The sequence below is a fragment of the Oncorhynchus keta genome, chromosome 35, assembly GCF_023373465.1.
Source record: "Oncorhynchus keta strain PuntledgeMale-10-30-2019 chromosome 35, Oket_V2, whole genome shotgun sequence".
Lineage (NCBI taxonomy): Eukaryota > Metazoa > Chordata > Actinopteri > Salmoniformes > Salmonidae > Oncorhynchus > Oncorhynchus keta.
The window spans coordinates 50,928,642-51,000,730 of NC_068455.1; the positions used below are offsets into that span (position 1 = coordinate 50,928,642).

Genomic DNA, 72,089 nt, shown 5'->3' on the forward strand with positions numbered 1-72,089 from the left:
ATGTCTTTTGCCTTTTGGTAAATAATAATTTGTTCTTAAGAGAGAATAGAGATTGATCAGATATCAGAGCGCCCTATGGAAAAATGAGGTGCCTTTTACACCACCTGGACATAGACCATTACTTCTGCTACTGTTGTGAACTAAAACTTATCAACATCTAAGTTGATTTCCTTTTGAATAACGGGGGACTCTGTCCTATCAATGTAGTTTAGTGTCTACAATTTGTTGTACCATAGACACTACCAGTCTACACACTGGCTTGATAACCCTCCCAAACCCAGAAGTGGGGTGATTGCCTGCATTGGGGCCCTTTTTAAGTTTTTCAGGGGCGGGGGCATTTAGTGGCAGGGATAAAGGAGGGGGATTTAGGGGCACCAGCCACTGGAAGCTCATCTGAATGAATGTTCATTTGTGGGTCACTTGGGTTGAGGCTGCCAGTGTCTTCATCAGTGTCATCAGCCCAAGACTGTTCTTGGACCCAGGAAGTAGTGCGATCCTCAGCACATCCATCTAGCATCCTCCATGGAAGGTTCAGCTGCTGCACTGTTGAACTCCAATCCAGAAGCTTCAGTCTCAGGCACATCTCTCACATTGGTCTCACTCATCATACTGTTGTTGCTCTGGGAGCTGGGGTCAGACACATCCTGTGTGTCATCCAAGGTGAGGAAGTTTTCTGGGAGCAGAAGGTTTCTGTGCACCACCCTCTCATTTCCAGCATGTCCCCGGATCTTGTAGATGTTGAGTGCAGGCTTTGAAGCCATGACAGTGTACACATCTGATTCCCACTTGTCAGGAAGCTTGTGTTTTACTCTGCATTCCTTGTTAGCCATGAGAACATGGTCACCAATGGAAGGAGACTGGCCCCTAACGTACTTGTTGTACAGGTCAGACTGATGTCTCTGTTCCACTGCAGAGTTATTCTGAGCTTGGAGCATGGCAGACTGGAGGTCACTCAACAGGGACTTCAGATAGACTTCGTAGCCATAGACAGTCTGGTCATGGAAGACATTCTTGAACATCAGGTCAACAGGCAGCCTGAGTACTCTACCAAACATCAAGTAGAAGGGTTTGAAGCCAGTGAGCAGTACAGCTGTACACAAAGGTCATGTTCTGGATCATCTGGGGCCACTTCTGTTTTGACTTTGGGGTCAAGGATCTCAGCATGTTACCTAGTGTCCTGTTGAACCTCTCCGTGTCACCGTTCCCCATAGGGGGAGGTTCAACACTTCTCGACACCGGCCAACTCCAGGAGTTCGGTGATGAGTTCAGTTTGAAAATGTTCTCCCTGATGCGAGTGGACACAGAAGAAGTTGTACCAAAACTTATTTGGTGCCAACTTGGTTAAGTAATCATTAATCACTAGGAAATTCAAAGAATTGTTCCTGTTGTCTTCAGCAGACCAGAAGTCGATGCATACAAGTTCCAGTGGGGCAGTGGTCTTGATGCTCTCCAGTGGGGCTCTTGCTGCGACATCTGGGGTCTTGCTTAGGACACACCTTTGACAGGTTTTGACCTACACTACCGTTCAAAAGTTTGGGGTTACTTAGAAATGTCCTTTTTTTTTAAAGAAAAGCATTTTTTTTGTCCATTAAAATAACATGAAGTTGATCAGAAATAAAACATTTTTTATATCTACTTAGGCATACAGAGCCCTATTATCAGCAACTGTCACTCCTGTGTTCCGATGGCACATTGTTAGCCAATTCAAGTTTATCGTATTAAAAGGCTAATTAATCATTAGAAAACCCTTTTGCGATTATGTAAGCACAGCTGTCCTAAGACTCAGTTTTCAGCCTCACATTTCAAAGTGACCCCAAACTTTTGAACGGTAGTGTATACTGAACCAAAATATAAACGCAACATGCAAAAATGTCTACGATTTTACTGAGTTACAGTTCATATAAGGAAATCAGTCATTTGAAATAAATGAATTAGTCCGTAATCTATGGATTTCAAATGATAGCGATGGGTGGAGTCACTTGGGAACCAGCTCCACCCACTGGGAAGCCAGGCCCAGCCAATCAGAATGATTTTTTACCCACAAAAGTGCTTTATTACAGACAGAAATACTACTCAGTTTTATCAGCTGTCCGAGTGGCTGGTCTCAGACTATCCTGCAGGTGAATAAGACGAATAAGGGGGTTCTGTACTGGCGTGGTTACACCTGGTCTGCAGTTGTGAGGCCGGTTGGACATACTGCCAAGTTCTCTAAAATGACGTTGGAGGCGGCTTATGGTAGCTAAATGAACATTCCATTCTCTGGCAACAGCTCTGGTGGACATTCCTGCAGTCAGCATGCCAATTGCACGCTCCCTCAAAACTTGAGACATCTGTGGTATTATGTTGTGTGACAAAACTGCACATTTTAGATTCGTTGTGGATGTCTTTCTAGATGTCGTGCCAGAAGAACTTCTGACGGGAGAGGGAGAGGGTGCGTGGCTGACCCTGGTGACCAAACAGGTCATCAATACCATTCAAAGCCTCCTTCCTCTGAGTTTCAGGCAGGATGTTGCTCCTTGTCAGCAGATCTTTGGAAACTCTGTACAGGATATCATTCAGCAGTGTGAGTTTCTCCCATTGCTTCAGAATCTTTAGAGCAAGCTGGTTCTCATTGTGACGCTCACGTTTGGATGATCTGCACTTCCTCTCAACATAGTGGATCACTCTGGAGATGGCGGTATCATGTTGTTGGTGGGACTTGAGCTCTTCTATGGTAAGGCGGGGAGTGTTTCTTGGCCATCTGGAGCTAACGTGCTCATGTGATCCACCAACAAAGCAGCGTTCTGACGAGAAGCAGACTCCCAATCTTTATGAGAGGAGAGTAAAGCTGACACATCATCCTCAGACAAGGACACATCCGCTGACACACGCAGGGAGGAGTTATCTAGGATTGCGGCTGACACATTAAGCGGAATGCATCCTACACGCATCCATCTTTCACAACACACACTTTCCTAAGCAGCTCCAAATATGTATCAGACGAGTCAATGACTCAGTAGCTTCATGAACGGCCCCTTGCTCAGAGCTTCGGCCACAACCAGTACATTCAAAGGGAACCTGAATGATCTCGAAGCAGTAAGGTGCAAGCTTGGAGATCTAGCGCTGCTCACATGCATCAAGCATCAGTCCACACTGAACTTGTGACCTTTAGCCAACGGAAAGGTGGATGCGTCGGAAAGGTGGATGCGGTGCACAAAGTCCCTCACCTCTCAACATTCCAGCATGTCCTTCAAGAAGACATCTTGGTACTTCACTAAGATCTCGGTCAGCTTAGCTTTGCAATCAGCAGATACTTCACTTCTCGATATCCACGTCGCTCTAACCATAGTCCGTCAACAGCTGTGTGGGGTCAGCCATCCTTTGTGAGGAAATGGCAGGACTTGGGGTGTCACACTGACATTGCAGCCCCTGAGTGACGGGCAGGTTCTCCACTGCCAAGGCAAGGAGAGACATCCACTAGCTTGGCGTTGCGGCGCAGTGTGACCGGGATTAGTGATGCGTTCAGGACTTTCTTTGGGACCCAGCGATCTCCCCACATGGGTGTTAGAACTTTCTCTAACAGAATGTCCTTAAGGGCTGAGCAGGCGGAGGTGGGCTCAACAATGACAGTGCTCCCAGGTGAAACACAAGCGTCGTTTGGCAACTTCCCCCATAGAGGTACTCCTTCTGTGAAAGGAGAGTAACAGCTGGCCTAAGCTTTACCGTGCCAACTGCTCAGGAGCTCGAGGAACTGCTCACACTCTGAGTCAATGTATTTATGCACCAGTACTAGTTAGTGCCCCAGTAATAGTTAGTGGCCAGTTAACGTTGAATGGAATGTGGCTCTATGTCATGAACAAATCAGTGAAGAGGAAGGGTTGAGACTTAAAGCTGTTGGCGTTCTTCCTTGTTCTCAGCTAGCCCCCAGCAATGTGGAACTCGTCGGTTGTGGTGGTCTGACTACAAAGCCCAAATGTCAATATGACTTGGAAATCTAAGTTTATGAATCAAAGTGAAAGATCAATCAATTGATAGTGACAGAATTAGATTACTTCCCAAGCAAAGCCTATGTTTTGTCGCCTCCGCTATAGAAAGTTGTAGCTTAACCAAAGAAATTAAGCATATCCCCATATGTATCAGATTCACGTCTTTTCTGGGTATTTTACAGCTTTTTCTCTAGCATTATCGAATCCATTTGATTTTCTTAAATATTAACCTAACAAAAAGAAGGGATGGGATTACGAATTGACAAGGCTTTACATCAGTATAACACATCAATAATTTAATTATTGGGAATTTATTAACGTCCCATAGTAACCAGCTCAAGGTGCTGAAAGTAGGCATAATTAATTTAAACAGTCTTCATTTTCATTAGACTTTACGAACAACAAGAGGGCTTGTGTTGGAGCCTATTTCTTCCTATTTAAGAAATGAAGTAGGTCTACCTGTTTGACAGACGAAATTAGGCTATGGGCTGCTAAATCCATAGATTTCTCTGTCAATTCAAGACAGTATGCCATAGGCATACCTTTTATTAAAGAAATTGGCCAAAAAAATTACAGGCCTACCCATTGTAATTGTGCTATTCTACCCCCATTTTGCCATAAACCTCTGCATCCTCGCACATGCGCTTTGGGCAATCTACCGGAGCGCGAGGACGGGTAGGAGAGCAGTCCTAATGGCGGAGAACGTACGGTCGCCTTTTGACTACCGGGAGCCACCGACCCTCGACAGTGACGGGGATGGGAGCAAACCGCCACCGCCGCAGCCCCGGGGGTGAGATAAATAGCTTGCTGGGAAATACATTTTTGTTGTGTATCTGATCACTTGTTAACGTTACTTTGTTTAAAGTGAAGTAGAACGCAAAGCCCTGCCTAAGCGTGTGTTTGTTTAGTTCCAGGCTTTCATCCGCGTGATGATTCTGCCTACAAAAATGAAACACAAGAAAAGTGCTTTTTCGCTTCGGGATCACTAACTAGTTTAGTATGTGCAAGCATCCACAATTACGGTCACCCACTTCTCTTAACACCGATTAAGCCGTATGATGTTGCTCTTTCGTTTGGAAGCTGGCCAGCTGTAATGGGCTGTCTGTTATTTCAATAGCCAGCTAGCCATTTTAGCTTGTCCGGCCAGCTAACGCGTTAGGTTAGTTATATCCGCAGAGCAGAAATCTTCGCTAACTGACTAGTTATCTAGATTTAATTGCATTTAGGACATGCCTTACTTGATTCTGATAACTAACGTTTGCTAACTAGCGAGATACATTATTCATAGATGATTCATTATTTGTAAATATTTCATAAAAATCTGCATACCAGGTGTTTTGGTAGCTAGCTAGATCATCTTTATTCAAACTGATGTTGTTGGGGGGGAGCCCCAGAGCCCCAGTTAAATTCAGGCATCATTTTCACTGTGTTGATGATCTGACCGATTTGTGGTCTACTGTATCAGAGAGAGCGAATGAGGGATGCAAAGGTATCTCAGGTGTGTGGAGTTGGGCGCATTTTATATAGGTCTGCTATTAGAGTTTGTCCAGTGTTTATTTTATAAAGCTATTATTTTGTGTCTTTATCAGATTATTTAGATTATTTATGGATTTGATTCCATTTGTTGATAGACAGATGTTAAAATTATATTGATACTATGTCATCCCAATTGTTAATGCCATATCTATTTCGTTGCTGTTTTGAATTTAACTTTAGAAACAATATTAGAATAACATTGTTGTGATTAAGTTATTCAATATGGTAGTAGAAAATGCCTTACTACGATTGGCGGTAGACTTTTCTTGGGGTTATTTGATTGCAAGAAATTGCCTATTCATAATGTGGCAGATGTAAATGCAAGTCACTTTATACAAGTATGTGAACACCCCTTCAAATCAGTGGATTCGGCTATTTCAGCCACACCTGTTGCTGACGGGTGTATTCCATCGAGCACACAGCCATGCAATCTCCAAAGACAAACATGGCAGTAGAATGGCCGGTACTGAGGAGCTCAGTGACTTTCAATGTGACATCGTCATAGGATTATCATAGATTTATCGGTGGTTACCATGTTACCTAGCATCAGTGCAGTGGGCAGCTGGGAGGAGGCACTCTTGTTCTCCATGGACTTTAGTGTCCCAAAACTTTTTGGAGTTCGAGCTACAGGATGTGAATTTCTGCTTGAAAAAGCTAGCCTTTGCTTTCCCGACTGACTGCGTGTACTTCGCTGAACAGTTGCATATCGCGGGGACTATTCGATGCTATTGCAGTCCGCCACAGGGTGTCAAGGGCAGTCAGGTCTGGAGTGAACCAAGGGCTATATCTGTTCTTAGTTCTGCATTTTTTTGAACGGGGCATACTTATCTAAGATGGTGAGGAAATTACTTTTAAAGAATGACCAGGCTTAGACCTGGAAAGTATGACAACTTTGCAGGCTATCTCTGCAGTAGATTGCAACTCCTCCCCCTTTGGCAGTTCTATCTTGACGGAAGATGTTATAGTTGGGTATGGAAATCTCAGAATTGTTGGTGGCCTTCCTAAGCCAGGATTCAGACACGGCAAGGACATCAGGGTTGGCACAGTGAGTAAAATACACTTAGGGCTTCTGATGTTGACATGCATGAAACCAATACTTTTTTGATCACAGAAGTCAACAAATATGGGTGCCTGGGGACACACAGGTCCTGGGTTTATCTCCACATCACCCGAGGAGCTGAGGAGGAGTAGGATGAGGGTACGGCTAAAGGCTATCAAAACTGGTCGCCTAGAGCGTTGGGGACAAAGAATAAAAGGAGCAGATTTCTGGGCGTGGTAGAATAGATTCAGGGCATAATGTGCAGACAGGGGTATGGTGGGGTGCGGGTACAGCCGAGGTAAGCCCGGGCACTGAGTGATGATAAGAGAGGTTGTATCTCTGGATAAGCTGGTTATAATGGGTGAGGTCACCGCATGTGTGGGAGGTGGGACAAAGGAGGTATCAGAGGTATAATGAGTGGAACTAGGGGCTCCATTGTAAACTAAAACAATGATAACTAACCTCAACAACAGTATACAAGGCATATTGACATATGAGAGAGACATACAACGAGGCATAAAGTAATCACAGGTGTTGATTTGGAGAGCTAGCTAAGACAACAACGGGTGAGACAACTACTAATCAGCTAAAACAACAACAGGTAAAAGGGTGATGAATGGGCAGAGAGGGTCGGTTAACTACAGACAGGGCCTCAGTTCGCGGCTGGGGCCGACAGATAAACAAAACAAAATAAACCGAATGGAGTACCGTGATTAATGGACAGTCCAGCAGGCGTCTGCTATGTAGCCAAGTGATCATAGGGTCCAGGGGGCAGCAATAGATGGAACAGGGAAGCCGCGGAGTAGTCGCTACTACGCTAGCATTCGGGCGACATGGTGTTTAAAGTTAGTAGCCCGGGGCTAGTAGAAGCGTGTGCTCCGACGGAGGCCGGTTGAAGGCACAGCAGATGGAGTATTCGCGGCAGACCAGTCGTAGTGGTGAGGCGGGGCGCCGTGTCGCTTAAGGATCCAAGCCAGATGGCGAAAGAGGTCATTTAGTTTTCTAGCCGGGAGATGCGCCTGGGTCACTGCAAACTGGTGCTTGCTTCGGGGCAGGGGCATTAGCCACTACAGCCACTCGGTAGCAGCGGTGATCTGGTGCCAATGTCCAGAGCTTATGGCAAGGATCCGGTGGAGTAGTGTGTTCTAGCTGTGTTTGGGTGGAGTCCGGGTGAACAACTGAGTAGACCTGGAGGTGGGCCTCAGGGATAGCTTCGGTACTGGGTAACTCGGTGGGTGCTAGCTAGCTGTGAAGATCAGGATTAATGGTCGAGGGATTTTGGCAGGAATCCGGCGTTGTAGTGGAGAGACAGTCCGTTACTGGCGAGTATTGTCCAGGCAAAAGAAAAAAAAAAAAAAAAAAAAAAAAAAATGTCTGGTATCTGTGCAGAAGGTAAAGGCCGCTAGCAGTGGCTAACAATGACTAAATAGCTTGTAGCTAATTAGCTGGTTAGCTTCTGATGGCTAGGTGGTTCTTGCTATAAGGTCTAAAAATAATAGCGGTTCCATATCACAATGGGTTAGGCAGGTTACTGGAAGGTATAATTTAACTAAAATGGAGAAGAGATTGAAAATAAAATTGAAATATATACGAAAAATACAGAAGTACACGAGAGGACGAACAAAACACGTCTGCACTGCTCAATCTTGGAAATCAACTTTTTGTTTGGAGTTTTATTAAATGGTTTTCCATGGCCGAGAAGCCGCACACAAGCCTAAGATCACCGTGCGCAATGCCATGTGTCGGCTGGAGTGGTGTAAAGCTCGCAGCCATTGGACGCTGGAGCAGTGGAAATGCGTTCTCTGGAGTGATGAATCCTGCTTCACCATCTGGCAGTCCGACGGATGAATCTGGGTTTGGCGGATGCCAGGAGAATGCTACCTCTATATAGAAATGCAATTATTGTCATCGACAACATAAATCTGTCTGCTCTATGCAGTACATTTTTAAGCTGAAATGTTCTTAATCTGAAGGGAACCCTAGCCCAAGATGTACCCTACTCTTAAATTACTCCTTAAGGTTCAAGGACCTTATACGATATCTTCAGAGGTAGATTTTCTCTGGCAGCCAAATACTCAAGCTAAACGTGAATGGATTCTAAATTGCCATACAGTTCTAGAAACATAAAGCCCCTTTTATATCACATTAAAAGTTATTTCACAAATGCAAAATATACACTTACTGTACACTGTTTTAAAAGGCTTTATTACTGTTGCATCCGACAATATTTTTCAGTGATGACATGTTTCTGAAGACCTTCTTCAGTTACACCCAGGTGTACGGTGCATGCTACATAGAGGGACCACTTGTGCTAATTAGCTGTCTTCCATCTGTCTGCCGTAAACACTCTCTGTAATGGCGATAATGGCCACGTGGGAACGGTAACCCTATAGAGATGTGTAATCAATGCAACCTTTTTTATTTATTTATTATTTCTCACTCGTACGAAAGATAAGGTCCTTATGCTCCCAAAACCTGTACCGCAAGCGATGCATGTTAATTTTCATTCTGAGCGTTTGGGCACTTAACAAAACTCCCACGTACCGAAGACTCCTTTGTCCTATGACTCTTATGTGTAATGGAACTGAGAGTCATGGACAAGGGCTAAAGGAACCCCGCGTGTGTTTTGTAGGCGGGTGTGTGGGAGAAAAAGGAAGGGTACACCTGTGAAGGTGTGTGACCAGGCCTACGTGACCGAGGATGAAGAGGAGGAAAGTCTGTCTGAACACAGCTACAGTCCGGGTAAACACACGCACAGACAGACATCCTATCATGTGCCGTCAGAAAGTATTCACACCCCTGGACTTTTTCTAAATGTTGTATTACAGTATGACTTTGTTACTGGCCTACACAAAGTACCCCGTAATGTCAAACTGGAATGATGTTTTTGAAGTTTTAACAAACTCATTAAAAAAAATGTGAAACTGGAATACCTTGAGTCAGTAAGTATTCAACCCCTATGTTATGACAAGCCTAAATAAGTTCAGGAGTAGAAATTTGCTTAACAAGTCACAAGTTGCAACAATCGTTTTTAACATGATTTTTGAATGACTACCTCATCTCTCTACCCCACAAATAATTATCTGTAAGGTCCCTTAGTGTTGCAGTGCATTTCAAACACAGATTAAAAGACCTGGAAGGTTTTCCAATGCTTTGCAAACAAGGGATACATGGTTAAAAGAAAGCAGACATTGAATATCCCTTTGTGCATAAAGATACATGCGTCCTTCCTAACTCAGTTTCCGGAGAGGAAGTAAACCACTCGGGGATTTCACCATCAGGCCATTGGTGGCTTTAAAACAGTTAGTGTTTAATGGCTGTGATGGGAGAAAAACTGAGGATGCATCAACTTTGTAGTTACTCCACAATACTAACCTAATTGACAGAGTGAATAGAAGGAAGCCTGTACAGAGTAAAACATTCCTAAACATGCATCCTGTTTACAACAAGGCTCTACTGTAATACTGCAAAAAATGTGTCAAAGCAATTTCACTCTTTGTCCTGAATACAAAGTGTTTTGATTGGGGCAAATCCAATACAACACATTCCTGAGTACCACTCCCCATATTTTCAAGCGTAGTGGTGGATGCCTCACGTTATGGGTATGCTGGAATCATTAAGGACTGGGGAGTATTTCAGGATAAAAACAAACAGAATGGAGCCCAGCACAGACAAAATCCTGGAGGAAAACCTGGTTCCTTTCAGCAAGACAATAACCTTAAATATAAGGCCAAATCTACACTGGAGTTGCTTAACAAAAGACGGTGAATGTTCCTGAGTGGCCAAGTTACAGTTTTGACTTAAATCTACTTGGAATTCTATGGCAAGACCTGAACAATGGTTGTCAAGCAATTATCAACAACCAATTTGACGGAGCTTATTAAACAATTTTGAAAAGATCAATCGCCAAATGTTGTAAAATCATGGTGTGGAACGCTCTTAGAGGGGTCTCCCGAGTGGCACAGTGGTGTAAAGCAGTGCATCTCAGTGCAAGAGACGTCACTACAGTCCCTAAGTTCAAATCCAGACTGTTTCACATCCGGCTGTGATTGGGAGTCCCGTAGGGCGGTGCACAATTGGCCCAGCGTCGTCCGGGTTTGGCCAGGGTAGGCAGTCATTGTAAAGATCAAATTCTTATTAGCTGACATGCCTAGTTAAATAAAGGTTACATTTAAATAAATCCAAAATAATAATTGAGACTTACTCAGAAAGACTCACGGCTGTAATCACTGCCAAAGGTACTTTTACAAAGTACTGACTCTGCGTGTGAATGCTTAGGTAAATTACATATTTGTTTATTTAATTTTCAATGAATGTGCAAAAATGTCTAAACATGTTTTCACTTTGTCATTATGGGGTGTTGTGTGTAGATGTATGTGAAAATGTATAAGTACAGTGCCTTGCAAAAGTATTCATCCCCCTTGGTGTTTTTCCTATTTTGTTGCATTACAACCTGTAATTTAAATAGATTTTTATTTGGATTTCATGCAATGGACATATTATAATATTACATTATTTTCATGTAATGGACATATTATATTATAATATTACATTCTGGACATATTGGTGAAGTGAAATGAAAAAAATAACTTCTCTAAAATAAAAAATGGAAAAGTCACCCCCTTAGCTATGAAGCCCCTAAATACGATCTGGTGCATCCAATTACCTTCAGAAGTCACATAATTAGTTAGATTGCACACAGGTGGACTTTATTTAAGTGTCACATAATCTGTCACATGATACACGTGTTCTGAAAGGCCCCAGAGTCTGTAACACCACCAAGCAAGTGGCACCATGAAGACCAAGGAGCTCTCCAATCAGGTCAGGGACAAAGTTGTGGAGAAGTACAAATCATCCTAAATGTTGAACATCCCACGGAGCACCATTAAATCCATTATTAAAAAATGTAAAGAATATGGCACCACAACCTGCCAAGAGAGGGCCACCCACCAAAACACACGTGCCAGTCAAGGAGGGCATTAATCAGAGGGGCAATAAAGAGACGAAAGATAACCCTGAAGGAGCTGCAAAGCTCCATAGCGGAGATTGGTGTATCTGACCATAGGACCACTTTAAGCCGTACTGTCCACAGAGCTGGGTTTTACGGAAGAGTGGCCCAAAAAAAGCCATTGCTTAAAGAAAAAAATAAGCAAACGCGTTTGGTGTTTGCCAAAAGGTGTGTGGGAGACTCCCCAAACATATGGAAGAAGGTACTCCGGACAGATGAGACAAATATGTAGCTTTTTGGGCATCAAGGAAAATGCTATGTCTGGCGCAAACTCAACACCTCTCAACACCATGAGAACACCATCCCCACAGTGAAGCATGGTGGTGGAAGCAACATGCTGTGGGGATGTTTTTCCATCGGCAAGGACTGGGAAACATGTTCAGAATTGAAGGAATGATGGATGGTGCAGGGAAAGTCTTGAGGGAAACCTGTTTGTCTTCCAGAGATTTGAGACTGGGACCGAGGTTCACCTACCAGCAGGACAATGACTCTAAGCATACTGCTAAAGCAACACTTGAGTGGTTTAAGGGAAAACATTTAAATGTCTTGGAATGGCTTAGGCAAAGCCCAAACCTCAATCCAATTGAGAGTCTGTGGTATGATTTAAAGATTGCTGTACACCAGTGGAACCCATCCAGCTTGAAGGAGCTTGAACAGTTTTGCCTTGAAGAATGGGCAACAATTACAGTGGCTAGATGTGACAAACCTATGGAGACATTCCCCAGAGACTTGCAGCTGTAATTTCTGCAAAAGGTACCTCTGCAAAGTATTGATTTTGGAGGGATGAATAGTTATGCAAACATAAGTTTTCTGTTTTTTGTCTTATGTCTTATTTGTTTCACAATAAAAAAATATTAAGTGGTAGGCATGTTGTGTAAATGAAATTATACAACCCCCCCCAAAAAAATCAATTTTAATTCCAGGTTGTAAGGAAGCAAAATAGGAGAAATACCAAGGGGGTGAATACTTTCGCAAGGCACTGTATACATTGGGTTAAATGTGTGCTGCTGTTCTTACCTGTGTGTAACTCTCCTAGGTGGTGGGCAGTACCCAGAGGGAGCGGAGGACAGACTGCCTCCACCCGGAAGCCCTTACTACCTTGCTGACCCCTCCCAGCTCTGGTGAGAGAGACAATAGGATTACTCAATTACACTTTTAAAAAATGTGTTCTTCTGAAACCGACAGCCAATATGTGATAATGAAAGGTAAGAGGATATCAAGCTTGATGAGAAATACATTAAATGTTTCTGATCTTATCTAGAAATTGCTCAATGAAATGTTGACGCAATTACATTTTTTTTCTAGTTGCATTTTTTGTTTTGATTTATTTGACAATTAAAAAAACTCCAGAAACAACCACACGTGGATAATGCATTTAAATCATGACTATGACACAGTTTGTGCATAGTTGCTGAATATTGGCGTGAACTACAACACACTGTTTTACATGTCAATCCAGAGCATACCATACATGCTCAATGGGAGACATGTCTGGTGAGTATGCATGCCGTGGAAGAACTGGGACATTTTCAGCTTCCAGGAATTGTGTACAGATCCTTTCGACACGAGCCGTGCATTATCATGCTGAAACATCAGGTGATGGCGGTGGATGAATGGCGTGACAATGGGCCTCAGGATCTTGTCACTATCTCTGTGCATTCAATTGCCATCAATAAAATGCAATTGTATTCATTGCCCGTAGCTTATTCCTGCACATACTATAACCTCACCGCCACAATGGGGCACTGTGTTCACAACATTGACATCAGCAAATTGCTCGCCCACACGATACAATTTACCCAGTACAGTTGAAACCGGGATTTATCTGTGAAGAGCACACTTCTTCGGTGTGCCAGTGGCCATCGAAGGTGAGCATTTGCCCACTGAAGTCGGTTACGACGCTGTACTGCAGTCAGATCAAGGTCCTGGTGAGGACGACGAGCACGCAGAAGAGCTTCCCTGAGACTGTTTCTGACAGTTTATGTAGAAATCCTTCGGTTGTGCAAACCCACAGTTTCATTAGCTGTCCAGGTGGCTGGCCTCAGACGATCCCGCTGGTGAAGAAGCCGGAATTGGAGGTCCTGGGCTGGTGTGTTTGGAGGTACTGCCAAAGTTCTCTACTTCGGCTAATCGTAGAGAAATTAACATTAAATTCTCTGGTAATAGCGTTGGTTGACATTCCTGGAGTCAGCATGCCAATTGCACGCTCTCAACTTGAGACATCTCTAGCATTGTGTTGTGACACAACTGCATATTTGGCCTTTTATTGTCCCCAGCAGAAGGTGCACCTTTGTAATGGTCCTGCTATTTAATCAGCTTCTTCATATGCTAAACCTGTCAGATGGATAGTTTATGTTGGCAAAGGAGACATTTTCACTAACAGGGATGTAAACAGAATTTAAGCACAACATTTGAGAGAAGCTTTTTGTGTGTATGGAATGTTTCGGGGACTTTTTTTCCCAGTTTCATGAAACATGGGAACAACACTACATGTTGCATCTTATCATTTTGTTCAGTATAAATGAATGGTAAAAATATTAACAAACATATACACATACGTAAGTAGGCCTAGGCTACAGAGTACACCTAACCTAGTAGGCATACTTGGGTTACACATAACCAGGGGTTGGTTTTTAGGAACAGAACTGGGAACGAAAGTGAACTGTTATTTTAAAAGCATGGGAACTGGTTAATAACGTTATTTTATGTTCCGGGACTCTTTTTTTTTTTCAGTCCCACAAAAAAACATTACAAGGCACCTATGCAAAGCCCTCAATCTGTCACTCAAACGTATTCCAGTGTCTGCCTGCCAGCTGAAAATCTTTCTGTCCGTGTAGGCTACCTGCTCCTCCCACCGCCGAAGCATAGCCTACTGACAGTACAAGCGTGATTCAGTGTGATTCAGAAATTAGGGAGAGGTTTTTAGATAGAATAATGGATTATATTTTTCAGTACTTTTTCTGAATTTTGTGTTAGTCTGAAATAAAAAGGGATTAACGCTGCAAAATGTATTTTTTTGGCAACCCAACCAAATTCACATAGAAATGTGAGTTATAGATCTCTTGTTCTCATTGAAAGCAGGTTTTAAGATGCTGTAGATATGTTCTATGTGCGTTATTTCTAGGCATTGCGTTAAGTTACATTTTTGCATCTTTTACTTTCGGTTTTGTACACCAGCTTCAATAAAATATCCAATATTTTTGCTTATTGAAAGATTATAAAAAAGAGCAGACAGCCATGCAATCTCCAAAGCCACACATTTGCAGTAGAATGGCCCGTCAAAGGCCCGTCAAAGGATGCCACCTTTCCAACAAGTCAGTTTGTAAAATGTCTGCCCTGCTAGAGCTGCCCCAGTCAACTGTAAGTGCTGTTATTCTGAAGTGGAAATGGCTGAGCAACAACGTCCTCAGCCGCAAAGTGGTAGGCCACACAATCACAGAACGAGACCGGCGAGTGCTGAAGCGCCCGGCGCATACATTCTTTTAGTTCTCGGTTGCAAAACTCATTACTGAGTTCCACACTGCCTCTGGAAGCAATGTCACCACAAAAACTGTTTGTCGGGAGCTTCATTAAATATTTTTTTCCATGGCCGAGATCATGCGCAATGCCAAGTGTCGGCTGGAGTAGTGTAAAGCTCGCCGCCATTGGACTCTGGAAAGGGTGGAAATGCATTCTCTGGAGTGATGAATCATGCTTCACCATCCAGCAGTCCGACAAACGACTCTGGGTTTGGCTGATGCCAGGAGAACGCTACTTGTCCGAATGTATAGTGCCATATGTCAAGGTTGGTGGAGGAGGAATAATGGTCTGGGGCTGTTTGTCTATTGTTCGGGCTAGGCCCCTTCCTTCCAGTGAATGAAAATCTTACATACAATGACATTCTACATGATTCTGTGCTTCCAACTTCGTGGCAACAGTTTGGGAAAGGCCCTATCCTGTTTCAGCATGACACTGCCCTCGTGCACATAGCAAGGTCAGTACAGAAATGGTTTGTCGTGATCGGTGTGAAAGATCTTGACTGGCCTGCACAGAGCCCTGACTTCAACCCCTTCAAACACCTTTCGATGAATTTGAACGCCGACTGTGAGCCAGGCCTATTTGCCCAACATCCGTGCCTGACCTCACTAATGCTCTTGTGGTTGAATGGAAGCATGTCCCCGCAGAAATGTTCCAACTTCTAGTGGCAAGCCTTCCCAGAAGAGTGGAGGCTGGTATAGAATCAAAGGGGGGACCGACTCCATATGAATGCCCATGTTTTTGGAATGAGATGTTCGAATCAGTACAATACAGTGCTGAGTACAGCACAGGATACACACACGCTAGCCCACACACACACTGTACGTTTTAATATTGTTGTATGGTGGTACTGTATATTTTGTGCTGTGGGTATATATTGGTGTGCTGCCTTGGCAGCAGCTAATGGGGATTTAAAAAAAATAGCTTACATGTTTGAATTTTAATTCGGAACAGATATTTAGAAGTTTTTGGAAATGTGGTCGCATAAACCTGAGGAAGATTTTACATTAATTCCATTATCAAAGTTTGCATCTGCACAATTCTTCCACTTAATTTGTTTTTGAAAAATGTTCAGTGGAAATTGTCACAATTAGTCCTTTTGCATGTCATTGTATGGTTTGTTCAAAATATTCATATTTTTTGTTTGGCATACATTTGTTAAGTAAAAAAACTGAGTCAAAGCGCAAATCCTTTACCGTAGAATGGCCCACACTTCACCAAGAACTTGATCAGGGAAATCCGGTGTGTCAGTGCTGGAGTAGAACAAAAGGCGGCACAGTGTATCTCTCCAGGACCAGGCTTGGTGACGACCAATCCAATGGTGAGTGGATGGTATGTAACGTTACTGTGTTTCTCTGTACAGCGTGTCGGAGCTGGGTGAGGAGGGGGCGAGTGGTGTCCGGGGGCCAGTGCTCTTCCACCCCCCTCCCAACTGCAGAATCCGAGAGGTGCACTGTGGAAGCCAGGTGCGACTGGTTGTTATAGCGATCCATGACATCGCCAAAGGGGAGGAGATCACGGTGGACTACAGCCTGACGGACTGGGGAGAGAACGCCATGGTGATTGACTTGCTGATAACATCACCAGCTTAACTCATCGCAAACCCATTTCAGCCATTCTTAAATATACTTGGGGAATTATTGTTGTTAGAGGTCATGACTTCTGACTAACAGCAACAGTATACACATCAGAATTGACGTTGTTCATCTGTAGGCATTAGTTGCATTCATGTTGTCTCCTTGTTCTAAGAAAAAACATTGCAATGCCCAGTGTAATTGTTGTGGCACTCAGATAATAATACTCTGAATCCATATTGAAGCCTTTTGGTTGTGTTATGAATATTCTAGGGATTCCATAGCTCTGTGTCTTCGCGAGGGTTTGACTGCAGCTTTAACCCAGACAATAACATTAAGAAGGTAATCAAAACGGTTGTGACCCTACCTCAAGCTCATCTATTGGTTACAGAGGGTATTTACAAAGTTTCTTTTGTCTTGTTTTGGGGTTTGTCTCCGAACAGGAGGAAGAGCCCGGCCCCCACCCTCTGTCTCTCTCTGACTACCTCACCCCCTCCTGGTCCCTCTCCCCTTCCTCCTCCCCGCTCACCCACTCTGAGCCCAGCGACTCAGACCGAGAAGAAGATGACGATGATGATGAAGAAGAAGAGATGGAGGAGCTGAGGGGCCGTATGCTCAGTCGCCGAAAGAAGCGCAAGATAGCTGTCACGGTCACCACCAAGAAGAACAGCGCCGCTAATCCTAGGGTGGGACCCGGCCACCCCTGCTCGTTGTTATCCTCCCGATTGGCTGCCTCCCAGACCCAGTCTCAGGCCGCCACTACCCTGGCGCCCCCCACCACCAATATCAACAACAACATCAACATAAACATTGGCAGCTCCAGCGGGGCTACTGTCAGCCGACGGCAGGACTGTTCCTACTGCGGCCGCCACTACCGTTCGCTGGCGCGCCACCTGGAGAAACACCATGCCAACCAGCCAAAGGTCAGGGCGGCCATGGATCTAGCCACACGCCACACACACGCCTCCTCTACCTCCTCCCATCCTCACTCCTCCACCACCACCTCTCATGGCCATACCTTCGCCTCCCCCCAGCCCTCCTCATCCTCTGCTCCTACCCCTCCCCCTCCTTTCTCCAGGGAGAGAGAGAGGGATGCGCCGGCCACTCGAAGTTCCTCGGGGGCGGTCTCCTTTTCGCTCTCACTGTCTTCTCAGTCGGCTGTGGCCAAGAAAGGCTCCAACTTATCGGTGCAGACACCAAAGCAATGCTTCGCCCCTGCAGTGGCACCGGTTAAAAGTCTGCCCACACCAGCCAGGAGGGGCCGTAGGCCGAAGAGAGCAAAGGAGGAGCAGCAGAAAACAGAGGAGTGCTTCAGGAGCAAGGAGGAAGAGATACCTCCACGTTCTACCCCCAAGCCGGAGGAAGAAGAGCCGGGTGAGGAGCTGGAGCTGTGTGGAGCTGGGGAAGGGGATAGTCCTGAGAATAAGAGTGTCGAGATGGCTAGGTATGTGATGGATAATATGGTTCTGCTGCATTGGAAAGAAAGTCGGGCCTAACTGAAATGTGAAATATGATGTTCTCTATCAAAACTGCTTGAGAAATGACAGCATATTCTGCAATTCTATCATTATTTTTGTGATAAAGATAAAGTAAAAATATAACTTTTTGACATGTTATTGTTTTTACTTTCTCACGCTCCCTCTCTCTGCCTCTCTCCTTTTTCTAGCTCTCACAGACATCACATGCCCCCTCTCCTATCCTCCCTCTCCTGCCTGGTACTCTTCCTCCGCCGGCAGCAACACTCTTCCTTCTTGTCCCTATCTCGCTCCCCCAGTTCGGCCGAGGCCTGGCGCCTACTTTGCCACTCCAGCCTGGCGCTACTTATCCTCTACAACCGGCACCGTGAGTGCGAAGTGGCCAAGCTCACCACCCAGGACTACCACAACCGCACCACCACACCGAGCCCAACCCAGGCGAACTTGGCCAACGACCCCCCCACTGGCCTAGAGGCCATCCTCTCCCCCTTCGAGCACCAGGTGCTTTGCCACCTCCCCCGGGCAGGTGTGCTGGGTAAGCGGGGGCGTATCCAACCCCTCATCCTGCCCCCGCACTGCGAGCCCTGCATGGAGCTGCTCCTTCAGACCTCTGCCAATGTAGGCGTGGACCCCCACAGCCCCTACGTCTTCTCCCGGCCCTTCCACTCGCCCGCCACCCCGCTCCGGGGCACCGACCTGCTGCGCAACCTGGCACGTGCCAGTGGCGCCAAGAATCCCGGAGTGCTGACCCAAACGCGAGTGCGCCGGCAGGTGGCCATCCTTACCCAGTTACTGTTCTTGGAGGAAGGTGAGGGGCAGGGCCTGCCGAGCGGGGCGGCTGGCAAGCGCCTCGAAGACTTCCTGCAGCGGGAGTACCACGTAACCCAGAGCTGCACCACGATAGGCCGAGACCCTGCGTTGATGGGACATGTGGGCAGGGTGGTGCTTTATGGGGAGCGGCAGGGCGTGCTGTTCAAGGGGATGAGCCTGCAGCACATTTGTATGGAGCTGGATGGTAAGGAGACACTTCCGGGAACTCGGCCCTGGTATGACGAAACTAGCACTTACTGCTAATTCATGACAGAACGCCATCCCTAAAAAAAATAAAGTTTCTGTTCATGAAGGGTTTGCACCAGTGACCTTCAGAAGGGAATACAAGAGAAAAGTTGAATTGCATTTAGGTGTGAACTATTAATCTCCCCAATTTTCTCTTATTGTGACGATGGAGGAGAGGAGGAAACAAGGAGGTTCTGAGGTGGATCAGCAGTAGAGTAATTGATAGCTTTGTTTAATATGAGTATGCTTGTCATGCTCACTAGGGGTATGTTTACTTGTAAGTTGTTAATAAAGCAGTAATAACAGAGGCTTTACACTGAGGGAGGTGACATTAGGGCGATTCTTCTCTCGCTATGGCGCAGCTGTGAGCAAACTAATAACATTTTAAATAGATGGGAGCTCTGAATACTGCACCTTGCGATTCCATTGCCTGCAGTACAACAATCTGTCCTTATCAGACATTGTTCCAGACTATGTGTTGTGTTACTGTTTGCTCATTACAAGTGTTTAAATTAGAGGTCGACCGATTGTGATTTTTCAACACAGATACCGATTATTGGAGGACCCCAAAAAAAAGCCGATACCGATTATTTTTTTATTTTTTTGTAATAATGACAATTGCAACAATACTGAATGAACACTTATTTTAACTTAATACATCGATAAAAAATCAATTTAGCCTCAAATAAATAATGAAACATGTTCAATTTGGTTTAAATAATGCAAAAACAAAGTGTTGGAGAAGAAAGTAAAAGTGCAATATGTGCCATGTAAAAAAGCTAATGTTTAAGTTCCTTGCTCAGAACATGAGAACATATGAAAGCTGGTGGTTCCTTTTAAAATGAGTCTTCAATATTCCCAGGTAAGAAGTTTTAGGTTGTAGTTATTATAGAAATTATAGGACTATTTCTCTCTATACCATTTGTATTTCATATACTTTAGACTATTGGATGTTCTTATAGGCACTTTAGTATTGCCAGTGTAACAGTATAGCTTCCGTCCCTCTCCTCGCCCCTACCTGGGCTCGAACCAGGAACACATCGACAACAGCCACACACGAAGCATCGTTACCCATCGCTCCACAAAAGCCACAGCCCTTGCAGAGCAAGGGGAACAACTACTCCAAGTCTCAGAGCGAGTGATGTTTGAAACTCTTACTGCGCACCCCACTAACTAGCTAGCCATTTCACATCGGTTACACCAACCTAATCTCGGGAGATGATAGGCTCGAAGTCATAAACAGCTCAATGCTTGAAACACAGCGAAGAGCTGCTGGCAAAACGCACAAAAGTGCTGTTTGAATGAATGCATACGAGCCTGCTGCTGCCTACCATCGCTCAGACTGGAAACAATCATTTTGAAAACAAAACGTTTATTATTTCAGTGAAATTCGGAACCGTTCCGTATTTTATCTAACGGGTGGCATCCCCAGGTCTAAATATTGCTGTTACATTGCACAACCTTCAATGTTATATCACATTTACGTAAAACTCTTGCAAATTAGTTCGCAACAAGCCAGGCGGCCCAAACTGCTGCATATACCCTGACTGTTGCAAGAGAAGTGACACAATTTACCTAGTTAAAATAAATTCATGTTAGCAGGCAATATTAACTAAATATGCAGGTTTAAAAATATATGCTTGTGTATTGATTTTAAGAAAGGCATTGATGTTAATGGTTAGGTACATGTTGGAGCAGCGACATCGATTATATGCAACGCAGGACACGCTAGATAAACTAGTAATATCATCAACCATGTGTAGTTAATTAGTGATTATGATTCATTGATTGTTTTTATAAGATAAGTTTAATACTAGCTAGCAACTTACCTTGGCTTCTTACTGCATTCGCGTAACAGGCAGACTCCTTGTGGAGTGCAATGAGAGGCATGTGGTTAGAACATTGGACTAGTTAACTGTAAGGTTACAAGATTGAATCCCCGAGCTGACAAGGTAAAAATCTGTCGTTCTGCCCCTGAACAAGGAAGTTAACCACCGTTCCTAGGCCGTCATTGAAAATAAGAATGTTTTCTTAACTAACTTACCTAGTTAAATAAAGGTGTAAAAAAACATTTTTTTAATCGGCCAAATCGGTGTCCAAAAATACAGATTTCCGATCGTTATGAAAACTTAAACAGCCATTCAGATTAGTCGGTCGAGCTCAAGTGTAAATTGCAGAGGAAATCGTTGCCCCAAGTCTCCAAGTCCTTAACATTGTAAACTCTGCAAAAAAAACGGACCCTGTCTTTCAAAGATAATTCGTAAAAATACAAATAACCTCTCAGATCTTCATTGTGTTTCCCATGCTTGTTCAATGACCCATAAACAATTAATGAACATTCACCTGTGGAACGGTCGTTAAGATACTAACAGCTTACAGACCGTAGGCAATTAAGGTCACAGTTATGAAAACTTAGGACACTAAAGAGGCCATTCTACTGACTCTGAAAAACACCAAAAGAAAGATGCTCAGGGTCCCTGTTCATCTGCATGAATGTGCCTTATGCATGCTGCAAGGAGGCATGAGGACTGTATATGTGGCCAGGGCAATAAATTGCAATGTCCGTACTGTGAGACGCCTAAGATGGCGCTACAGGGAGTCAGGACGGACAGCTGATCGTCCTCACATTGACAAACCAATGCGTAACAACACCTGCACAGGATCGGTACATCCGAACATCACACCTGCGGGACAGGCACAGGATGGCAACGACAACTGCCCGAGTCACACCAGGAAAGCACAATCCCTCCATCAGTGCTCAGACTGTCCGCAATAGGCTGAGAGAGACTGGACTGAGGGCTTGTGGGCCTGTTGTAAGGCAGGTCCTCACCAGACATCACCGGCGACAATGTGGCTTATGGGCACAAACCCACTGTCCTTGGACCAGACAGGACTGGCAAAAAGTGCTCTTCACTGACGAGTCAAGCTTTTGTCTCACCAGGGGTGATGGTCGGATTCGCGTTTATCGTCGAAGCAATGAGGGTTACACTGAGGGCTGTACTCTGGAGCAGGATCGATTTGGAGGTGGAGGCTCCGTCATAGTCTGGGGCGGTGTGTCACAGCATCATCGGACTGAGCTTGTTGTCATTGCAGGCAATCTCAACACTGTGTGTTGCAGGGAAGACATCTTCCTCCCTGATGTGTACCCTTCCTGCAGGCTCATCCTGATATGATCCTCTAGCATGACAATACCACCAGCCACACTACTTGTTCAATGCGTGATTTCCTGCAAGACAGGAATGTCAGTGTTCTGCCATGGCCAGCGAAGAGCCCGGATCTCAATCCCATTGAGCACGTCTGGGACCTGTTGGATCGGAGGGTGAGGGCTATAGGGCCATTCCCCCCAGAAATGTCCGGGAACTTGCAGGTGTCTTGGTGGAAGAGTAGGGGTGACATCTCACAGCAAGAACTGGCAAATCTGGTGCAGTCCATGAGGAAGAGATGCACTGCAGTACTTAATGCATCTGGTGGCCACACCAGATACTGATTGTTACTTTTGATTTTGACCCCCCTTTTTTCAGGGACACATTACACAATTTCTGTTAGTCACATGTCTGTGGAACCTGTTCAGTTTGTCTTAGTTGTTCACTCTTGTTATGTTTATACAAATATTTACACGTTAATTTTGCTGAAAATGAACGTAGTTGACAGTGAGAGGACGTTTCTTTTTTTGCTGAGTTTGTAAGAAAGGGGTTGGTGAATGAACAAAGCATGTTGTATGTTATTTTCCTGTTGACATATGTGCCCTCTCCCTCTTCTATCCCTATCCAACAGTGATGTCGGGTAACTCTGCAGACTCCTTCTCAGGTGACTCGGATGGGGAGGCAGAGAAGGTGGAGGTGGTGAAGAAGCGACCAGGTCGACCCCCCCGCAAGAAAAAAGGACCCCCTCCCTCTGTCAACCCTCCGCTCCCTGGTGCCCACAAAAGGAGAAGCATCCAGCCCAAGTCCGGTATGTACCATTGTATTTTTGGCCTACCCAATGCTTTGTGTATTAATGCATATTTTGGTGAACTGTTTTGAACAATAGCTTGTTTTTGTGAGAAAGTGGGTGCTAGCGTCAGACAAGTTTGATCAACAAGGGACTCGACAAGCGACTCGTTTACTTCCTAACACCTATCGATCTTTTCAAATCTAGAAATCTTAGTCACATTTTAGTAATTTCATCCTTCGTTAGTTTTTGTTTTCAGTCGATTAAAACTCTGGAAATTTTTTGTCTTGTTTTAGTCACAGACATTTTAGTCACATACTAGTGTATTAAATAATTAATGTTTAGGCAACCTAACCTAACTTTCATCATGTGCCTTGTCCAACTAGGCCTACTATTCCCTCTTATACGTTAGCTGGCAACATTGATATTGTGGGAGTGTGTGTCATGAGACCAAGGCTCTCTGCCAGACCACTGACTCAGAGGTTGTATGAGCCCCTCCTTTATAGTAGAATCCTCAAACCAGTTTCTAAAGAAGGTTGACATCTAGTGGAAGCCCTAGGAAGTGCATCTTCATCCATATCTCAATGTGTATTCGGTCGGCCAAGCTTTGAAAAACTACAAACCTCAATGTCCCACTTCCTGGTTGGATTTTTCTCAGGTTTTCCCCTGTCATATGAGTTCTGTTATACTCACAGACATCATTCAAACAGTTTTAGAAACTTCAGACTGTTTTCTATCCAATAATAATATGCATATATTATGCATATATTAGCTTCAGAGTAGGAGGCAGTTCACTCTGGGCACACTATTCATCCAAAAGTGAAAATGCTGCCCCCTATCCCAAAAAGGTTAGCAAAACATTTTTGCATTGTCATTATGGTGTATTGTGTGTAGATTGAGGGGACAAAAACAAACAAATACATTTTAGAATAAGTCTAACGTACAAATTGAAGGGGTCAGAATACTTTCCCAAAGATAGAATGTGTGTGTATATATTTCAGCCAAAAAAGTAACCTCATTGTCAACTGTTTATTTTCATAAAACTTAACATGTGTATATATTTGTATGAAGATACGATTTAACAACTGAGACATAAACTGAACAAGATCCATAGACATGTGACTAACAGAAATAGAATAATGTGGTCCCTGAGCAAAGGGGTGTCAAAATCAAAAATAAGTCAGTATCTGGTGTGGCCACCAGCTGCATTAAATACTGCAGTGCATCTCCTCCTCATGGACTGCATCAGATTTGCCAGTTTTTGTTGTGAGATGTTGCCCCACTCTTCCACCAAAACACCTGCAAGCTCCCTGACATTTCTGGGGGTGAATGGCCCTAGCCCTCATCCTCCGATCCAACAGGTCAGAACACTAACATTCCTGTCTTGCAGGAAATCACGCACAGAACGAGCAGTAAGGCTGGTGGCATTGTCACGCTGGAGGGTCATGTCAGGATGAGCCTGCAGGAAGGGTACCACATGAGGGAGGAGGATGTCTTTCCTTCAACACACAGCATTGAGATTGCCAGCAATGACAACAAGCTCAGTCTGATGATGCTGTGACACACCGCCCCAGACCATGACGGACCCTCCACTTCCAAATCGATCCTACTCCAGAGTACAGGCCTTGTAACACTTAATCCTTTGACGATAAACGCAAATCCGACCATCACCCCTGGTGAGACAACCTTGACTCGTCAGTGAAGAGCACTTTTTGCCAGTCCTATCTGGTCCAGCGTTTGGTGGGTTTGTGCCCATAGGCAACGTTGTTTCCAGTGATGTTTGGTGAGGACCTGCATTTACAACAGGCCCACAAGCCCTCAGTCCAGCCTCTCTCAGCCTATTGCGGGCAGTTGTTGTCGCCTTCCTGTACCGCAGGTGTGATGTTCGGATATACCAATCCTGTGCAGGTGTTGTTACACGTGGTCTGCCACTGCGAGGACGATCAGCTGTCCGTCCTGTCTCACTGTAGCTCTGTCTTAGGCGTCTCACAGTACGAACATTGCAATTTATTGCCCTGGCCACATCTGCAGTCCTCATGCCTCCTTGCAGCATGCCTAAGGCACATTCACGCAGATGAGCAGGAACCCGTGGCATCTTTCTTTTGGTGTTTTTCAGAGTCAGTAGAAAGGCCTCTTTTAGTGTCCTAAGTTTTCACAACTGTGACCTTAATTGCCTACCGTCTGTAAGCTGTTAGGTTCTTAAAGTCCGTTTTACAAAGGTTAATGTCAGGAATTGTGAACTGAGTTTAAAAGTATTTGGCTAAGGTGTATGTAAACTTCAGACTTCAACTGTATATAGAATTTATTATTAGAATAGATTTATATATATTTTTTTGTGTGTATTGTTAGATATTCCTGCACTGTTGGAGATAGGAACACAAGCATATCACTACACCTGCAATAACATCTGCTCAATGTGTTTGCGTTCAATAAGATCCAATTATTTTTACTGCACACAGTGAGTCCATGCAACTTATTATGTAGACACACATTTGTACTCCTGAACTTATTTCGACTTACCATAACAAAGCGGTTTCAGCTTTTCATTTGTAATTCATTTGGAAACTTAAAAAAAATTAATGTATAATAATTAAATCTGTTTTGACATTATGTGGTGTTGTCTTTAGGCCAGTGAACAAAAAATCCAGCTGTAATCAATTTTAAATTCAGGCTGTAACACAACAAAATGTGGAAAAAGTAAAGGGGTGTGTATACTTGGTGAAGGCACTGTATAGATTAGGGGTCCAGTGCTCTGGGGATGGATTTGGATTTGGGTAATTGATACATATGAGTCTGTCCTGTGTTCCCAGGGAAGCGTGGGGTGCTGAAGAGGCCCTGGTCGGAGGCGGAGCGAGTCGCCGTGGAGACGCACCTGAAGAGGAACATCATGGAATTGCGCGTGCCAGCCAAGGCAGACTGCGAGCGCTGCTTGCAACTCTGCCCTCTGCTGGTCAGCAACCAGCGCGACTGGAGGGCCATCAAGTTTTACTGCCACAACCGCATCCAGCTACTGAAGAAACAAGGCCGGAAGGAGAGTGCAGGACAAGGGGCACTCTGTTAGATAGGGATGGGGAGAGAGAGAGAGAGAGAGAGAGAGAGAGAAAGGAAGTGCGAGATGTGAGAGGTCGAGAACCGACTGCTACGATCTGGAGTGACCTGATTCTGGTCCTGGCGAAGTAAGCGCAGTCTACTGGTTTTCTACTGAATTAACCTGACCTCCGACTTAATTTTAAAGACTCGTACCTGGGACTAGGAGTTCAATATTAGTCCATATCTGTATTGTTGACTTCAAGAGTTAACGATAATTAATTGAAATTAGTTGAAATGTCTCCTGTAACCTGGAGCCATATCCACAAAGTGTCTCAAAAGGCCCAAGGAATCCTGTTAAAAGCTTTTGTTAGAAAACTCCTAGCTCAGAGTAGGTTTTAGGATGTTAAGTCACTGCTCTGACAAACTCAATGTCTTATCTTGTTATTACGACAGTTTGAGGTACTGCAAAGGAAAGATAGTGATGGCGCTTTTTGACGTTGTTGCAAATGATTAATCGTTATGAGGCATTGCCAGCTGTGAACTCAATAGCACGCTTCAGACGTGACTGTATGTTGCAATAGTGTAGTGTTTGACATCATTTTTGCCTAATATGTTGGCATGCGAAATATATATATTTTTTACCAACTCTGATGGTTGTTCAAATCTAATTAGCATAATAAAGAAATACCCATCAAATTCTGTTTTTTTTTTACGGTAATGAGCAGTTTGATGTCGCCCTTCCACAGTGAAAGGTGGCAGAGCTAAAGCAGTGTTTGTCTTGCCGTGAGACATCCCGAAAGTCGTTCTTTTCACAAACGTCTGTAGCGTATTATGACCCCCCCATGTCGATTTTAGGTGCGACTCATCACTAAAGAGGCTTCATGCAAAGCTTTTATTTTTTCCCATATGGTCGTTGAATTCCATATGAATTCACTTTCTGCACCCCTTTAGAATTGAACGAAACCTTCCGAACTTGTTTGTCCATGGTAGAAGTTGTCTGAAAGTGACTTTGGACCTGAATGCCAAAACATTCAGGAGATAGTTGTGCAAAGTTGACCCATTTTGCATTTCCCACCCTACCGTAAGACATCCATGTCTTTATGACTGAAAAAGTATAACTGTTCTGAGTTTGATGTCATTTGAAAGTTTTCAAACAGGGTTGCCAAACTATTTGATACTTTTTCCCAATATACATATATGTACACACACACACACAGTACCAGTCAAAATTTTGGACACCTACTCATTCAAGGGTTTCTATTTATTTTTTACTATTTTCTACATTGTAGAATAAAAGTGAAGACATCAACACTATGGAATCATGTAGTAATCATGAAGGTGTTAATCAAATCAAAATATATTTGATATTCTTCAAAGTAGTCACCCTTTGCCTTGATGAAAGCTTTGCACACTCTTGGTATTCTCTTAATGAGTAGGTGTGTCCCAACTTTTGACTGGTACTGTATATATACAGTGCATTTGGGAAAGTATTCAGACCTCTTGACTTTTTGCACATTTACAGCCTTATTCTAAAATGTATTAAATAGTTTTTTCCCCCCTCATCAATCTACACACAATACCCCATAATGACGAAGCCAAAAAGGTTTTCAGAAATTTTGCACATTTATAAAAAAATATATACAGTGGGGCAAAAAAGTATTTAGTCAGCAACCAATTGTGCAAGTTCTCTGATGTTCAACAATAACATATTCTGTCAGAATGTAAACGTTCTACGTTCCCCTCTCCTCCCTCTGTGATATGAATAAGAATATCAAATCAAATGTTATGTTTTGCAGATGTTAATGCGAGTGTAGCGAAATGCTTGTGCTTCTAGTTCCGACAATGCAGTAATAACCAACAAGTAATCTAACCTAACAATTACTTTATACACACAAGTGTAAAGAGATGAAGAATATGTACATAAATATATATATATATATATTTTCACCTTTATTTAACCAGGTAGGCTAGTTGAGAACAAGTTCTTATTTGCAACTGCGACCTGGCCAAGATAAAGCATAGCAGTGTGAACAGACAACACATGGAGTAAACAATTAACAAGTCAATAACACAGTAGAAAAAAAGGTAGTCTATATACAATGTGTGCAAAAGGCATGAGGAGGTAGGCGAATAATTACAATTTTGCAGATTAACACTGGAGTGATAAATGATCAGATGGTCATGTACAGGTAGAGATATTGGTGTGCAAAAGAGCAGAAAAGTAAATAAATAAAAACAGAGCAGTTGGAGGCAACGGAAGGAGTGTTGTATGGCATTGAAGCTCGTTTGGAGGTTTAGATAGCACAGTGTCCAAGGACGGGCCGGAAGTATATAGAATGGTGTCGTCTGCGTAGAGGTGGATCAGGGAATCGCCCGCAGCAAGAGCAACATCATTGATATATACAGAGAAAGGGCAGGATGGATATAGGTCTGTAACAGTTTGGGTCCAGGGTGTCTCCCCCTTTGAAGAGGGGGAGGACTGCGGCAGCTTTCCAATCCTTGGGGATCTCAGACGATATGAAAGAGAGGTTGAACAGGCTGGTAATAGGGGTTGCGACAATGGCGGCGGATAGTTTCAGAAATAGAGGGTCCAGATTGCCAAGCCCAGCTGATTTGTACGGGTCCGGGTTTTGCAGCTCTTTCAGAACATCTGCTATCTGGATTTGAGTAAAGGAGAACCTGGAGAGGCTTGGGCGAGTAGCTGCGGGTGGGCCGGAGCTGTTGGCCGAGGTTGGAGTAGCCAGGCGGAAGGCATGGCCAGTCGTTGAGAAATGCTTGTTGAAGTTTTCGATAATCATGGATTTATCGGTGGTGACCGTGTTACCTAGCCTCAGTGCAGTTGGCAGACTAATATGTAACGCTGTATTCACTCCGCCGCCGAGAGCGCTGGGGAGAGGGCAAACTCCACTGAACTAGTTTGAATGTATGGAATCATTTGGGATTTTCTGTATTTTGGGTCAACTTCTCTTTTAATGTCAATTATCAAAAAATGTGTCAACTCATTTTCACATGTAGCTTAGACCCTCCTATGTTACATAGTGTTTGTGTTGTCTCAACCGATTTAGTGCACATCATTCTCATGAATACAGGGTGGGTGTAATTTCAATCATAACCAGGATTCATAGAATGGACCTATCCCTTCAGTTCACTGCCATTTAGCTGGTACACAATTGAAATTGCATTTATCAAGTTACTACCTGAAAGATGTATACAGCTTTCCATACATGCTTGCCCATGGTATTAGTGATCAGAAAGTGTCAAACTAATAATTTCTGGAAAAATACCTTAATAGAAAAGGTATTTTTTACCTTTTAACATAAACCTTTTAACATAAAGGTAAAAACATACATAATTTCTCAAAATATGTTAATACAAATAATTAGTTTGACAACCCTTTTTTATAAGCTTTCAAATTCAACCATTTATCTTTTTCAGTGATGACATAGATGTTTTCATGGTCGGGAATGCAAAATGGGTCAACTTTGAGCACCTCTATCTCCAGAATGTTTTGTCATTCAGGCCCAAAAATCACTTTCTGACCACTTCTACAATGGGCAAGCTTGTATGGAGGGTTTCATTCCAATCAAAGGGGATGCAGTCAGAAAGTGATTGAGATTATATGGAACAACCCCATAAGAGTAGGAGTAAAATGTCTCTTTTCGGTACTTAAGACCAATTTTCTACTCTGACGCTTTATGGATACAGGCCCTGGATTGGGAATCATTGGTCCTAGAAGTGTGGAAGAGTATCCGAGTTTTAAAGACCCAATTTCAATGTGATGGGACATGACGGAGAAAGAACTGAGAAAGTGAGTGAGGTTCAGGATTGGAGAATGTTTGGAAGTCTAGCATCCACCTTCACTGAAAGCTGAAGACGAAACGTGAATGTTAGGTTGTCTTTACAAAGATGGAAGAAGAAACATTATGTTTTTAACCCATAAGAGCCACCCTAGAATTAGCCTACATGTCATATGGACTGGGACACCTATGAACTGTAAAATGTTTGTTTGATATCGATAACTGACTGGCGTGGACCCCAACCATTGCTTTCATGGTCAACTGTATTGATCAAAGTATTGGACCGTGATGCACCAGTGAACTTGTTCACATGTACCTTTGTACCCCGTTCTTAGTCATACTAGTATGAAACATGGCACTCATTGTTCAAATTGTTTATAATGTTATTTATTTTTATTTTATTAAACTATCATATGGTCTTATTAGTAACAAATGTAAATGTGTACTAATCAACAATGAAATTGGACATAGTAGGGGTTATTAAGGTCTTATTGTGCTTTAGTGTACATAATGTAAATACACTTTAATAAGTAGTATCACATTTTGAAGTGTTTTCTTAACCACAATTGCAAAGTGAGATTTTGTACTACGGTAACAGATGCAACATAAAACATACAGTGCATTCGTAAAGGATTCAGACCCCTTGACTTTTTAGTTAGTCTTATTCTACAATTGATTCAATTGTTTATCTGCATCAATCTACACACAATACCCCATAACGACAAAGCAAAACATGTTTTTAGAAATTTTGTGCATTTATTTAAAAAATTAAATACTTATCACATTTACATACGTTTTCAGACCCTTTACGCAGTACTTTGTTGAAGCTTCTTTGGCAGCGATTACAGTGCCGAGTCTTGGGTATGACTCTACAAGCTTGGCACACCTGTATTTGGGGAGTTTTTCCCCATTCTTCTCTGCAGATAGCTTGAGATTATGTCATATTGAATGGGGATTGTTGCTTCACAGCTATTTTCAGGTCTCCAGAGATGTTCAATCGGGTTCAAGTCCAGTGGCTGTGCCACTCAAGGACGTTCAGAGACTTGTACCGTAGACACTCCTGGGTTGTCTTGGTTGTGTGCTTAGGGTTGTTGTCCTGTTGGAAGGTGAACCTTTGCACCAATCTGAGGTCCTGAGCGCTCTGGAGCATATTTTCATCAAGGATTGCTCTGTTAATCTTTCCCTCAATGGTCTCCCAGTTCCTGCTGCTGTAAAACGTCCCCACAGCATGATACTGCCATCACCATGCTTCACCGTAGGGATGGTGCCAGGTTTGTTCCAGACGTGACGCTTGGCATTCAGGCCAAAGAGTTCAATCTTGGTTTCATCAGACCAGAGAATCTTGTTTCTCATGGTCTGAGAGTCCTTTAGGCGCCTTTTGGCAGAGTCCAAGCGGGCTGCCGTGTGCCTTTTACTGAGGAGTGTCTTCCATCTGGCCACTCTACCATAAATCCCTGATTGGTGGAGTGCTACAGAGATGGTTGTCATTCTGGAAGGTTCTCACATCTCCACAGAGGAACTCTGGAGCTCTGTCAGAGTGACCATCAGGTTCTCGGTCACTCCCTGACCAAGGCCCTTCTCCCCCGATTGCTCAGTTTGGCCAGGCGGCCTGCTCTTTACCACAGGTGGACTCCAATGAAGTTGTAGAAACATCTCATGGATGATCATTGGAAACAGGATGCTCCTCAGCTCAATCTCAAGTCTCATTGCAAAGGGTCTATAAATAAGGTATTTTTTAGGGGGGAACATTTGCAAATATTTCGTAGCCTGTTTTCGCTTTGATTATGGGGTATTGTGTGTAGATTGAGGATTTTTAAACATTTTAAGGCTGTAACGTAACAATGTGGAAAAAGTCAAGGGGTCTGAATACTTTCCGAATGCACTGTATTAGCTACAGTAATGCAAAATATGCTAATTTCAGAATAGTCTAATGAATAAGAACAAGTGTTAACAATATTCCAAATTGTTTCAAGAAATCAAAACTTAGCTCTAATACTTACATAATACTAATACTTACTCTAAGTCACAAGTACATTATTTCAATACATAGTCACACAAGGTGTTTATCATATTCAGAATATATTAAACATCTTAGGTTGGGTTTCTGCCTTTAGTAAATGAGCAAGGTCTTACCTGGGTTGAACAGGTAATACAGTATGAAGTCACTTCTACAGATACAGCAGGAAAATTACTCCTCGCTAGATTCTCGTTGCAGGTTATTGTCTTGCTGGAAAATCCAGTTAAGGCCATGTTTTTAGCCTCCTGTCCATGTCACTGTTGACCATAACAAGGGCCCCAGGACCAGTGGAAGCAAATAGCTCCCTAACATCAACACCACCACCATATGTTTCAGTAGTTTTTGGGTTATTTTCTGCTTATACATTCTCATTTCAATGCCAAACCGGCCACTGGTGTGCATGGCCAAAGAGCTCTACTTTCTTGTCGACTGACCAAAGCACCGGTTCCAGTCCAAGTGCCAATGCCATTTAGCAAACTCCAGGTTTTTACATTTGTTGGATGACATGAAAATAGAGCTATTTGGCCACGCATACCAGTGGTGGGTTTGGCATCAAAATGAGAATGCATGAGCAGCAAATAACCTCATACCTACTGTTGTATGAAATATACTTATTCATGTCACTGAAGGAGAGGGGGGGGACTGTATAACGTTTACATTCTGTCCGGATATACACTGCTCAAAAAAATAAAGGAAACACTTAAACAACACAATGTAACTCCAAGTCAACCACACTTCTGTGAAATCAAACTGTCCACTTAGGAAGCAACACTGATTGACAATACATTTCACATGCTGTTGTGCAAATGGAATAGACAGGTGGAAATTATAGGCAATTAGCAAGACACCCCCAATAAAGGAGTGGTTTTGCAGGTGGTGACCACAGACCACTTCTCAGTTCCTATGCTTCCTGGCTGATGTTTTGGTCACTTTTGAATGCTGGCGGTGCTTTCACTCTAGTGGTAGCATGAGACATCAATGTGAGCTGTGGCAAGAAGGTTAGCTGTGTCTGTCAGCGTAGTGTCCAGAGCATGGAAGCGCTACCAGGAGACAGGCCAGTACGTCAGGAGACGTGGAGGAGGCTGTAGGAGGGCAACAAACCCAGCAGCAGGACCGCTACCTCTGCCTTTGTGCAAGGAGGAGCAGGAGGAGCACTGCCAGAGCCCTGCAAAATTACCTCCAGCAGGCCACAAATGTGCATGTGTCTGCTCAAACGGTCAGAAACAGACTCCATGAGGGTGGTATGAGGGCCCGACGTCCACAGGTGGGGGTTGTGCTTACAGCCCAACACCATGCAGGACGTTTGGCATTTGAGAACACCGAGAGAGAACACCAAGATTGGCAAAATCGCCACTGGCGCCCTGTGCTCTTCACAGATGAAAGCAGGTTCACACTGAGCACGTGACAGACGTGACAGAGTCTGGAGATGCCGTGGAGAACGTTCTGCTGCCTGCAACATCCTCCAGCATGACCGGTTTGGTGGTGGGTCAGTCATGGTGTGGGGTGGCATTTCTTTGGGGGGGCCGCACAACCCTCCATGTGCTCGCCAGAGGTAGCCTGACTGCCATTAGGTACCGAGTTGAGATCCTCACCCCTTGTGAGACCATATGCTGGTGCGGTTGGCCCTCCTAATGCAAAACAATGCTAGACCTCATGTTTATTTTTTTATTTCACCTTTATTTAACCAGGTAGGCAAGTTGAGAACAATTTCTCATTTACAATTGCGACCTGGTCAAGATAAAGCAAAGCAGTTCGACAGATACAACGACACGGAGTTACACATGGAGTAAAACAAACATACAGTCAATAATACAGTATAAACAAGTCTATATACAATGTGAGCAAATGAGGTGAGAAGGGAGGTAAAGGCAAAAAAGCCCATGGTGGCAAAGTAAATACAATATAGCAAGTAAAACACTGGAATGGTAGTTTTGCAATGGAAGAATGTGCAAAGTAGAAATAAAAATAATGGAGTGCAAAGGAGCAAAATAAATAAATTAATTAAATACAGTTGGGAAAGAGGTAGTTGTTTTGACAAAATTATAGGTGGGCTATGTACAGGTGCAGTAATCTGTGAGCTGCTCTGACAGTTGGTGCTTAGCTAGTGAGGGAGATAAGTGTTTCCAGTTTCAGAGATTTTTGTAGTTCGTTCCAGTCATTGGCAGCAGAGAACTGGAAGGAGAGGCGGCCAAAGAAAGAATTGGTTTTGGGGGTGACTAGAGAGATATACCTGCTGGAGCGTGTGCTACAGGTGGGAGATGCTATGGTGACCAGTGAGCTGAGATAAGGGGGGACTTTACCTAGCAGGGTCTTGTAGATGACATGGAGCCAGTGGGTTTGGCGACGAGTATGAAGCGAGGGCCAGCCAACGAGAGCGTACAGGTCGCAATGGTGGGTAGTATATGGGGCTTTGGTGACAAAACGGATTGCACTGTGATAGACTGCATCCAATTTGTTGAGTAGGGTATTGGAGGCTATTTTGTAAATGACATCGCCAAAGTCGAGGATTGGTAGGATGGTCAGTTTTACAAGGGTATGTTTGGCAGCATGAGTGAAGGATGCTTTGTTGTGAAATAGGAAGCCAATTCTAGATTTAACTTTGGATTGGAGATGTTTGATATGGGTCTGGAAGGAGAGTTTACAGTCTAACCAGACACCTAAGTATTTGTAGTTGTCCACGTATTCTAAGTCAGAGCCGTCCAGAGTAGTGATGTTGGACAGGCGGGTAGGTGCAGGTAGCGATCGGTTGAAGAGCATGCATTTAGTTTTACTTGTATGTAAGAGCAATTGGAGGCCACGGAAGGAGAGTTGTATGGCATTGAAGCTTGCCTGGAGGGTTGTTAACACAGTGTCCAAAGAAGGGCCGGAAGTATACAGAATGGTGTCGTCTGCGTAGAGGTGGATCAGAGACTCACCAGCAGCAAGAGCGACCTCATTGATGTATACAGAGAAGAGAGTCGGTCCAAGAATTGAACCCTGTGGCACCCCCATAGAGACTGCCAGAGGTCCGGACAGCAGACCCTCCGATTTGACACACTGAACTCTATCAGAGAAGTAGTTGGTGAACCAGGCGAGGCAATCATTTGAGAAACCAAGGCTGTCGAGTCTGCCGATGAGAATGTGGTGATTGACAGAGTCAAAAGCCTTGGCCAGATCAATGAATACGGCTGCACAGTAATGTTTCTTATCGATGGCGGTTAAGATATCGTTTAGGACCTTGAGCGTGGCTGAGGTGCACCCATGACCAGCTCTGAAACCAGATTGCATAGCAGAGAAGGTATGGTGAGATTAGAAATGGTCGGTAATCTGTTTGTTGACTTGGCTTTCCAAGACCTTAGAAAGGCATGGTAGGATAGATATAGGTCTGTAGCAGTTTGGGTCAAGAGTGTCCCCCCCTTTGAAGAGGGGGATGACCGCAGCTGCTTTCCAATCTTTGGGGATCTCAGATGACACGAAAGAGAGGTTGAACAGGCTAGTAATAGGGGTGGCAACAATTTCGGTAGATCATTTTAGAAAGAAAGGGTCCAGATTGTCTCGCCCGGCTGATTTGTAGGGGTCCAGATTTTGCAGCTCTTTCAGAACATCAGCTGAATGGATTTGGGAGAAGGAGAAATGGGGAAGGCTTGGGCGAGTTGCTGTTGGGGGTGCAGTGCTGTTGACCGGGGTAGGGGTAGCCAGGTGGAATGCATGGCCAGCCGTAGAAAAATGCTTATCCTATCTTCAGTGCAGTGGGAGGCTGGGAGGAGGTGTTCTTATTCTCCATGGACTTAACAGTGTCCCAGAACGTTTTTGAGTTAGTGTTGCAGGAAGCAAATTTCTGCTTGAAAAAGCTAGCCTTGGCTTTTCTAACTGCCTGTGTATAATGGTTTCTAGCTTCCCTGAACAGCTGCATATCACGGGGGCTGTTCAATGCTAATGCAGAACGCCATAGGATGTTTTTGTGTTGGTTAAGGGCAGTCAGGTCTGGGGAGAACCACGGGCTATATCTGTTCCTGGTTCTAAATTTCTTGAATGGGGCATGTTTATTTAAGATGGTTAGGAAGGCATTTAAAAAAAAATCCAGGCATCCTCTACTGACGGGATGAGATCAATATCCTTCCAGGATACCCCGGCCAAGTCGATTAGAAAGGCCTGCTCGCTGAAGTGTTTCAGGGAGCGTTTTACAGTGATGAGTGGAGGTCGTTTGACCGCTGACCCATTACGGATGCAGTGTGGCTGGAGTGTATCAGCATTGATGCTATGGACTGGCCCGCCCGTTCCCCAGACCTGAATCCAATTGAGCACATCTGGGACATCATGGCTCGCTCCATCCACCACCACCACGTTGCACCACAGACTATCCAGGAGTTGGCGGATGCTTTAGTCCAGGTCTGGGAGGAGATCCCTCAGGAGACCATCCGCCACTTCATCAGGAGCATGCCCAGGCATTGTAGGGAGGTCATTCTGCACGGAGCCTTCACCGTGCACTGACACTTTAAGAGCGCATGAGCAGTATGGAAGGAGGAAATAAAGAGGGCTCATTTAGCTCTTTGGGGAGGAGCTCTTGGGTGGCGCGACAGTTTGATTGTGTGGGCTGTGCTGCAAAAGTTTGGTTTGTTTTCAGCGTGTGCAGTTTATAAAGTATTTAACTCAATCATCGGTGTAATCGCTCTAGGTCGTGGTTGTTTTCGTTTGGGACCGCGCCCGTTATTGTTGCGAAGCTTTAACATACAATCCAACAAACCATCGGACAGTCAGACAGTACACCTGCACGCCTGAAGACTACAGCTAAGATCCCTCTTGTTCTCTTTCTCTTTTTCTCTTCCCTCTATCGTTCCAGTGCTTTACCCTGCAACAGACTCTCTATTTTTCCAATGCACTTCCCATTGAAGTTCATTAGAGCTGGACTATTATTGCCCTGCCAGAAGTATTTGGGTGGACATTTTAGTTAAAAGGGAGGTTGCTTGCAAGTTATGCATTGTTATGTGAACTGTATTGAGGTATACTAATGACATGTGGCCGAGAAGATTGTGGACATTTTTAAGGCCTTTGTTGTGTCTATGAACACCCCCCACATTCATAACCTCTGCACTGTTCCACTGGACGATAATACATATTATTGCAAATCCTCTGTTGATGACTGGGTTCTTTCTTGTATGAAGTTGCTGTTAAATTGCTCTGCCATTATTAGTATTATTATTATTGAATGAGGTATTCTTGTTGGGGTTACCCCTGTGCTGTGATGTGGGTTTTGTATGGTGTGTATTCTTTTTTTCTCTCCACTGGCTATCTGGTAAACAGGCTACACTCTAGGCAGTCTCTTCTGCTGATGTGTGTGGGTCTGGTAGTGGTACTCTCTCTATTCTACTCTTTTCCTTTCGGCATGGTTTAATACCTGCCTGGTGCCCAAACAAAATCTTTCTTTACTCCTCTCTAATAAATACCGCTACAAGCCTGTAGTGTGGTTTTCCACTTAACTTTTGAGTGTGACTCCAAATGCAGACCTCCATGGGTTGATAAATTTGATTTCCATTGATAATTTTTGTGTGATTTTTTTGTCAGCACATTCATCTATGTAAAGAAAAAAGTATTTCATAAGAATATTTCATTCAGATCTAGGATGTGTTATTTTAGTGTTCCCTTTATTTTTTTGAGCAGTGTATTATTGTTACCCATCGGGGATCCTACAGGAGGAAAAGAGACAGTCTGGTCCAAGTCAACATGATAGCTGTGAGTTGGGGAGGAGTGAGCACTTTGGTGCAACGGTCAGGTCAGATGAAGTGAGGAAGAACCGATATCGCACTGTAAAATATAGTGGTAGATCTTTGATGTTATCGGGATAAATACTAACCCATTTAGTATTTATTAGGATCCCCTCACAGCGGCTACTCTTCCTGGGGTCCAAACAGGAAACATCAAAACAAATAAAATGCATAATTGTACATGCATAGCACTAGATTTACATTACAATTTAGCCTTTCAGAAGATGCTCCCATTAGGAGTGACTCACAGCTAGTGCATTCATCTTAAGATAGCTAGGTGAGACAATCACATATCACAGTCATCCCCAAAAAATATGTGTGTCTCCTCACAGTCCCCATTGTGCTGTAGTAAGGTGTTCTTTTATCACTTAAAAATAATTATCTGGTTTTATTGCTAGCTTGAGTTACTTAGGGTGGCAGAGTTCAATTTAATCATGTCTCTATTTAATGCTGTGTGTATCCCAGCCTCTTCTGGGGACTGTGAAAAGACCTCTGGTTGCATGTCTTGTGTTATGCCGATGAGTGTCCGAACTGTGTGCCAAAGGCTTGAACAATCAATCAAATGTATTTATAATGCTCTTTTTACATCATCAGATGTCACAAAGTGCTATTCAGAAATCCAGCCTAAAACCGCAAAAGCAAGCAATGCAGATGTAGAAGCACTGTAGTAACTAGGAAAAGCTACCTAGAAAGACAGGAACCTAGGAAGAAACCTCAAGAGGAACCAGGCTCGGAGGGTTGGAGATTAGTGGCTTGCAAAAGTATTCACCCCCTTGGCATTTTTCTTATTTTGTTGCCTTACAACCTGGAATAAAAAAAAAATAATTAGGGGGTTTGTATCATTTGATTTACACAACACACCTACCACTTTGAAGATGCAAAATAAGTTTTATTGTGAAACAAACAAGAAATAAGACAAAAAAATACAACTTGAGCGTGCATAACTATTACTTTGTAAAGCCACCTTTTGCAGCAATTACAGCTGCAAGTATCTTGGGGTATGTCTCTATAAGCTTGGCACATCTAGCCACTGGGATGTTTGCCCATTCTTCAAGGCAAAACTGCTCCAGCTCCTTCAAGTTGGATGGGTTCCACTGGTATACAGCAATCTTTATGTCATACCACAGATTCTCAATTGGATTGAGGTCTGGACTTTGACTAGGCCATTCCACGACCAAATGCTTATTTTCCACCATAATTTGCAAATAAATTCATAAAAAATCCTACAATGTGATTTTCTGGATTTTTTTTCTCATTTTGTCTGTCATAGTTGAAGTGTCCTATGATGAAAATTACAGGCCTCTCATCTTTTTAAGTGGGAGAACTTGCACAATTGGTGGCTGACTAAATACTTTTTTTGCCCCACTGTAACTAATATCACCCTGTATCCCACTTCCTGGTTGGATTTTTTCTCACGTTTTTGCCTGCTATATGAGTTCTGTTATACTCACAGACATCATTCAAACAGTTTTAGAAACTTCAGTGTTTTCTATCCAAATGTACTAATTATATGCATATTCTGAAGGTAATTGGTTGCACCAGATCTTATTTAGGGGCTTAATAGCAATGGGGTTGAATACATATGCATGCACCACTTTTCATTTTTATTTTTTTGTGTATGTCCATTACATGAAATCCAAATAAAATCCATTTAAATTACAGGTTGTAATGAAACAAAATAGGAAAAAAGCCAAGTGGTTGAATACTTTTGCATGGCACTGTATAAGAGTATATATCCATTAAGGCTAGATTGTTCCTCAAGATGTTCAAACTTTCATAGATGACCAGCAGGGTCAAATAATAAATACAGTGGTTGCACAGGAGAATTACACCTGATATAACAGACCGACCCTAGCTCCGCGGCACATAGTCTATTGCAGCATAGTCACTGGAGGCTCAGACGGGAGGGGGGGACTTCGGATCCATCCTACGATACCCAGGCAGGACCAACCAGGCAGGATATATCCCCACCCACTTTGCCAAAGCACAGTGCCCACAACACTAGAGGGGTATCCACAGACCACCAACTTACTACCCTAAGACAAGGCTGAGTATAGCCCACCAAGATCTCCTCCACCGCATGAGCCCGAGGGGGGCGCAAAACTGGATAGGAAGATTACTTCTGTGACTCAACCCACTCAAGTGACACACCCCTCCTAGGGAAGGCATTGAAGAGCACTAGTAAGCTAGTGACTCATTCCCGGTAATAGAGAATTATTAACTCAGAGGCAGAGAATCCCAGTGGAGAGGGGAGCTGGCCAGGCAGAGACAACAAGGGCAGTTCATTGCTCCAGTGCCTTGCCGTTCACCTTCTCACCCCTGGGCCAGACTACATTCAACCATAGGACCTACTGAAGAGATGAGTCTTCAGTAAAGACTTAAAGGTTGAAACAGAGCCTGCGTCTCTCACATGAATAGGCAGACCATTCCATACAAATGGAGCTCTGTAGGAGAAGGCCCTAACTCCAGCTACTTAGAAATTCAAGGGAAAATTAGGCCTGTATCTTGTGACCGTAGCGCATGTGTAGGCATGTACGGCAGGACCAAATGGGAGAGGTAGGTAGGAGCAAGGCCATGTAATGCTTTGTAGGTTAGCAGTAAAACCTTGAAATCAGCCCTAGCCTTAACAGGAAGCCAGTGTAGAGGCTAGTACTGGAGTAAAGCAGCTGAAGTTTATTTTGTGATTTTTCCGGGTAGCCGGAGAGTAGAGCATTGCAGTAGTCTAATCTAGAAGTGACAAAAGCATGGATTAGCTTTTCCGCATCATTTTTTGGGACAAAAAGTTTCAGTTTTTTGCAATGTTACAAAGATGTAAAAAAGCAGTTCTTGATATTTTTGTTAAAAGAGATCAGGGTCAAGAGTAACGCCGAGGTCCTTCACAGTTTTATATGTCAGTCGACTGTACAACCATCAAGATTATTTGTCTGATCCAACAGCAGATCACTTTGCAGAGAAAGTTGACATTGTGTTTCCGAATGACATCACCAAGAGGTAGAATATATAGTGAAAACAATAGTGGTCCTAAAACGGAACCTTGAGGAACACTGAAACTTACAGTTGATTTGTCAGAGGACAAACTATCCAGAGAGACGAACTGATATCTTTCTGACAGATAAGATCTAAACAAGGCAACATCTTTTCTGTGTAAACTAAATTGGGTTTCAATCTCTCCAAAAGAATGCGGTGATTGATGGTGCCAAATGCAGCACAAAGGTCTATGAGCACAAGGACAGTTGCAGAGCCTTGGTCTGATGCCATTAAAAGGTAATTTACCACCTTCACGGGTGCAGTCTCAGTGCTAATGATGGGGTCTCAAAACCATACTGAAGCGTTTCATATTATTTGTCTTCAGGAAGTCAACAACAGATTTTTCTTTTTTTTTGAGGAATGGGAGATTCTATATGGGCTGATAATTTATAGACTTCTCCATGTGAATACTGAAGTCACCAAAATATTATCTGCCATGCCTACTATTATCTGCCATGTTCGATAGGAATTCAGGGAACTCAGTGAGAAACGCTGTATACGGCCCAGCAGGCCTGTAAACAGTAGTTATAAAAAGTGATTGAGTAGGCTGCAAAGATTTCATGACTAGAAGCTTAAAATACAACGTTTTTATAAAAAATTAAAAAAAGTACTTTCAAAAAGGTTAGCAACATTTGCAGGATGTGTGGGGGATATGGTCACGAGTGTAACCAGGAGGAGATCCTTCATTTAACACAGTAAATTAATCAGGCTTGATTCATGATCCATGTTTCAGTCAGTCCAATCACATTGAGTTTATGATCAGTGATTGGCTCATTGACCTTGGAGATATGAGATATAACAATCTCTTTCAAAAATGACAGGAATGGAGGAGGTCTTTAGTCCAGTGAGATTGCTAAGGCGAACACCGCCATGTTAAGTTTTTCCCAACCTTGATCAAGGCACAGACACGGTCTGAATGGGGATAGCTGAGCTGACTACACTGACTGTGCTAGTATCAGACAGTTCGGAACCTTCAACACCTCATTGAAATCCTGTGGTTTGAATTGGAACAGGGAAGTCCATAAGCGCAAAGAATATCAAGGATCTGGAAGGATTCTGTGGAGGAATGGTCTAAGATTCCGCCCAATGTGTACCCCAACTCATAAAATATCTTTAAAAAAGTCCCCGTGCTGTTATCCTCGCAAGGTGAGGTATTGAAAACATAATTGTGAACCCTACCTTTTTGAGATTTAAAAAAATGATCACTTGCTAAAGAAAATCCCGTTCTCTTAGCAACTGTATTAGTATAAAAAAGTTTCCCATTTTTTCAGCATTTGATTTTTTTTTGTGTGTCCTTTTTGCTCATCTATATCAAGGGTATCAATCATTTCTGACCACGCTGTACAGTTGAAATCGGAAGTTTACATGCACTTAGTTGGAGTTGGAGTTTTGACGGTCGGTTAGGACATCTACTTTGTGCATGACACAATTAATCTTTCCAACTATTGTTTACAGACAGATTATTTCACTTATAACTCACTGTAACACAATTCCAGTGGGTCAGAGATTTACATATACACTAAGTTGACTGTGCCTTTAAACAGCTTGGAAAATTCCCAAAACTGATGTCATGGCTTTAGAAGCTTCTGATAGGCTAATCGCCATAATTTGAGTCAATTGGAGGTGTACCTGTGGATGTATTTCAAGGCCTACCTTCAAACTCAGTGCCTCTTTGCTTGACATCATGGGAAAATCAAAAGAAATCAGCCAAGACCTTAGCAAAAAATGGTAGACCTCCACAAGTCTGGTTCATCCCTGGGAGCAATTTTCAAGCGCCTGAAGGTACCACATTTATCTGTACAAACAATATTACGCAAGTATAAACACCATGGGACCACGCAGCCATCATACTGCTCAGGAAGGAGACGCAGTCTGTCTCTTAGAGATGAACGTACTTTGGTGCGTAAAGTGCAAATCAATCCCAGAACAACTGCAAACGACCTTGTGATGATGCTGTTGGAAACAGGTACAAAACTATCTATATCCACAGTAAAACGAGTCCTATATCGACATAACCTGAAAGGCAGCTCAGCAAGGAAGAAGCCACTGCTCCAAAACCGCCATGAAAAAGCCAGACTACGGTTTGCAACTGAACATGTGGACAAAGATTTTAATTTTTGGAGAAATGTCCTCTGGTCTGACAAAACAAAAATAGAACTGTTTGGCCATAATGACTATCGTTATGTTTGGAGGAAAAAGGAGGAGGCTTGCAAGCCAAAGAACGCCATCCCAACCGTGAAGCGCGGGGGTGGCAGCATCATGTTGTGGGGATGCTTTGCTGCAGGAGGGACTGTTGCACTTCACAAAATAGATGGCATCATGGGGCTGGAAAATTATGTGGATATATTGAAGCGACATCTCAAGACATCAAGTTCAAGCTTGGTCGCAAATGGTTTTTCCAAATGAATAATGACCCCAAGCGTACTTACAAAGTTGTGGCAAAATGGCTTAAGGACAACAAAGTCAAGGTATTAGAGTGGCCATCACAAAGCCCTGAAAACATGTGTGTGAGCAAGGAGGCCTACAAACCTGACTCAGTTACACCAGCTCTGTCAGGAGGAATGGGACAAAATTCACCCAACTTATTGTGGGAAGCTTGTGGAAGGCTACCCAGAACAATTTAAAGGCAATGCTACCAAATACTAATTTAGTGAATTTAAACTTCTGTCCCACTGGGTATGTGATGAAAGAAATAAAAGCTGAAATAAATAATTCTCTCTCTTATTCTGACATTTCACATTCTTCAAATAAAATGGTGATCCTAACTGACCTAAGACAGGGGATTTTTACTAAGATTAAACGTCAGCAATTATGAAAAACGGAGTTCAAATGTATTTGGCTAAGGTGTAACTTCCGACTTCAACTGTATATGTTGGTGAACCTGCATGACTTCCCACCATGTGTCTCGTGCGCTTCTATTTGTTTGATTTGCGTGTGTTTTTTTTTCTTCCAAATACTCTGGTAATGTTTTGATACAGCGGAGAAAGCAAACAGATATCAATCACTCTGATGCCATTGCTGAAAGCTTCTCAACCACACACCTATCTGGTTGAAAGCCTCCTCTCTTTTATACCGCCTCCACAACACAAGCCTCTCCCAAGTGGGTGTGATACCTAGGCTTCTCCTGCGGCGATTTCATAAATAAATTCTCCCTTACCTCACCTCGCTCATCAACTCATCCCTGACCGCTGGCTACGTCCCTTCCGTCTTCAAGAGAGCGAGAGTTGCACCTCTTCTGAAAAAACCTACACTCGATCCCTCCGATGTCAACAACTACAGACCAGTATCCCTTCTTTCTTTTCTCTCCAAAACTCTTGAACGTGCCGTCCTTGGCCAGCTCTCCCGCTATCTCTCTCAGAATGACCTTCTTGATCCAAATCAGTCAGGTTTCAAGACTAGTCATTCAACTGAGACTGCTCTTCTCTGTATCACTGAGGCGCTCCGCACTGCTAAAGCTAACTCTCTCTCCTCTGCTCTCATCCTTCTAGACCTATCGGCTGCCTTCGATACTGTGAACCATCAGATCCTCCTCTCCACCCTCTCCGAGTTGGTCATCTCCGGCGCGGCCCACGCTTGGATTGCGTCCTACCTGACAGGTCGCTCCTACCAGGTGGCGTGGCGAGAATCTGTCTCCTCACCACGCGCTCTCACCACTGGTGTCCCCCAGGGCTCTGTTCTAGGCCCTCTCCTATTCTCGCTATACACCAAGTCACTTGGCTCTGTCATAACCTCACATGGTCTCTCCTATCATTGCTATGCAGACGACACACAATTAATCTTCTCCTTTCCCCTTCTGATGACCAGGTGGCGAATCGCATCTCTGCATGTCTGGCAGACATATCAGTGTGGATGACGGATCACCACCTCAAGCTGAACCTCGGCAAGACGGAGCTGCTCTTCCTCCCGGGGAAGGACTGCCCGTTCCATGATCTCGCCATCACGGTTGACAACTCCATTGTGTCCTCCTCCCAGAGCGCTAAGAACCTTGGCGTGATCCTGGACAACACCCTGTCGTTCTCAACTAACATCAAGGCGGTGGCCCGTTCCTGTAGGTTCGTGCTCTACAACATCCGCAGAGTACGACCCTGCCTCACACAGGAAGCGGCGCAGGTCCTAATCCAGGCACTGTCATCTCCCGTCTGGATTACTGCAACTCGCTGTTGGCTGGGCTCCCTGCCTGTGCCATTAAACCCCTACAACTCATCCAGAACGCCGCAGCCCGTCTGGTGTTCAACCTTCCCAAGTTCTCTCACGTCACCCCGCTCCTCCGCTCTCTCCACTGGCTTCCAGTTGAAGCTCCCATCCGCTACAAGACCATGGTGCTTGCCTACGGAGCTGTGAGGGGAACGGCACCTCAGTGCCTCTGATCAGGCCCTACACCCAAACAAGGGCACTGCGTTCATCCACCTCTGGCCTGCTCGCCTCCCTACCACTGAGGAAGTACAGTTCCCGCTCAGCCCAGTCAAAACTGTTCGCTGCTCTGGCCCCCCAATGGTGGAACAAACTCCCTCACGACGCCAGGACAGCGGAGTCAATCACCACCTTCCGGAGACACCTGAAACCCCACCTCTTTAAGGAATACCTAGGATAGGATAAAGTAATCCTTCTCCCCCCCCTTAAAAGATTTAGATGCACTATTGTAAAGTGGCTGTTCCACTGGATGTCATAAGGTGAATGCACCAATTTGTAAGTCGCTCTGGATAAGAGCGTCTGCTAAATGACTTAAATGTAAATGTAAATGTAAATAAATATACAATGAAGGTTGGTGCATAATGTGGAATTGCTTCAACTGATGTTTATATGGACTAGCTGAAGCAAAGCTTTCTATGCAGAGGAAGGATTTTAACTATCAACCTATGGGTTATGGGCCACCACAATCCATTAAGCCACTGGGGCTGTTTGAAATAGGGACATATTATATGAACTGACAGAACAAGGAATACTTGTGAGAATTCAGCATTGAAGTGGCAGAGACCTGCCCATGAAACAATACTTTTTTTTCATTCCTGTTTGCACTTCATAGCAGAGGAAGATTTCGATCCATCAACCTCTGGGTTATGATCACATCCACTATGGTTCACGTCTCATGTCTTCCTTCCAGGAAGGAGGCATATATAGCAGGGATGGTGGGTGCATAATGTCGAAATGCTTCAATGGATGTTTATATGGACCAGTTGAATCACAACTTTCTAAGCAGTGGATGGTTTAGATCCATCAGCCTCTGGGTACAGCACACTTCCGCTGTGCCACTCTGCTTCCCATGCCTGCTGAGGAAGGAGGCATATAGTAGGGATGGTGGGTGCGTAATGACGATACGCTTCCAGGATGGTTTCGATCCATCGACTTCTGGGTTATGGGTCCAGCACTTTTCCACCTCTGCTTTCAGCCACTCCAGATGGGACTCAAACCCACAATCCATGGCTTAGGAGGCCAATGCATTCATCATTAAGCCACTGGGGCTGTGTGATGTAGGGTCAGACTGACAGAAGCTGAAGAAGGGGCTGAGACCTGCCCTAAAAATGTATTTTTTTTCATCCCTGTTTGTTACTTCATTAGCTAAAGGACAACTGGATAGCTTCGATCCATCAACCTCTGGGTAATGGGCCCAGCATGCTTCCACTTCCACCTCTCTGCTTCTGTTGTTTTCTCCTGAGGAAGGAGGCATATAGCAGTGAAGGTTGTCACATAATGTCAACATTCTTCAATGGCCTCCCAGGTGGCGCAGTGGTTAAGGGCGCTGTACTGCAGCACCAGCTGTGCCATCAGAGACTCTGGGTTTGCGCCCAGGCTCTGTCGTAACCGGCCGCGACCGGGAGGTCCATGGGGCGACGCACAATTGTCCTAGCGTCGTCCGGGTTAAGGAGGGCTTGGTCGGTAGGGATGTCCTTGTCTCTCGCACCAGTGACTCCTGTGGCGGGCCGGGCGCAGTGCGCGCTAACCAAGGTTGCCAGGTGCACAGTGTTTCCTCTGACACATTGGTGCAGCTGGCTTCCGGGTTGGATGCGCGCTGTGTTAAGAAGCAGTGCGGCTAGGTTGGGTTGTGTATCGGAGTACGCATGACTTTCAACCTTTGTCTCTCCCGAACCCGTACGGGAGTTGTAGCGATGAGACAAGATAGTACCTAATATAACAATTGGACACCACGAAATTGGGGAGAAAAAGGGGTAAAGATAAAGAAAATTAAAACATTCTTCAATGAATGTTTATATGGACAAGATGAAGCACAACTTTCTCAGCATAAGATCCATCAACCACTGGGTTATGGGCCCAGTACACTTCCGCTGTGCCAATCTGCTTTCAGCCACCACAGATGGGACTCAACCCAGACCCACAGTGTCCGGTCTGGAGCATGAAGTCAGGAGCTCTGCTGGTCGGCTACTGCGTAGCAACCTAGTGGTGCTTGAAGCCCTGGTCTGCCATAGAAAGCCTAAATTACGATAGCCAGAACGGCCAAACCCAAATATTTTTGACGGACATTTTGGTGTCTCAAATGTTGTCTCTCAAAAGTTCGGTCCCCATTGTGAATTATTTAAAATTACGCTACAAATCAAGATATTTAATTAAATAGTGATCCATTCTGACTGCTACATTTGTCGTCACACAGGACCACGTGCTGACACAGAACAATCACGGGCCAGCAGGCTAAGAGGAGGCTCCATAGTTGACTCTCAGGCAGGATGAAAACAACTACATTGACCATGATCCTTTTGTATTTACTGCCACTTTCACCATGGTCCTTAACGATTTACTGATTTTTTTGTTGTTGTTGCCTTTCTAAAATCAAATCAAATCAAATAAAATTGTATTTGTCACATACACATGGTTAGCAGATGTTAGTATGAGTGTAGCGAAATGCTTGTGCTTCTAGTTCCGACAATGCAGTAATAACCAACAAGTAATCTAGCTAACAATTCCAAAACTACTACCTTATAGACACAAGTGTAAGGGGATAAAGAATATGTACATAAAGATATATGAATGGGTGATGGTACAGAGCGGCATAGGCAAGATACAGTAGATGGTATTGAGTGCAGTATATACATATGAGATGAGTATGTAAACAAAGTGGCATAGTTAAAGTGGCTAGTGTATTACATAAAGATGCAGTAGATGATATAGAGTACAGTATATACGTATACATATGAGATGAATAATGTAGGGTATGTAAACTTTATATTAGGTAGCATTGTTTAAAGTGGCTAGTGACATATTTTACATAATTTCCCATCAATTCCCATTATTAAAGTGGCTGGAGTTGAGTCAGTGTGTTGGCAGCAGCCACTCAATGTTAGTGACATTGACATAGTGGCTATTTAACAGTCTGATGACCTTGAGATAGAAGCTGTTTTTCAGTCTTTCGGTCCCTGCTTTGATGCATCTGTACTGACCTCGCCTTCTGGATGATAGCGGGGTGAACAGGCAGTGGCTCGGGTGGTTGCTGTCCTTGATGATCTTTATGGCCTTCCTGTGACATCGGGTGGTGTAGGTGTCCTGGAGGGCAGGTAGTTTTTCCCCGGTGATGCGTTGTGCAGACCTCACTACCCTCTGGAGAGCCTTACGGTTGTGGGCGGAGCAGTTGCCGTACCAGGCGGTGATACAGCCCGACAGGATGCTCTCGATTGTGAATCTGTAGAAGTTTGTGAGTGCTTTTGGTGACAAGCCAAATTTCTTCAGCCTCCTGAGGTTGAAGAGGCGCTGCTGCGCCTTCTTCACGATGCTGTCTGTGTGAGTGGACCAATTCAGTTTGTCTGTGATGTGTACGCCGAGGAACTTAAAACTTACTACCCTCTCCACTACTGTTCCATCGATGTGGATAGGGGGGTGTTCCCTCTGCTGTTTCTTGAAGTCCACAATCATCTCCTTAGTTTTGTTGACGTTGAGTGTGAGGTTATTTTCCTGACACCACACTCCGAGGGCCCTCACCTCCTCCCTGTAGGCCCTCTCGTCGTTGTTGGTAATCAAGCCTACCACTGTTGTGTCGTCCGCAAACTTGATGATTGAGTTGGAGGCGTGCGTGGCCACGCAGTCGTGTGTGAACAGGGAGTACAGGAGAGGGCTCAGAACGCACCGTTGTGGGGCCCCAGTGTTGAGGATCAGCGGGGTGGAGATGTTGTTGCCTACCCTCACCACCTGGGGGCGGCCCGTCAGGAAGTCCAGTACCCAGTTGCACAGGGCGGGGTCGAGACCCAGGGTCTCGAGCTTGATGACGAGCTTGGAGGGCACTATGGTGTTAAATGCCGAGCTGTAGTCGATGAACAGCATTCTCACATAGGTACTCCTCTTGTCCAGATGGGTTAGGGCAGTGTGCAGTGTGGTTGAAATTGCATCGTCTGTGGACCTATTTGGGCGGTAAGCAAATTGGAGTGGGTCTAGGGTGTCAGGTAGGGTGGAGGTGATATGGTCCTTGACTAGTCTCTCAAAGCACTTCATGATGACGGAAGTGAGTGCTACGGGGCGGTAGTCGTTTAGCTCAGTTACCTTAGCTTTCTTGGGAACAGGAACAATGGTGGCCCTCTTGAAGCATGTGGGAACAACAGACTGGGATAGGGATTGATTGAATATGTCCGTAAACACACCAGCCAGCTGGTCTACAATATGGAGTGCTTCAAATTCAAATACTTCCGTCACCATCAGACGTTTTCCATAGGAATATGTGGATGACGTCAGTGCTACCACTATCTACTGGTTTTAATGTCTATGACTCAAACCCACAATCCATGGCATTCGACCTCTGCTAAATAGGGTCAGACTATATGAACTGACAGAAGCAGGGAAACTTGTGGGAAATTCAGCATTGAAGGGGCTGAGACCTGCCCATGAAAAGTGTATTTTTTTCATCCCTGTTTTCACCTCATATCTTAAAGACAACTGGATAGAAGAGGTTGGATTTCGATCCATCGACCTCTGGGTTATGGGCCCAGCACACTTGCACTGATTTCAGCCACCACAGATGGGACTCAAACCCACAATCCATGGCTTAGGAGATGCCAAAGCTGGGGAACTATAGTATGTAAATTGGGATAAAAAAGGGGAAGATTGGGGGAGAAGAAAAGGGAGGGAAAAATATAGAAAGAATAAGGAAACAGGAAACATTTATGGTTCTTCGTTATTTATTATGATTAGCTGAAAAACAATTAAAACATTTTTTTCCTGTGTTTGAGGAAGGGGAACAGGTCCCCAGTTCGAATCCTGCCTCAGCCAGAAATAACATTTCTAAACAACCGCTATAGTATCCAAAAGTGTCATTTTTCACATTGATTAATTGAAAATCACCTGAAATGATTATGGTAGTATAACGTTGTTCGAATGAGATTGGTTTATTACTGTATTATACTCCCGTTACCTTGTTTATGCAATTAGTATCTTAAATTATGAGTTATCTGTTGCAGTTTCTTGTGTACTGCATATTACCTGATATAATTATGAACATTCTAGTGCTCGATTCAATCATATTAGTATTGGTCGACACCATCAATAGAGATTGTTTTTGCGTGTCAGAGGTGGTTAAATCTACAAGCGGTTCCTTACATTACCTTACCGCGTATACTGCCATTGGATGCAACAAAATCACCCAACTTCATATCCAATGAATCCCATGCAGCCACGTTAGAAGTTCCTGCAGCCATGTTACATGTTCAAACACTTGAATGCGTGAGGTTCTATTGTAGGCTATAGGCCCTACTCGCGATTAGACTGATAGGCTTTAATTAAATCCCCCCTATCCAAATGAACATATATTATGCAATAGCCTGCACTTTCTATCACCGTTTTAAACTTCTAATGCGGTAGGGATAATAACCCACTGGGCACAGATGTCACTTTGTATGCTCGCTTTGTTACAATATACAATGATAATTTGATGACCAAATATTATAATAAAGTTGCTGTTCATTAGCAGTAAAGGCCTACATTTAATGACAGGTATTTCTAGTAATACAGTCTGTTTTCTAGATGAACACAACCTTCACATGTCATAGGCCTATGCATGTTTTGCCATTATCTCGTCATAATACATACCTTCTGAAAGAGCTCATACCATCTCTTCTGCCTCGGAGCTGGCCTGCATTGACAAGCCAAACCCCTGTGGTGGCAAATGCCAGCAAGTGGAACATCCACTCCCTTATGGGACTTATGGGGCTTTTTAGACGTCTGAAACCAACAGTATGAATGTATCACACTACCACAAGAACAATTAGCAATACAGTGGCATGCCGTGGGCCTGGGGGCTGGGCCTTCAGTGAGGTCCTACACAGTCCCACCCAAATTAATCCACCTCTTATTACCATCATTATGATGCCATGGTTCTAGACACTATACATTTAGACAGAAACGCAGTATAAAACCAGGCGTTGCGTCACCTTGAAATTGACATTTTTATTAATAGAATTGCAGGGGAAGAGTACAATACCTTTTCATTGTGCAGCTCCCGTTGCCCTGCGCGTTTGTTTGTTGAGCTGTCATTGCTGCCTTGGTTAGACAACTCAAGTTTGCAAAGCCAGTGTGGCTCCAAACACCAAATCTATCACTTGCAAATAATAGGCATTCCCAGCAGTACAGTTTGCAGTGCTTCTCGGAGCCTGTGAGCCATTGATAACGCTCGTAGTTGGAACTTTGAAAGTGGCGAACGAACCCCTTTCCCGCCTGTGACAGGCTTTGTAGCGTCGGCGTCGGGCGACCTCTCCTGACAATGTCTAACTTTTCTTGAAAAGTTTGTCTTGAGAATGGCGTTATAATTATATCCTCGACCAAATCGATATCTTCTCCTCCTTCTGCCATTGTGGGTTAAAAAAACAGCTTAGTAGTACGCAAATTAATTAGTTTATCAAATTCAGTTTCCTAGTTCTGAGGTTTGCATAGACCTGCCCATATAGGACCAGCCTCTCAATATTGGTAATCCAATCAAAAGACGTGCACGCACTACGCCTGCTAGCTGGCTCCTGTGTAACACTGGAGCCAGCCAGCAGGCGTACAATAGCCAACTCTAAAGCTGATTGGTTGACACTAAATTTTCATTTCCATTCACTTTAAGCTACAAGCGCCCGCACTGTTGATTCTGAAGGCCTGAGGGCAGATTTTAGACCCCTGGCAACACATGATGGCAAATATGATTGGATAAAAGATCGAACATAAAGACCAGCCCTCCAAATCTCAACCTGGGGCTGGAAACAGTGCAACCAAGAGGAAAGCTATGAAATGAAGAGTATAACTCTTACTCTGGGGAATAATTTAATACATATTTGTGGGAAAATATATTTAAAAAATATATATATTCTGATGATGTTTAGGCCAGCAGAGAAGGCCTTGCTGGCCCTGACGGCCCACCACTGTAGCAATACATAGCAAACCAAATGTAAACTAGGCTAATACAGTCAGCCTACAATAATACATGGTGGTATTGGGAAATTAGTCAGGCAAGTAGGCTAATTAAGCATCAGGGCAAATTAGTAAACAGACTATATCAGCTAGGTTATATCATAGACTGACTGACTTGAATTCATAAACAAATATACTGAACAAAAATATAAAATGCAGACTGAACCAGATTTGGCTTTTGCTGAACCAGATTTTGCTTAGCCCCAGTCAGTTAATTTTTTATCCTGACAAACCCACAAGTCCTTAACAATTATAAGCATACCCATAACATGATGTAGCCACCACTATGCTTGGAAATATGGAGAGTGGTACTCAGTAAAGTGTTGTATTGGATTTACCCCTGTTAGGATCTAATTCTCAGAGTAAAAACTTAACAGACATTATGAAAGCTTAAACCAAGTTTATTCTTCTCAGAGGATCAATACAGCTGCATTAGACAAAAACATTGTTCACACAAGCACTGATATTAAACCCTTTCTCCTAGGCTGAGTCTCCTCCTACACATCGGAACAGCCAATGCATCTCTGTTGCTAGACAGAACCTTAGTGAATTCTGTTCTTCCTCACTTCATTTGACCTGACCTCTGCACCAAAGTGCTCACTCCTCCCCAACTCACGGCTGTCATGGGCGGCAGCGTAGCCTAGTGGTTAGAACGTTGGACTAGTAACCGAAAGGTTTGCAAGATCGAATCTGAGCTGACAAGGTACAAATCTGTCGTTCTGCCCCTGAAGAAGGCCGTTGTCACGGTCGTCCTCCTCTTCATCTGAAGAGGAGAGGCAAGAAGGATCGGAGGACCAAAATGCGGTGTGGCATGTGTTCATCATTAATTTTAATAAAGAAAACACTGAAACACTATACAAAAACAATAACCAAACTAACAACCGTGAAGCTAATGAGAACTGTACTGAAACAAGCAATCAACATTGACAATCACCCACAAACAAACAGTGCAACCCAGGCTACCTAAGTATGATTCTCAATCAGAGACAACTAATGACACCTGCCTCTGATTGAGAACCATACTAGGCCGAAACATAGAAATCCCCAAATCATAGAAAATCAAACATAGACTGCCCACCCCAACTCACGCCCTGACCATACTAAATAATGAATACAAAACAAAGGAAATAAAGGTCAGAACGTGACAGCCGTCATTCAAAATAAGAATTTGTTCTTAACTGACTTGCCTAGTTAAATAAAGGTAATGGTGACTCGTACCAGACTGTCTCTTCTCCTCCCAGTGGATGCCTCCCATAGGATCCCTGATGCCTAACAATAACATATCATAATGTAAATGGTATACATTACCCTCTCTCCCTCAGTGACATGAATAACTATGTTTGATATTCTCAGAACCCAACACCATAACACTTTGTATTCAGGACAAAAGGTGAATTGCTTTTCCAATTTGTTTGCAGTATGTAGTGGAAATTTCCTGTATTTTCCAAATCATGAGAGCAAACCACCACACAAGTCAGAGTTATCATAAAGTCCATCTTTAATGAGCTCCATCACAACCCTGTGACTCTCAGATCAATTCAGTGTCTATAAATGAATTCTCTGAGAGTGCTTACACATTGCAACTGAGATCCTTCATAGCAAAGACACACATAGCCAGACAGCATTGGCTATAAATTATCGTTCTGCTTTGGTCTCCTAAACTATGTTATTATCTCGCTCTTGGTACCACTCAGGACCAACACCATTACCTCACCCAATGGCATATATCAAATACACCCCCTCCTGGACAAGATCACAGAGACAGTGACTGGCACACAGACATTGTGGAGCCAAGAGATACTTGGTTCCCCCTCAATCATCCCGTCATGTGGTTTAAAATATACTTTTACACATGACACATTCACAGATAAGACTAACCAGACCTCTCCCCTCTCTGGGCCCACGTAACTTTGCCCACATAAGCATGCTATAAAATGAATAAAACATCTTATTTATAAATGTTACCCAACTAATTCTGATTCTGCCATGACAAGTATTACCTGCCTTTTTGCAAACAGGAATATTTTTTATTCTGTACAGGCTTCTTTTCACTCTGTCAATTAGGTTAGTATTATGGAGTAACTACAATGTTGTTGATTCATCCTTCATTTTCTCCTATCACAGCCATTAAACTCTGTTTTAAAGTCACCGTTGGGCTGATGGTGCAATCCCTGAGCGATTTCCTTCCTCTCCAGCAACTGAGTTAGGAAGGACACCTGTAGCTTTGTAGTGGCTTTGTGTAATGATACACAATCCAAAGTGTAATTAATAACTTCACCATGCTCAAAGGGGTATTCAAGGTACTCGCACATCTGAGTTATCTTTTTTGCAGATGCACAAGATGGACCCCATAATGTCAAAGTGGAATTATGTTTTTAATTCAATTAATTCTAAATGAAAAGCTGAGAAAAAATAAGAAACTTGCACACTGATTTTGCTAGCATCTCTGCTCTTTAATAAGCTTTACGTATCGGCCTCAAGGCCTTCGTCAGAGCTTTAGTGAGTAAAATTGTTTTTGCATTACTTAACATTTTCCCTCAACTCCAACCCCATTCGATGCATTGAATGGATGTGAGTGGAGCTGTGTCTACATAAGGGTGCTAATAAATAAAAAACTCACAAAAGCTCTGACGAATACCTTGAGGGCGATATGTAAAGCGTATTAAAGAGCAGTGATACCATATTCTAAAATTGATTAAATTAATGTTATTCCTAATCAATCTACTCACAATACCCCATAATAATAAAGTGAAAACAGGTTTTTAGAATTTCTTGCAAATTATTACATAATAAAAAACTGAAATACCTTATTCATGTAAGTATTCAGAACTTTTCCTATGAGACTCGAAATTGAGCTCATGTGCATCCTGTTTCCGCTGGTCATCCTTGAGATGTTTGGCCTCCCAGCCAAACTGAGCAATCAGGAGAGAAGGGCCTTGGCCAGGGAGGTGACTCTGACAGAGCTCCAGAGATCCTCTGTGGAGATAGGAGAACCTTCCAGAAGGACAACCATCTCTGCAGCACTCCACCAATCAGGCCTTTATGGTAGAGTCGCCAGGCGGAAGCCACTCCTCAGTAAAAGGCACATGACAGGCTTGCCAAACGGTACCTAAAGGACTCTCAGACCATGAGAGAATGCCAAGTGTCACGTCTGGAGGAAACCTGGTACCATCCTTACGGTGAAGCATGGTGGGTGGCACCATAATGCTGTGGGGATGTTTTTAAGCGGCAGGGACTGGGAGACTAATCAGGATCGAGGGAAAGATGAACGGAGCAAAGTACAGAGAGATCCTCGATGAAAACCTGCTCCAGAGCTCTAAGGACCTCAGACTGGGTCGAAGGTTCACCTTTACAAAGAAATGCTGATGATATGTTACTTAAACTACGTTCATTGCTTTCCTTGGCAGATAGCAATTAGGGGCCGGATTGTTGGGGCCAGTTTCCTTTGAGTTGATTGAGGTGATTTGGTGTAAGGGCTTCCAAGTCACTTGGGTCATCAGAGACTGAAGTGATTGGGCAGTCATTGAAAATGGCCTGCACCTCACACAGAGCCGTTTGTAGGACTTAGTCATTGAGGGTTTGCTGCCTCGTGACAAGGGCTGTGGCGGTCATGAAAGGTTATTGTCATGCAAAAGTCTGCCCGTCTCACGGTAATTGACCGTTAATTAACATAAACATGTTTAGTATCTCCAAGCCTCCACACATATAACCACTCAAACATCTACATTTAAAAAAGTATAATAAACCAATTTAATCTACACGCATCATAAGATGTATAAAATGAATTTCACAGTGAAAAATAATTGTGAGTTTGGGTGCGGTTTGCGTGCGTACTTTGATTCATGTCTTGCTGTTGGATGTTTAGCTAATTGTATGCAGTACCTTTTTATGGGGGTTAAACATACTAACTTAAAGGGCCATAAAGATAATTGAGTTTGCGGTTGCAGTGCTGATGTTTTGAATACTATAGCTGGACTCCTTCCTGCATTTGTTGAGGAATGAAACAACCTCGGTAGAGTTACAGTAGTATTGTCAAACATATTGATGTCAGTCTGTTTGTATGGATTTTGCTTTTGGGGTAAAGATTGTGTTTTTTGTTTCCAAATGTAAACTGTTCCAGCTCCCCAAATTAAAAGGCTTTAAGCATTGAGCAAACTCATTGCATAAACAAGCATGAGCAAATCATGTCATCGCTATGAGCCTATATTGCTTCTGATAGGCTAATTGACATAATTTGAGTCAATTGGAGGTGTACCTGTGGATGTATTTCAAGGCCTACCTTCAAACTCAGTGCATCTTTGCTTGACATCAAGGGAAAATCAAAATAAATCATCAAAGACCTTGTAAAAAAAATGTAGACCTCCACAAGTCTGGTTCATCCTTTGGGAGCAATTTCCAAATGGCTGAAGATACCACGTTCATTTTACAAACAATAGTACACAAGTATAAACACCATGGGGCCACACAGCTGTCATACCGCTCAGGAAGGAGACATGTTCGGTCTCCTAGAGATGAACAGACTTTGGTGCAAAAAGTGCAAATCAATCCCAGAACAACAGCAAAGGACCTTGTGAAGATGCTGGAGGACACAGGTACGAAAGTATCTATATCCACAGTAAAAACGAGTCCTATGTCGACCTAATCTGAAAGGCCGCTCAACAGGGAAGAAGCCACTGCTCCAAAACCGCCATAAAAAAGCCAGACTACAGATTGCAACTGCAAATATTGTACTTTTTGGAGAAATGTCCTCTGGTCTGATGAAACATAAAATAGAATTGTTTGGCCATAATGACCAACGTTATGTTTGGAGGAAAAAGGAGGAAGCTTGCATGTCGAACACCATTCCAAACGTGAAGCACAGGGGTGGCAGCATCATGTTGTGGGGGTGCTTTGCTGCAGGAGGGAGTGGTGGACTTCACAAAATAGATGGCATCATGAGGTAGGAAAATTATGTGGATATATTGAAGCAACATCTCAAGACATCGGTCAGGAAGTTAAAGCTTGGTCGCAAATGGGTCTTCCAAATGGACAATGACCCCAAGCAGACTTCCAAAGTTGTGGCAAAATGGCTGAAGGATAACAAAGTCAAGGTATTGGAGTGGCCATCACAAAGCCCTGACCTCAATCCCACAGAGAATTTGTGGGCAGAACTGAAAAAGGATGTGAAAGCAAGGAGGCCTACAAATATGACTCAGTTACACCAGCTCTGTCAGGAGGAATGGGCCAAAATTCACCCAACCTATTGTGGGAAGCTTGTAGAAGGCTACCAAAAACGTTTGACCCAAGTTAAACAATTTAAAGGCAATGCTACCAAATACTAATTGAGTGTATGCGAACTTCTGACCCACTGGAATGTGATAAAATAAATCAAAGCTGAAATGAATAATTCTCTCTACTATTATTCTGACATTTTACAGTCTTAAAATAAAGTGGTGATCCTAACTGACCTAAAACAGGGAATGTTTTCTAGGATTAAATGTCAGGAATTATGAAAAACTGAGTTTAAATGTATTTGGCTCACGTGTAGGTAAACCTCTGACTTCAACTGGATATAAGAACTCCACATTTTCTGTAAAAGAGGTCCTTAGAGCTCTGGAGCAGGTTTTCATCAAGCATCTCTCTGTACTTTGCTCCGTTCATCTTTCCCTCGATCCTGATTAGTCTCCCAGTCCCTGCCGCTTAAAAACATCCCCACAGCATTATGGTGCCACCCACCATGCTTCACCGTAAGGATGGTACCAGGTTTCCTCCAGATGTGACGCTTGGCATTCAGGCCAAAGAGTTCAATATTGGTTTCATCAGTCCAAAGTATCTTGTCTCTCATGGTCTGAGAGTCCTTTAGGTACCGTTTGGCAAGGCTGTCATGTGCCTTTTACTGAGGAGTGGCTTCCGCCTGGCGACTCTACCATAAAGGCCTGATTGGTGGAGTGCTGCAGAGATGGTTGTCCTTCTGGAAGGTTCTCCTATCTCCACAGAGGATCTCTGGAGCTCTGTCAGAGTGACCACCTTGGTCACCTCCCTGGCCAAGGCCCTTCTCTCCTGATTGCTCAGTTTGGCCGGGCGGCCAAACATCTCAAGGATGACCAGCGGAAACAGGATGCACATGAGCTCAATTTCGAGTCTCATAGGAAAAGTTCTGAATACTTACATGAATAAGGTATTTCAGTTTTTTATTATGTAATAATTTGCAAGAAATTCTAAAAACCTGTTTTCACTTTATTATTATGGGGTATTGTGAGTAGATTGATTAGGAATAACCTTTATTTTAATCAATTTTAGAATATGGCTATAAGGTAACAAAATGTGGAAAAATTCAAGGGGTCTGAAAACTTTTCGAATGCACTTTATATATGGATGATTTATAAAGCCAGGCATATTTAACAATTGATTATAGACCTAATTAAGTTAGGGTTTCCTCTCTCCTCACTTTTCTTAGACAAATAAGGCAAGGGCTCTTCTGTCGTCTTTTAACTCTGCTGCTGCCTCCGCCGCATTGTACTCAACACCAGTATTCTGGTTAACTTAGCTATTATGCACATAGCAACATGGTCTAGGAAAAGGCGCCACTTAAACAGCGCACTGATGTGTTTCAGAACCGCAGACAGCGCTGCATCTCAGTGCATCACTACAGACCCTGGTTCGATTCCAGGCAGTATCTTTTTTCAATTTTTACTAACAACATGCCACTGACTGAGTAGAGGCAACCGGTTGTCTTCAAAGCACCATGAGTCAGTTGAGTGAACTATCCCTTGTTACAACACCTTTGATCTGACAGACGTTTACATGACTCAACAAATATGGTGCCACACATAGGCGGATAAAGCTTAGTATTAGCTCATCATAATGAGTACAACCTTCAAAAAAGTATTTTACACACATTATATGTGTCCATCACAATCTATGCAAGAATCTGAATACGTGATTTGTCTCCAGTACTTGAAAATGTGAATAAAACAATAAATACATTATGATCCATACATACAGTGCATTCGGAAATTATTCAGACCCCTAGACTTTTTCCACATTTTGTTACATTCCAACCTTATTCTAAAATTGATTAAATTGTTGTTTTTTTCATCATTAATCTGCACACAATACCCCATAATGACAAAGCAAAAACGGGTTTTAATCATTTTAAGGTATAGAAAAACCTAACTGATATCACAATTAAATAACTATTCTGACCCTTTACTCAATACCTTGAAGTACCTATGGCAATGATTACAGTCGTGGGTCTACTTGGAGATGACGGTACAAGCTTGGCACACCTGCATTTGGGGAGTTTCTCGCATTCTTTTCTGCAGATCCTCTCAAGCTCTGTCAGTATGTAGCTACAGCTTGTTTCGCCCATTGTGTCAAGTCACTCCGGTTCACACTGACCGTGTGCAGAAAGTTGTCCATCACAACTTCTTCACACTGATCTTTGTCAATAGCGCCTGATAAATTCAGGGCATCAATGGTGTTGAGAGCAATAGCAACACTTCTGCAGTTCTTCATGGCTAAGGTTTTATCTTTCAGAAAAGCTACAATAGCAAGGATTATCTACACATTCTGAGCAGCTCATGTTATAGATAGAGGCATGCTACATGACAGACCAATCCAAACCTATCTCTCGGCATGTCCAGTCCATTATCTCAGCCAATCATGGCTAGCGGAAAGGTTCCTGACTTTTTCTGTGACTAAACCAACTAGGCTCGTAATTTAACAATTGTATTCATATTTACAGATGGCATACAAGTTCGTTATTAAGGCACATGAAAGTTCACATGTTCCAGAAGGATCTTCTACCAAAAACGCATTTTGATTAAAAAAGTAAAATAACACATTCAAATGCCTCTCCTGTGAAGTAGTAGTAGCTTCATGAAACAGGTCATATTTTCTCCTGAGGGGGAGCTGTTTGGTTCTGAATCTGCATGTAATTTGGCTATTCAAAATATTGCCAAGTCAGACCATTATTACTGTTCCAGCTGCCTGATAGGTGTTATTAGGTAGGTAATGTTAAGCGTAGCATGGAGACCAATCTTTACTGGGCGATACTTACTCAATTCCCGACTTGGATGACAAGCATATTTTCTGAACTTCCATGTCTAGTTGCAAGGGGTTTGTTTGAATTTAGAAAATGCTCTGTTATTTAATGAATTAAATGTTTTACTCCATGAAGTAATCCAACAATGTGTACACCGCAATCTTGTCAATATCAAATCTTCTCATTGATCGAGACAGGTGAGTGTCATCATGGCATGCGGCATTTTGAGGAGGACACCCACCTGTCTCAATCAATTAGAGAAGATTTGAAATAGACAAGATGGAGTCTTGTGAATTATGGAGCCATGACCAATTTTCAGAATTATCGACCATTCGTGTGTTTTTTATTTTTCTCTTTGTATTGGAGTGTAGGCAAAGTTCAACAACATGGCAGATCATTACCTTTTGTAGATGAAAGGGTGGTGTATAGAGGCTCCTAGGGTTAACGTGAATATAATCAACAGGTACTGTATTCATAAATCACTGGCTTTGCATGGTTTGCAGTTACTAAAATGATTACTTTTCCTATATATGGACAAAGGACCAGAATATAGATAGCCCTTTGTATTGGCCTTATAGAGCTAGACACTGGACAGCCGCATCTAACTACAAAATACACATATCAAATAATCTATCTATCTTTTAGTCCACTAACACTAATGGCCAATTGTTAATCTTTTGTACTATAATGCCCGTTTTCCCTGTACCCAGATTCCATTTCGGACCCTATCCCTTCCCCTTGGTTCTAACCCTTCCATGTTTGCCTATATCAAGGGTGTAGATACAGTGTAGGGGTGGAGATTTAACCTTACATATCTGCAAACAATGCGTTTAATGTAAATACTGCTGGCTTGGCTACAAAACCTGCGTGGACAATGTGCCTATACTGAGAATTTAGTCAAATAAGGGCTAGACCTTAGTCTAGCAATACTATATTGAAACCTGTAATGCAACCTTGCCCTCACTCTAAATAATCACTATGCTGACAAGGTTTGGTAAGTGACAGCAATAGGTTGGAAGCTTGGATTTCACCAATCCAATAACAAACAGATCAGTGAATCGTTCAAAAAGGGGAGGGAGGAAGGATGAGTTTTACACACATTTGAACATGTGTCTATTTCTCAATTATGTAAAACAAATAAATATCCTTGCCTCCTCTCTTTCATTACACTTCACCTTTTTATCTACATTTACATTACATTACATTTAAGTCATTTAGCAGACGCTCTTGTCCAGAGCGACTTACAAATTGGTGCATACACCTTATGACATCCAGTGGAACAGCCACTTTACAATAGTGCATCTAAATCTTTTAGGGGGGTGAGAAGGATTTACTTACCCTATCCTAGGTATTCCTTGAAGAGGTGGGGTTTCAGGTGTCTCCGGAAGGTGGTGATTGACTCCGCTGTCCTGGCGTCGTGAGGGAGTTTGTTCCACCATTGGGGGGCCAGAGCAGCGAACAGTTTTGACTGGGCTGAGCGGGAACTGTACTTCCTCAGTGGTAGGGAGGCGAGCAGGCCAGAGGTGGATGAACGCAGTGCCCTTGTTTGGGTGTAGGGCCTGATCAGAGCCTGGAGGTACTGAGGTGCCGTTCCCCTCACAGCTCCGTAGGCAAGCACCATGGTCTTGTAGCGGATGCGAGCTTCAACTGGAAGCCAGTGGAGAGAGCGGAGGAGCGGGGTGACGTGAGAGAACTTGGGAAGGTTGAACACCAGACGGGCTGCGGCGTTCTGGATGAGTTGTAGGGGTTTAATGGCACAGGCAGGGAGCCCAGCCAACAGCGAGTTGCAGTAATCAAGACGGGAGATGACAAGTGCCTGGATTAGGACCTGCGCCGCTTCCTGTGTGAGGCAGGGTCGTACTCTGCGGATGTTGTAGAGCATGAACCTACAGGAACGGGACACCGCCCTCTATCAAGTATTGTCCAATCAGTGCAGATAAAGGGGAGGAGAGGACAGATCACAGCAACTGAGCAACTCACAGCAACTGAGATTGAGCAACTATGTAGCCCAAGGAAATTACCATGTATAATGGAGTAAGACTGCCATCGAGTGTGCTAAAAGCAAAATAAATGGAGAATTGTTAACAACACTGCCTTTCTGGTTTCAAAAGGTCCGAAAAGCACTGCAAATATTTCACATTCATAATAAAGCTCCCTTTGGTGCATCTGTACCCATCACAAATGTATGTCTTTACTTCTCTCTTTGGAAACCTTTGGTACTCTCTTAACATGAATGACTTCTACTCCAGTCTCTACTGCAGTGTGACGTATCTGAGTGTAACAGTATAGCTTCCGTCCCTCTTCTCGCCCCTACCTGGGCTCGAACCAGGGATCTGCACACAGACAACAGTCACCCACGAAGCATCGTTACCCATCGTGCCACAAAAGCCACTGCTCTTGCAGAACAAGGGGAACAACTACTTCAAGGCCTCAGAGTGAGTGATGTCACCAATTGAAATGCTATTAGCGCGCACCACTAACTAGCTAGCCATTTCACATCGGTTACACTCACCCCCCTTTTTACATCCTCCTTTTCCACAGCAACCAGTGATCTGGGTCAACAGCATCAATGTAACAGTATAACTTTAGTCTGTCCCCTCGCTCGAACCAGGGACCCTCTGCACACATTGACAACTACCACCCTCAAAGCATCGTTACCCATCGCTCCACAAAAGCCGCGGCTCTTGCAGAGCAAGGGGAACAACTACTTCAAGGCCTCAAAGCGAGTGACGTTACCGATTGAAACGCCATTTCACATCGGTTACATGAGCACAGAATGGAAAAGAAAATAAGTTTGAAACATTACATTTGGCATTTGTCCTGGGTTGTGTTCAATACGACAGAATGGTGTTCAATGTTGAATTCAAGAAAAACAGTACTGTACTGAACGACCAGTAAAAAAAAATTCAAATGGTCACAGTAATATTGATCAGCCAGACCTCGCCACACCCACCAAACGGGAGCAAATGTTCCTCAAAGGCTGTTGAAGAACGGTGCTCACTATTTTGGATAAATGTGTCATTTAGTACAAACTGTCACTCAATCTAGCAAAAGGTGAATGGAATTGAATGCACCTCAGGATATTAAAGTTTAGATTCCCTGTCATATTTGCTTTATAATCCAATTGCATTACTCTTCGCAAAATCAAACATACAGTGATTAGTGAAAGTCTTCACACCCTTTTCACAGTTGTCACAGTTTGCCGCCTTACAATTTGAATTTCTGTTAAGATTTAAATATATTTATTTCCTACAACACAACCTACTCCACATTTTCAAAGTGGGTGGAAAATGGACATTTCTGGAGATTTTTCTAGAATTAATAGAAATAAATATTGATTGCATCTTGATTGCGTGTCTTCACACTGTAGACGTAATAAGTTGTTGAAGCACCTTTGGCAGCAATTACCAGCTGTGTATCATGTTGAATAAGATTTCACCAACTTTGTACAACTCTTGGAGCAAAAAACTACATGACCAAAATTATGTGGACACCTGCTCGTCGAACGTCTCATTCCAAAATCATGGGCATTATTACGGAGTTCTCCCCTTTGCTGCTATAACAGCCTCCACTCTTCTGGGAAGGCTTCCCACTAGACGTAGGAACATTGTCATGTACTTCTAGAAGTAGTGGGTGGAGGAGTCAGGCGCAGAGAGCAGGGTAGTAGATACGTGGATAGTTTATTCCCAAAGCAACAGTGTCGGTCAACGCCACACACACGGGTGCTAAAAGACCCAGTCCACAGAAATCACACACATCAAATAACAGAAAACAAGCCCGCACAAAAGGGTTTACATAGCCCAAAACCTAAACAAGAAACAGGTGCAACTAATCAGACAACACTAAATGAAACAGAAAAGGGGATCGGTGGCAGCTAGTAGGCCGGAGACGACGACCGCAGAGCGCCGCCCGAACAGGAAGAGGCACCATCTTCGGTGGGATTCGTGACAAACATTGCTGCGTGGACTTGCTTCCATTCAGCCACGAGCAATAGTGAGGTCGGGCACTGATGTTGGGCGACTAGGCCTGGCTCGCAGACGGCGTTCCAATACATCCCAAAGGTGTTCGATGGGGTTGAGGTCAGGGCTGGAGGCTGTTCTTCCATACCGATCTCGAGAAACCATTTCTGTATGGACCTCGCTTGTCATTATGACCCGGAAAGGGCCTTCCCCAAACTGTTGCCACAAAGTTGGAAGCACAGAATAGTCTAGAATGCAATTGTATTTCCCTAGGAACTAAGGGGACTAGCCCGAATCAGGCCCAGACCATTATTCCTCCTCCAACAAACTTTAGACTAAGATTTGTCCATCGGACTTCCAGATGGTGAAGCGTGAATCATCATTCCAGAGAACGCATTTACACTGCTCTAGAGTCTAATGGCGGCGAACTTTACACCACACCAGCCGATGCTTGGCATTGCGCATGGTGATCTTAGGCTTTTGTGCATCTGCTCAGCCATGGAAACCCATTTCATGAAACTCCCGACGAACAGTTTTTGTGCTGACGTTGCTTCCAGAGGTAGTAATGTCAGCCACACTCAGTAGTGAGTATTGCAACCGAGGACAGACTATTTTTACGAGCTACTACACGCTTCAGCGCTCTGTAGTCTTGTTCTGTGAGCTTGTGTGGTCTACCACCTCACGGCTGAGTCGTTGTTGCTCCTAGACATTTCCAATTCCCAAGCACTGACCGGGGCAGCTCTAGCAAGGCAGACATTTGATGAACTGACTTGTTGAGAAGGGTGTTATCCTATGATGGTGCCACGTTGAAAGTCACTGAGCTCTTCAGTAAGGCTGCTAATGTTTGTCTATGGAGATTGCATGGCTGTGTGCTCAATTTTATACATGTCGGCAACGGGCGTGGCTGAATCAGCCGAATCCACTAATTTGAAGGGGTGTTCACATACTTTTGCAGATATAGTGTATATCAATTGTTTTTGCCAAATATGCTCAAGCTCAATCAATTTTTGTTGGGGATCATTGATGGACAGCAAAGATCAAGTCTTAGCTCTGATTTTTCAAACAGATTTATGTCAGCATCGAGACTGGACCTCTCAACACCCCATGGGAAGCCTTTTATGTGTTTTTTTAGTCTTAAAATGCATGTAATTGTCCCACTGAAAAATACAAGTATCCCAGTGTTAGAGCTTAAAAATATTTAGTTAGGTTTACAATAATTTTTTTCCTGGGGGTTGCCAATTTCATACTTATTTTGGTCTTGACAAAACTCCCCAGTCCCTGCCAGTGACAAACATTCCTATAACATGATGCTGCCACAATTCTTGAAAATGTAGAGGGTTTCACTCTGTGATGTGTTGGATTTGCTATGTTGTTTTCAACCTTTTGAACCTCTCTGGATGAACTATATAATTTTAGATACATGTAGTAATTAATAAATTGGTTAAAATAAATAAATAAAATGAACAATTCTGTGAACTGTCATGCACAGATAACAGATACCTGTTTTCGCAAAGATGTCAGCTGGAGATGACGTACAGAAGCTAGCAGAGATTTGTAGTTTTGCATGTCTACCGTGATACTAATTTGACATTTTGAATCTGAGAGTAACTAGAGCTGATATATATTGATTTTAGAAAGTTAATCCATTTGCCTCGGTTTGGCAGTCTCATCCAGATTATCATGGCATTTGTAGTTCACATAATCAGCTAATTAGCGTTTCATTTTTTTTTTGGGGGGTACAGGCAAATATATTGATAAAAGTCACATTGTCCTAGAGATATTTACATGGTTATCAAAAGCCTACATGAAACAGCCTTTATTTTAAGTGTTTCTAAAATAACCTATGGGAAAAATGAATGGCGGAAAAACAATTGGAACCATTTCCCTGTTTGACCACTACGTTTTATGGGTATGATTTACACTTCTTCTTTTATTAAGTTAAATGTAAATGTAAGTTTGCATCCAATGTTGATAGTGCATTACCACCACCAGCTAGACTGGGTATTGAATAAGAAACAAACCAAAAAAAAAACATTTTGGGAATGGGGAAAACGACATCATACAATATAAAACACGTCAACTAAGAAAATTCATCACACTTCACAGTCCACTCCAAAATGCATCCATACACAGGCTCAGGGTCCTATGATGGGGGTACATTCACCAACAGCATTTATTGCACGGCCTCGGCTGTGAAATCACAAAGACCCAGAAAACGTTCAGTGGTATTCACAATGATTCCAGAGTTCTCCGCTTGTGCTGTACAGTTTATGACTATTGCAATAAATAATACTAAATCCACCTTTTTAACATGTAGCATTTCATTATCCCTCGGTTGATGAGAAACCTTTACTGGTCGTGGTGGCTCTATTACAATTGCTTCTACCCCGCAACTAATTTCTCCCAATCCTCCCACCGTCTCCATGTAGGAGACACGCTGGACACTCTTTAGCCACTCCAAGAATTCAGACGCATGTTCACCTCCAAAGTTGCAGCATTTCCCTTAATCTGACATTACAAAATAGTTTACATTCCAGCCCAACCTCACATTCAATTTGCGCATGTATGTACAAAATGTATTTCAGAAGATTTTGTGCGATTTTGTGCGTTTTTGTGCATTTTTGTGTGGTTCAATTCGTTTGAAAATACACTAATTTAATCAGTAGGTGACACACAAGCCTTTGCAACAACCATAGCCGCATAGCCTGTATTTATTTATTTTACGTTATGAATATATATTTTTATTTATTTAATCCCTATTAAAACATTGTGATTGTGTGCCTATATCTACTGTTTTCGATTTTTCTGAACAGACTTTTCAGTAAAGAATGAATGTAAGGAATGCATGATGGCTAGTGTTTTATTCGGTTGTAGTTCAATGTATTTCTTACAAAAAACACGTGTAAACCATTTATATTGACCAGAATGTACTGAAAATACAATAGCAGCCTTAACATTGTCCATCAATACAAAAAAATACAAAAATAAATTGTTGAATATTTTGGGAAACGTATGCAGTCATTGTCATCTTACATTTTGTTGGCCAACCAAAAATACTGTAATGACCTGACTAAATCATGAAGGAACAATTGTCCAGACAGAGGGTTGAGTTTACGAATTGAAGGTGAATAAAGAAAGTTGCATACACAACATAGAATGTGTGGATGTTTTTGGATATCATTCTCACTTATTATTTTTGCCACCTATACATTAGGCTATATATTTCCCTTTTTCCTCTTTGCATCTTCAAAGAAATATACATTGCCACTCAATCTGTATTCATCTTGTGACTTCTCCTTGGAAGAAGGAGAGAAGGACCCTAGGAGGGATGTAAAGGAGTTGATGAAATCCTGTTAAGACAGAAAATCAGTTGAGAGGAGGTCCTAACTAGTCAATGATCTAAGTTGATCGAAACCTGTAGACACTGTAGCCTTTAAGGACTGGAGTTGCACACATGTCATAGAACAACAAAAAAGAAAGTGACAGACTAATAATGCGTTGTTGGTAAATGGTGACAGACTGACTGATCTGCAAGTATTAATAGATATGTATTTGTTATGCAAATTGATTTGTAGATCAGTCAGTCTGCGTGTGGAGGAGGATGAAGACCTTTAGTTACGTGCAGGACATATTAAAACACTGACATGCAGCTTTTCTCAGATGAGAGGTTACTATGTGAAGGAATGTGTTAGGATTGGAAGTTGTCTCTTTATGTTTCTTTTGAGATGGTATGGCCTCTGAGGACCCCCAAGACCAACTGCATGAGGCTATTAAAAAGGCAGAACGCCTTGCTAAGGAGCTCAACCAAGAGAAGGACCCACAAGCCCAACTGGACGAGGCCATTAACGAGGCAAAAAGGCTGGCTGAGGAGCTCAACCCAGAGCGGGTAATGTAACAAGTCATACATTACCGGTAATGTAACCCCCATAGCTCCCAGGCGTGCACAAATATTCTCAGCACAACCCCAGCACCACAGCGTTATGATTTATCATTGCCTTTTGTTCGTCAAAGAAGACCCCACATGGCATAAATGTGAATTTAAACGTAGACTCCATGATATGACCTGAACACGGGCATCAATGATATTGCCCATTGAGTATGATGCATAAGGGTGCACTGGTTTAGCATCCTTGTGAACTTCTATACTTGTTAGCTGTGTGAGTGAGCCAGAACGTGGGTCTACTGCAGGTGCCTTTCCTCAGCTGACAAATCACTTCACCTTATGTGAAAATATAATTATTGCTTGTGCTCCATATGTGCACAAGCTTTTATTAGTGGGCCAGCCATGATAATTGAAATGCACTTTTTAGGAAAATAAGAAGAAAAAGACCAACAAGCCTCCAGGGATTAGGTTCAGATGGAGACAAAGGCTTGAGAGAGGACAGATTGTTCCTCAAACCAGGAAGGCAACTACATCCACTTCTCTTGGTAAGTTTCATCCCGTCTAGGTGTTTCATTTTATTGGTCCCTGATCTGACCTTTTCCTTTCAAACATACTGTATCATAGCACATCAAACGTTTGTTGCCGTGCCATAGACCGGTCTAGTACCATCTACCCAAAGCACATAATACATTACATGCAGGTCTGATCCCACCTTTCCCTGTCTCTAACTGTTGTCTGTTTCAGATGAATATACATATTTAAAGGAGTGTCAGAACTTCAGAAAATCTTTTGAATTAAAATCCTTTTTATAAAAAAAAATTCAGCTCCAAGGGCCAGTACGTCAAGAGCCAGACTAGTGCAACATTTTGTGCCAGTCACTGAGGAGGAAGAATCAGGTATTGATGAGCGATTGAATAGATTAATATATACAATTCCTTGTTATTCAGTGGCCTTGTAATTAATTTATTGTATTTTTATTAAGCTGTTAAGCTGTTTTGGTTAAAAGCTGAGTGATGGGGTTGGCCAAATGTAACCACTTTCAATTTATAGACAGAGCTATGGATGCAATAACTTACCATCAATGTTATTAAAATAATAGTTTTAACCATGTTTTAAGGCTATACAGTGTTTTTTTTTTACATTTACTGTGTTTGCAAACATTGACTAAAACAAGCTTATTAGTTTGGGTTACGACAGTTGGAATTAAACTCATGAGGCATTAAGAAGTTATAATCTTCTAGAATCAATGGGTATATATCATTAATATAAATCCAAAAATGGCTTTAGCAACTTCTGAATTCCTCTTTAAGTCTAATCCCTTTTTGCATATCTTATTTTAGAGACAAGGACCAGTGGATTGGAATCCACTCCAGTTTTAAACATTGAAGAAATAGGTATGTTTAAATTGTTTTACTTTCAAAATTGGGGTCATCTTGGTGTTACTGAATTATACTGCATCTTTATTTTCACAGTGATGCAACATTTTTAAATGTGGTTCTAGTCTCCAGAATTTCAGATTTGAGATCAAATGTTTGATATGAGGTTACAGTACAGAATGTCACCTTTTGTTTCAGGGTATTTTCAGACTTTTTTGATTTATCGTTTTGAAATGAAAGCACTTTATATGTCTAGTTGTTAGTTTTATTAGTCGTATGTTCAGGATACTGATGGTAACACCATCCAACGAAATGATTACTTGCAGGTAGCTTCTCGACAATGCAATTCAAAATGCTGGAGTTTTGAGACAAATTCAACATTTTAGCGTCACTGTCCAAATACTTCTGTAGGGGAGTGTAACAACATCCTGGCAGAGATTTTTCCTGCACATTTCCTTTAATATGAAGCAATCTGCCATTCCACATTATGGAATTAGTCTTAGTTGAATTAATTCAAATCCACTATTGGAATGTTTACACAGTGTTGTTCCTTTTGCAACCACTGTCTGTAATTGTGAAAGCTGGAAGCATTTGCCTTTGAGGAGAGTTTACTCTGTAGTCAAAATGCACTGAGTGTACAAAATATTCCTAATATTGAGTTGCACTCCCTTTTGCCCTCAGAACAGCTTCAATTCGTCACGGTATGGACTCCAGAAGGTGTTGAAAGCGTTCCACAGGGATGCTGGCCCATGTTGACTCAAATGCTTCCCACAGTTGTGTCAATTTGTCTGGATGTCCTGTGGGTTGTGGACCATTCTTGATATACAAAGGAAAATGTTGATCATGAAAAACCCAGCAGCGTTGCAGTTCTTGACACAAACCGTTGCACCTGGTACCTACTACCATACCCCCTTCAAAGGCACTTAAATCTTTTGTCTTGCCCAGTCAACTTCTGAATGGCACACATACACAATCCATGTCTCAATTGTCTCAAGGCTTAAACATCCTCCTTTAATCTGTCTCCTTCCCTTTATCTACACTAAAGTGGATTTAACAGGTGACATCAATAAGGGATCATAGCTTTCACCTGGTCAGTTTGTCAGGGAAAGAGAATGTTTTGTACACTCTGTGTTTTTGTTGTTTTAAGAACATTCAGAATTTCTATTCGACGATAGGATCAAGTTCTATTGTTTGATATTCCAATTTAGACTTTAGTCAATATTTTGGTCTGCCCTGTAATTGAATTTACTGTGGAATCAAAGCTGGGATTTTTGGCTTGTCACACCATAGATTGTGCAGAGATATATTTGCTGTCACCTACTCACCTACTATGTGCGTTTTAATAGATGAATTATATAATATTCTTCATTTAATCCTTTCCCACTTTGTGTTTAAAAAAAAGCAATACTTTGTCAAGAAATTAACATCCTCCTAGCTGATTTAGAAGACCCTGAGTTTGCAAATCCTGCTGTGCCTGGTGCATGACACAGTTGGAGTGTGAGGAAGGAACTCTCACAGGATAGGTGGAGGGAGTCCAGGCCTGAGATTTTATATTCTCTGCTGGCTGCAGAGCATTCTTCTTAAAAGATCTGTCAGTCATGCAATGTGAAAAGGGCTATTCTGCGATGTAGAGACTGTCTGCTGAAACAGCTTTACTGCGAAGACTGCGATGCCTCTAAACATGCAAAGTTCCCCCTGCACAACAGACAGTCCATGATCGAGGAGTTCTACACGCCCCTTCCTCCAACTACAGCCATATCGCTCCACAGTGATGGCAAATATGCACTTCATGAACAGGGTGTGTTTTATTTTATTTTTGCGGCTGAATGTATTATATCAAAGTTGAAATGTATTCTTGTTTATTGTTGTATATAAATATTGTCCCTAGATTGTTTCTTACCATTGGACGTACCAGAGGTGATATGTGGTTGCCTGACAAGCACCATCCATGTTGGCTTTGGGAAACATATAAACCTTGTAGGAATAAATGGCATGTGCAATATCTACAAGAACCAAACAGTGATTTAGCAATGCAATGTAAAACAACATTAATTCAGACTACATTTTTCCCTCAAGGTCGTTACAATGTCACAGTGCCTGTGCTGACCTGCACAACCTGTCTTAGCACCGGGACAGCAAACTTGGCAGATCTGATACAAAAAATGGCCGCTGGCCTGCCACTGTCAACTCTGACACCATATACCAGGTAGATCTGTTCAGCTCCTTTGAGGAGCTGAAAGTGTCAGCCCCAGGAATGTCCCGTCTGGCATTTATGCGGATTTTGGAGCAGCGAACTGACTTCTTTGGCAGGGTAACAATAAATTATGCTCAGCTTTACCAATGTATGACTTCAGGTTAACAATATGTTAAAGTTATGTTACACAAAGCGTTGTAACAAAATGTATTTCCTGTACTACAACTAGGTTACAACTGCAGGTCTCTTGCTACAGTATGTGTTAGCCTCCTGCACCACTATCCTGCCATGCCCCTTATCTGTGCCCCTCTTGCATCCAATATTTCCTGCTCTTTACAACATAAGTACTCATCCTACTTTGCATTGGCTTTCACCTGCTTTGCTGTCAACACTATGTACTGTCCCTGCTTTAACTCAAATCCAGTCAGCCATAGTGAATTATAATATGTTTTGTTTATACTATTGTTGTAAGTTATTTCATATTTTCTATATGTATTTTTCCCTTACCAGAACGGAATGACCTGTGGGGACACTTTTCAAAAAAGCTTCTTTGAGTGGATGTACTGC

General features: G+C 43.1%; 1 protein-coding gene across 3 annotated transcripts; it reads left to right on the plus strand.

Moving 5' to 3' along the window:
- The first annotated feature begins 4,586 nt into the window (after positions 1–4,586).
- On the plus strand, positions 4,587–30,348 carry LOC118368612 (uncharacterized). Of its 3 annotated transcripts, XM_035752870.2 has the most exons (9): positions 4,587–4,755; positions 9,173–9,282; positions 12,585–12,669; positions 16,428–16,623; positions 16,912–16,980; positions 17,082–18,082; positions 18,305–19,128; positions 22,944–23,120; positions 25,910–30,348. In XM_035752870.2, the coding sequence occupies exons 1-9, from the start codon at positions 4,658–4,660 to the stop codon at positions 26,158–26,160; spliced, it is 2,811 nt and encodes a 936-aa protein (XP_035608763.1). In that variant the 5' UTR covers positions 4,587–4,657; the 3' UTR covers positions 26,161–30,348. The 3 variants fall into 3 exon arrangements, with proteins under 3 accessions (XP_035608763.1, XP_035608764.1, XP_035608765.1); XM_035752871.2 differs by lacking the exon at positions 16,912–16,980; XM_035752872.2 differs by lacking the exon at positions 9,173–9,282.
- Positions 30,349–72,089: the final 41,741 nt, after the last annotated feature.

What these genes read in the sequence shown, in the direction of transcription:
- LOC118368612 (XM_035752870.2), top strand. Translation starts at nt 4,658, where the DNA reads ATGGCGGAGAACGTACGGTCGCCTTTTGACTACCGGGAGCCACCGACC. An exon ending in CCACCGCCGCAGCCCCGGGG is followed by an intron (nt 4,756 to 9,172) that starts GTGAGATAAATA and finishes TGTGTTTTGTAG; the next exon opens with GCGGGTGTGTGGGAGAAAAA. An exon ending in ACTGGGGAGAGAACGCCATG is followed by an intron (nt 16,624 to 16,911) that starts GTGATTGACTTG and finishes TGAATATTCTAG; the next exon opens with GGATTCCATAGCTCTGTGTC.